The sequence below is a fragment of the Lissotriton helveticus genome, chromosome 6, assembly GCF_964261635.1.
Source record: "Lissotriton helveticus chromosome 6, aLisHel1.1, whole genome shotgun sequence".
NCBI classification, from domain to species: Eukaryota; Metazoa; Chordata; class Amphibia; order Caudata; family Salamandridae; genus Lissotriton; species Lissotriton helveticus.
Genome location: NC_136067.1, coordinates 635,345,065 through 635,417,153, shown reverse-complemented (window position 1 = coordinate 635,417,153; position 72,089 = coordinate 635,345,065).

Sequence of the window (72,089 nt, the reverse complement as noted above, 5' to 3'; positions counted from 1 at the left end):
TTCAAGATAGCCTGGCTGATGAGGATTATGAATCCGAAACCGGTCCCAGGATGCTTGTTTCCGGTCCAGGGAAGACATGGCTTGGCAGTTCGGGCTGGACTGCTCCCATAAGGCAAAGGGTCAGACTGATTTGCATATAGCCATGTCTGAACTGGGGTGGCTGAGTGAACTAAAGAATGGTGATGGATTAAACCCAGATCAGTTGACTGGGGGTGAGTGTTTGATTTGTTCAAGCGCTCCGTCCATCATCCCCTTTTGTATCGCTTTGTTCGCCCTAAGTGTGGCAGGGTATACTCAGACGTGAATCCCTTGTTCACTTGGCCACTGGATTCAAGATAGCCTGGCTGATGAGGATTATGAATCCGAAACCGGTCCCAGGATGCTTGTTTCCGGTCCAGGGAAGACATGGCTTGGCAGTTCGGGCTGGACTGTTCCCATAAGGCACAGGGTCAGACTGATTTGCATATAGCCATGTCTGAACTGGGGTGGCTGAGTGAACTAAAGAATGGTGATGGATTAAACCCAGATCAGTTGACTGGGGGTGAGTGTTTGATTTGTTCAAGCGCTCCGTCCATCATCCCCTTTTGTATCACTTTGTTCGCCCTAAGTGTGGCAGGGTATACTCAGACGTGAGTCCCTTGTTCACTTGGCCACTGGATTCAAGATAGCCTGGATGATGAGGATTATGAATCCGAAACCGGTCCCAGGATGCTTGTTTCCGGTCCAGGGAAGACATGGCTTGGCAGTTCGGGCTGGACTGTTCCCATAAGGCACAGGGTCAGACTGATTTGCATATAGCCATGTCTGAACTGGGGTGGCTGAGTAAACTAAAGAATGGTGATGGATTAAACCCAGATCAGTTGACTGGGGGTGAGTGTTTGATTTGTTCAAGCGCTCCGTCCATCATCTCCTTTTGTATCGCTTTGTTCGCCCTAAGTGTGGCAGGGTATACTCAGACGTGAGTCCCTTGTTCACTTGGCCACTGGATTCAAGATAGCCTGGCTGATGAGGATTATGAATCCGAAACCGGTCCCAGGATGCTTGTTTCCGGTCCAGGGAAGACATGGCTTGGCAGTTTGGGCTGGACTGTTCCCATAAGGCACAGGGTCAGACTGATTTGCATATAGCCATGTCTGAACTGGGGTGGCTGATTGAACTAAAGAATGGTGATGGATTAAACCCAGATCAGTTGACTGGGGGTGAGTGTTTGATTTGTTCAAGCGCTCCGTCCATCATCACCTTTTGTATCGCTTTGTTCGCCCTAAGTGTGGCAGGGTATACTCAGACGTGAGTCCCTTGTTCACTTGGCCACTGGGTTCAAGATAGCCTGGCTGATGAGGATTATGAATCCGAAACCGGTCCCAGGATGCTTGTTTCCGGTCCAGGGAAGACATGGCTTGGCAGTTCGGGCTGGACTGTTCCCATAAGGCACAGGGTCAGACTGATTTGCATATAGCCATGTCTGAACTGGGGTGGCTGAGTGAACTAAAGAATGGTGATGGATTAAACCCAGATCAGTTGACTGGGGGTGAGTGTTTGATTTGTTCAAGCGCTCCGTCCATCATCCCCTTTTGTATCGCTTGGTGCAACTTATGGCAGTGGAGTGTGGGGCCTTGCTGACCCCACATCTATCCAGGTGGTGGAAAACTCCTTCTTAAAGTTTATCCTTGCAGTTCCCAAGAGCACCCCGAATTATAGCTGCCATGCAGAATTTGGTCTTGCCTTTATATCTGATTTAATTAAGCTGGAGCCTGTGCTATTATGGCACAGACTATGGACAGAGGATGAAACCAAGCTTAATAGAGATATTTTGACAGATATTTCAAAATTAGAAGGAGCCATGAGGATACCATGGCTGAGCTATGTATGTAAATTTCTAACAGATATTGGAAAGTTAGATTACTTTCTAAATCCTCTTACTATCTCAGCCATTTCGCGCAAAGAACTAAAGAAGGAGGGTTTGACTTTTTTGGATTCTTTAAGAGTTTCATCTGAGGTTATAAAACCTACTGTCCTGCATCATCAAATGATTTTATTAACTTTTAATATTCAACCCTATTTGATCTATGTGCCTGATAATTATGATAGATTTCTACTGTCTCGTTTTAGATTTGTAAGTTTCCACAGACTTGTTAGTTTTCCAACAACAAACAATTGGATCCATGAATTACCTCCCTATCACTGTGATAATGTATCACCCCAGAGTACATTACATGTTGTTCTTTTTTTTTAATTTTATCGCATAATTAGACATAATGTTTTATTGCCTTTGCTTAGAGAGATGGACCATCACCTGTAACCAAGGTGAAAAACTTGGGCGTGCTTTTTGATAATAAGCTTACGTTTTTAAGCCATGCCAACGCGGTGGTGTCAGCCTCCTTCTTTACCCTGAGAATGGTGAAGAAACTGCTCCCTTTTCTTCTCCCAACCGCAGGTAAAACCTTAATGTCCTCCCTGGTGTTATCTAGGGTGGATTATTGCAAGGGTCTACTGCTTAACGCACAAGAGCAAGTTCTGAGCAAATTACAGCTTGTCCAGAACGCTGCTGCAAGAATTCTCACGGGTATACCTAAGCACGCTTCTATCTCTCCCACAATTCGTGATCTCCACTGGTTACCAATAAGAAGCCGGATAAAGTTTAAGGCCATGTGTATCATTCACAAGGCCTTAAACAATAATGGACCTGATTTCTTCAAAAAAGCATTCAAACTGTACAAACCCAGTCGAACACTACGCTCTTCTTCGGCCCAACAGCTCCAAATCCCATGCACAAAAAAAGTATCTTGGGGAGACAGACGTTTTGTAGTGGCAGCATCAAAACTATGGAATCAGATCCCCTCCTCTGTTAAAAATCAATCATCATTACTCTCATTTCGCAAACACCTCAAGACCTGGCTCTTTAACCAGTAAGACGTCAGTGGAACCCCTGCAATCTGCAAACTCCAGCGCCGAGACACCGAAAGGTATTTGCGCGCTTTAGAAATTTAAAAAATAAATAAATAAATAAATAAATAAATAAATTGGCAATCTCGTGTGGCGATGCTTAGCCTTCAATACTTAGACAACCATCTATGTGTTGCAACAATTACGTTGTATCTGAAAAATGTGATGCTTAGCAGAAATATTATGCCTACATGATGCACTTTAAGATATATGATATATTATGAATTATGAAGCACTTTATTGTTATTTTTTCTTGTTCCTGTACGCCATGAGATTGTAAAATGAATTAATGAATCTTTTAGGTTTAAAGCATTTTATTGCAAGTTTATAAACGAGAAAAACAATACATACAATGTATACTGTCGTCAGAAAGGTGCTCTTCAGAGTCTCTGTTCCATGAGCGCCATCAAAATGACAGACATTACAATGAGAACATGTTGTAGAGCCACATGCTAGGCGTAAGGGTGATGACGACTGATACCAAAAACCCAACAACCCCCCCCAACTACCCCCACTTTACCCTCCCCCCAAACCCCCAAACCCCCCACCCTCCTTTTCCCCCCCCTTTCCCCTCCCCCTTTGTGCTGAGCGAATGTCTCACACCTCCTACAACTCTGCGGCGGAACCACACCCCCCCTCACGCATATCCTTCAGGTTAACTAGGTCTGCGGGGTAGTCAGGGATGTCAGTCGCATGAGCCTGAGGTATCGGGGGCAAGTAATTTCCCTGAATTCCGACTGTAGTAAGGTGAGGAAAGGCTGCCACAATCCCTCAAACTTATCCACCTCACCCGCCACCGTAAGGGACAATTTCTCCATACCCAGAACGTGCCATAACCTGTGTAGCCAGCCTATAATGGTGGGAGCGGTGGTGGTGCGCCAATATATGAGTATGTTCTGTAACGCAGAGCCTAATGCAATCGCTATCTGTCTACCTCTCCTGGACCTTAGAGGATACATCAACCCGTTAGGTAACCCTAATAGGACATAGGCGGGGAAGCGAGGCAGTTCAATGTCAAAGCACTGGTCTATCTCATCCAAGACCTCCTTCCAGTAGGGACCTAGCAACGGACAGTCCCACAAGACGTGCGTAAGTGTACCAGTCTGTCCGCACTCGCGCCAGCAGGCGTCTGGGATGTTATGATTCATTTCATGCAGTCGTTGCGGAGTGTAGTACCAGTATGTGGTTATTTTAGTGAAAGTCTCGGTGAGCCCAGTGTGGTAAGCCGAGTGACGTGCGCGATAGGAGATGTCGTCCCAGTCTTTGTGGCTTAGGTCACTCCCCAGTTCCCGCTCCCAACGATCCCGGCCGGGGTTGTGGATGTGGAAGGTGGGGGGCTGTAAAAGTCGGTACAGGTCTGAGATGAGCTTGGCATCTGAAGAGCGTGTCGCCAGCCACATCTCGTAAGGTGTAAGTTTCCGGTCGGCTAGGTCCCTCACTTGCCGCTGCAGCGCCCAGTGGCGAACCTGTAAATACAGCATGCGTTCAGTCTCGGGCAGGTGGTAATCTCGTCTGAGGTCCTGGAATGACACTACTCCCTCCGCACCATACATGTGAAACAAAGCGCAGCACTTAGCAGCCCGCCAGAGTGCGAACGCGCCAGGTTCCATCCCAGGTTGAAAGTCAGGGTTCCCAATCAATGGCGTAAGTGGCGACGGGAAGGTGGTAAGTTCATGTGTAGCATTCACGGCATCCCATACTCTGAGCGGAACTTGCGTGACAAAGGACGCGTAAAGATTAGGGGGGCGATGAGCTCTGCGCATGAAGGGTATCTCCTGTAAGGTTCTGCCTGCCACCGCCTGGTCCTGAAACAGCCAGTGCCTGTCAGATTCCCATTGACTCCACTCCACGAAATACCGTAATTGCGCCGCTTGAAAGTACTTGTGGAGATCCGGTATGCCAAGGCCACCGGATTCAGGAGCTAGCGTGGACAGAGTTCTCTTAAGTCTGGGTTTGCGGCCCTGCCAGACAAAGCGGGCGATGTCAGCCTGAGCTTGTCGGATCCAACCCTTCGGTGGCTGAAGCGGTAGGGCCCGAAACAAATACAGGACCTGCGGCAAGAGAGTCATCTTCACCGCGGCGACCCGTCCTAGCAGCGACAATGTGCCCTTGTTCCAACGGGACAGTTCCTCCTTCATCTTTCTGCCTAAAGCCGTATAGTTCGCTGTCACCATAGCGGGCAAGGAGGGTGCCAACAGGACGCCCAAGTACGGGATCAGATCTTTAGATCACCTCATGGGGAAACATCTCTGTAACTCAGATCGCGTTGCGGTGGAGAGCGAGAGGTCCAGGGCCGCCGATTTCCCCATATTCATTTTGAAGCCCGCTGCCGTGGCAAAGGCGTCCATCTTGGCAATGCAGGCTGGGAGCGCATCCTTCGGGTCATCAAGCAGGAGGATCACGTCATCCGCGTACAGACTAATGGTGTGAACGTAGCCCCCCATCCGGACGCCAGTCACCTTTGGGTTCTGACGAATCCTCTGGGCAAACGGCTCCATGTAAAGGGCGAAGAGAAGCGGGGACAGCGGGCACCCTTGTCTGGTTCCTCTTTTTATCGCAAATTGGTCGGAGCTGCACCCGTTCACCCGTACCACCGCGGCCGGGTACTTATAACAGTTAAATGTGAGGGTTCGAAATTTCTCCCCTATACCCATTTTGCAGAGCACTCTCTCCAGGTAAGACCAGCACACGCGGTCGAACGCCTTCTCCGCGTCGACCGATAATAGCATGCATTCCCCGGGGACACAAGAGGCCTTCTCTAGGACGTGGACTACTCTCTTAGTGTTGTCCACCGTTTGCCTACCAGGGACAAACACAGCCTGATCCGAGTCCACAAGTCCCGGCAGATATTGCGCCAATCGGGTTGCCAATATCCCTGTATAGAGCTTGAGGTCCACGTTCAACAGTGAAATTGGCCGGTAGGAGACGCAGTCAGTCTTGTCTTTCCCTGGCTTGGGAATGACCGATACCGTCGCCCGGAGCAAATCCGGAGGGATAGCTCCCGGTTCCGCGAAAGAGTTATAGAGTTGCGTCAACAGTGGGACCAGTTCTTGACAGAACGTTTTGTAGAAAAGTGGGGTGTAACCATCGGGTCCCGGGGCCTTCCCATGCTTAAGCCGGGAGATAGCCGCAATCACCTCTTCAGGTCGAATGTCCCGCTCCAGGTGTTCCGCTTGTTCCGGGGCGAGAGCGGGGAGTTTGACCGAATCGAGGTAATCAGCCTCAGCCAATGCTGAGGGGGGGGTCGCCTGCGTATAAGTCGGCATAATAGCGACGGAATCCCTCTGCGATTTGGGGGTCTTCCGTAGCCGTCGCCCCGCCGGGAATCGACAGCTCCGCAACCCGCTGACGCTGATGTTTCATCCGGAGTTTGTTCGCGAGGAGGCGGCCGCACCTATCGCCGCCAGTGTAATACGCATGCTTCAGGCGCAGCGCCGCGTACTCCGCTCTGTCCATGTCCAGCGCGGAGAGAACTTTCCGGGCAGCCTTAAGCTGCCTCCAAATTCTGGGGGCCCCTGTTCTCTGATGCATCTGTTCCAGCTCCCGTACCTTGGTCGTAAGCTCATCCCTTTTTTGTTGTCGTTCTCTATTCTCCGCAGAGGAGATGGCGATGAATTCTCCACGGAGCACCGCCTTCAAGGCGGCCCACTGTGTCGCACGGGTGGTATCTCCATTATCGTTATGGGACCGGTATTCGGCAATCGCGTCGCGTATCTTCTGCACCACCGACTGCCTATGCAACAAGGTGTCTCTGAGGCGCCAGACCCCCCGTGAGGGAGACACCGGCGGCGGCTGAAAGGAACCCGACACCGGGGCATGATCCGACAACGTGAGAACCCCTATGTCGGAAGCCGTCGCCAGTGCGGCCATCGGTCCCGTAACCAGGAGATGATCTAATCTCGCGTATGTCTTGTGCGCATGGGAGTAGTAGGAGTAGGCCCGAGTGGTGGGGTGTAGGCGTCTCCATAAGTCATGCATATCGAGATCACCAAGGCGGGAGAGACTCAGTTGCGAGAACTCCCCGGTGTGCGGGTGTCTCTGCGTAGATCTGTCCATGAGTGAATCAAAGACCATATTCAGGTCCCCCCCAATGACTATGTGTCTGTCTGGTGTTGTCGCCACGTCTTCTAGGGCTGAGTGTAGGAACAGGTCTTGGCGGTCATTCGGGCTATAGATCGATCCCACAGTAAACAAGAAACCCCCAAGCTTGACCCTCTAAGCTAGGAGCCTCCCCTTCTGCTCCGCAACTTTGTGCAGGACCTCTCCTTTAAATTTCCTAGATATTAAGATTGCGACCCCTGCTGTCTTAGTAGGCCCTGAGGAAAAAAGCTGTACTGGGAATTTCGGTGATCTCATTCTAAGGCAATCTCGGGCCAGGAGGTGGGTTTCCTGTAAAAGACAGATGTCTGCCTGGGTGTTCTCCAGCAGGGACAATATCGCTCTACGCTTGACCGGGTTGTTCAGTCCCTTCACATTAAGGGTGACTACCCTAAGGGCCATGTATAGTCGTCCCCAGGAAAGCGTTCAATGAGTATGTGATGGCCGTGACTGCCGTGAGCGTCAGCGGCGCAAAGCCGAACATTTGTAAGAGCCCAGTAGCACAATACCCGCAACCCAGCGCTCGCGGCGTGAGGTCAAAGCAAAAACAGCAGTAAAACATGATAGCACAGCACAAATACCAGAGTCCCCCCAAAACGTTCCTCAACCAGCACAACTCCCGGCCACCCCCCCCCCCCCAACTTCGGGACGCACACTCCCCCAAAACCTGCCCCCCCCAGTTCCAACCACCCTCTTCCCACACTCCACCCGGTCCCCCAACTTCTCCCCCCCCTCAACTTCTCTTGAACGAGGATCATTGTCCCAGTCCAGTCCAGTTCGGACAAGTCTGTGGTGAGTTATTCGAGTGGACGTCCAGCCACCTCCTGCACCCCCCCGCCGCCCCCTCCCCCCCAGAACCCTCGCACCTGCTGTGAAGATGAAGCCATCAAGATCTCCCCCCGGAGTGTGCTCAGGCCGTCAAGGCCACCTCACCAGACGACGTGTCTCTGGATACCTCCCTTATCGCGCTGTCCATTCCTGCTCTGACCGTGGGCGAGTCAGGTCTCGAAGGCAGGTTAGCGGGCCGGCGCCGACGAATGTTCTGCCACCCATCTCCAGTGGCGCGTCGACGAGAAGGCGTGGGGGTGTCGTTATCCGTTGCCGTGATCCCCAGCACCTTGCAGGTATCCTGAAGGGATCGGAGCTGACGCAGAGTTCCGTTCCAGCGGAAGATGAGCCGGAAAGGGTGACCCCAGGAATATTGCGTGCCATGCTCTCTTAGGAAGTCCGTGGCGATTTTAAAGGATTTGCGCTTTTGAAGGGTAATCATAGATAAGTCCTGAAACAGCGCCACCGGATGATTCCGGAAAGTCAATGGCTGACGACGTCGTGCCTCGCGTAGGATTCGTTCCTTCAGGGGGAAGTCCGGCAGGAAGGCTAAGATGTCCGGGGCTGGCGCCGAAGCCCGTCGCTGCAGGCCCACTCTGTGTGCTCTGTCAATCCTCACTGGGAAGTCTCCAGGCTCTCCCAAGATGTCCCGAAACAGATCTCCCAGGTATGCGGCCACGTCCTCCCCTTCTTCTCCAGATGGGACGCCTCGGACTCTGATGTTGTTGCGCCTGGACCTGTTCTCGAGATCTTCTGCGTGGGCCTGGAGGTCAATTTGTTGGTCTCTGAGCCGCAGTACCTCCTGCTGCAGATGCTCCATCTCAGCATCACGGGTGTGGCCAGTTTCTTCCATAGCAGATACACGCTCACCAAGGGAATCGACCTCCCTTCTCACCTCGCGGACCTCCCCGGCCACCTCCTGCTTCAGTGCTTGGAAGTCCTCCCTGAGGGTGCTAAACAGCGACTCTAGAAACGATCGGGTCACCGGAGGTTCCCCTCCCTCTGCCCCTCGAGAGCCGGATGGGGGGCTTGGGGCAGTCTGGCTTCTTTCTTGTCTCGGGCAGTCCTGCTCAACATATCAGGTAAGGTGTGTTCGCCTTTCTTACCCCCTCGGTTGCTCGACATCGTAGTAGAAGGAGCGGTCCGCGGTGGAGAGGGCACTGATAAGGTCCTGAGCAGCGTGGGGTCGGGATGCACGTGCCAGCACTCCCCGGCACGCCACTCCGCAGCCTAGTCGTAGCTGTAGGGCCTCGCAGACTCCTGTATCTTCCCCACCAGGTTGGGTGTAATTATCCGCCACCGACAGCAGGGCACCCTCTCTGCCCCACCTCGCGGGGGAAAGCGTCCAGGGTCAATGGCAGTAGGGCCCCTCCGCCGTGCTCAAAGCGTTGTGTCGCCCGGTCGTCCGGGCCAGCCGCAGCAGTATAGTCCGTTCGGAGGGGTCTGGGTAGCCCCCCTCCGCGCCGTAGTAGGAATGGCGCAGGCTGACCCCTCTTGAGGCCGGCGCCCCTTCACTGCAGTCCTCGTGCCCCACAATGGACGGCCCATGCAAGTGTCCCGGCACCAGAAAGGCCTTCGCTGGGGGGCCCTCAGCGGCACGGTCAAGCTCCGGTGTCACGGGCGGTGAGGGGGAGCCCGAATGGAAGGGCCCTCGATCTAGGCGTTGCCGCCGCTCTGTAGGCCCACATAGGTCATGTCGGGGCTGGGGCTCCGCTTCTCGTCCGGGCTACGCAGGGCTCCCCGGAGCGCACTCCGCTCCCCGTAGTGATCCTCCAGAGTGCCTGGGGCGCCGTGGGAGGCTCCGGAAGCCGGCGCTCAGAGGTAGGCCTCTCGGCCCTCCGGATCCCCGGGATCGCGTAGGTGGGCCTCGCCGGGTCCGCCTCACAAGGTTTTGGGCGGAGTAAGTGCGGGTCACCGCAGGACGGTGCTCCGTCGCCTCGCCAGCGGCTCGTACTGGGGGCGCCTCACCTCCGACAGCCCCCGCTGGTAGGGATAGGGTTGTTTCTTATCATAAAAATTGATGTCTTTAGCAAGTTTATCCAATTTCTTCACTTGCGTGGTTACGTCAAATTCCTTAACGGTCTTCCCCAAACGCTCTAAAGTCTACTTTGCATTGGTTAAAGCGTTGTCATCTGAAATTTCCCATTTCAAATCAGCAATCTCTTTTATCAATTTTTCCACCTGTTCCAAAGCAGTTTCCACACCCTACACCATCCAGTGGCACTAGCACTTATTAGCCACAAATCTAAAGCTTTCTTCGAACTTGGGTAAATCAACAAATATTGCCGGCTCATTGTTAACTTGAAGATCAACAGGTATGATGTTTGCCTGTAGGTACTTAGTCAAAAGGTGTCCATGTAATCTGGTCCTAATTAATTTTTCTTTAACCTCTCAAGTTTATTGATATTTTCATTCAGAGGGTACAGGAAACTGAGGTGGCATGGAGTGCAAAAATAATGATGGACGGGGACGCTGCCTCGATAATTACCAGTGGCTGAGATTAATTAAAACATTCAATTCATCACTTTTTGGGTACTTCAGATTGATGCCCCAAGTGGGGCAGGAATGCCCCGACGTTTGTCTCATGGATATTGTGCCATTAGTAAGAGTGAAACGACTCTAACATTGCTTGAGTTCTGGTTCAGGGAGGGCCTTGCCTGGCATTCTGAGCTGAATTGTTCCTATTGGAGCAGGTTAAAGACTTATTCGCTCATGGCAGGGTCCTAATTGAGGTGGCACAGTGAGCAAAATAACAATGGACTGGGATGAGACCCAAGTAATTTCCAATAGCTGCATTTATTGCAAGCATTCCATCCATTGCATTTTTGTATATTTCAATACACTATACCTCCTTAGACAGAAACACGCCATATGGAAATCAGCCTTGGACCTGCCTTAGTAGGAACAGTCTAGCCTGGACTAAAAGTAAATGTCAGAGTACACATTTTTAACCATTTTATGAATGACTGAGGCTCAGTCTCTGGCAGCACACTCTGTATGCCAATTGACATAGATCATGGTCCACTGCCTCTGGCTTCATCCTTTGGCCCATGCCACTGTAAATGCTACCATTAATGATATTTTGACTCTCAGAGCCTATGGCCTGCCGTGGTGCACTGTCTGCGATACGTAATTTAGACCGATTCCACTGTGACTCATACCACTATGAATGAAAGACTGCATTGGGTTTTGCTCACACAGCTGGAATTATAGAGTGCACTGTCATCCTCCAGAGATCATGTGTGCTTTATCAAAGCCTTAGGGAACTTGGTTTGCAGTTTCTAGCTACAGCTTGTGATCCATGGCACTTTGAATGACAAAATGCAAAATCCATTCTGTAACAGACGTAGAGGCATATTCTCAAGGACTTATCGCTGAGTTAGTGGCACTTTATTGCAGCCAAAGTGGCAATAAATGTAGTGCCTTATTCACAAGCTGGTGCTAACAGTCGATATCACCAGTTTTCCTGCGATAGCAGCCGCAAGGGAAATCACCACAGATGACACCAGCAACTAACGCTGATGATATGCAGAGTGGGGGTTCTCGTGCAAAAAGCCGCAACAACACCACTTTGCAACATTCTCAACGACCAGCCAGATCAGGGATAAGATCCCAAAACAGGCAATAAGGCATAGTAGCAGCAAGTATTTAACACCTGCCATTACCTAGTGTAAAGTCAGACGACAACCTGCACCATAAAAGGGAGCCCAGTCCAGAGGCACACCCGAAGAACAACAGATGCCATGGAGCTACTGGTCATGCAGCTCAGAGCCACAAGAGGGCCACAACACCCACCGCCACCACCGCCAGACCCGTCACCCCTGTACCCCCAGTCCCCCCTCCGGACTACCACAGAGGCAGCAAAGACAAAAACAGCAGGTCTTCAGAAAATGCACCAGCCTCACAGACTTAAAACCCGAGGATGTTATTGCCCACTAGAGGCTCAAAAGAACAACCATCCTCCGTATCCTGACCATCATTGCCCACAGGCTGACAGTACCAACACAGCGGACAACCAACATCCCTCCTCTGACAAAGCTGCTGGCAGTATCAAAGTTCATCACCACCATCTTGGATGCCATCATCAGTTTGTTACCCCAGCACCTTCACTTCCCGACTCTGTGCAGGAACAGCTGGAGACCAAGCAAGGCTTCTACGCCATAGTTGGGTTCTCGCACGTGTTGGGGGCAATTGACTGCACACATGTCCTACTTGTGCCCCCTACCGACACTGCACACCATTACCGCAACAGCATGCCCACGCATTCCATCAATATGCAGGCAATAGTGGACCACCTGGGACTCTTCACCAATGTTGTTACCAACTACCCAGGCAGTGTGCATGATTCCTACATCTTCAAACAGTCCATCACCAACCAGTGCTTCCAGGATGGCACCTATGGAAATGCACTGCTCGTTGGTAAGTACCAAATGAACACACCACACACCTCAACTCCATAATCGTGCAACTCACAACTCTGGGAATGCACACATCACAAACTGCATGCAGACCACAGACATATCCTTGTCGACATGCACTGCAGGTGTTTGGAGTGTAGTGGACAGTGGACACAACCATGTTACCTCAGCCTGAGGAGAAGATCGTGAAAATGTAGCTTGTTACATCCCCCCTGTAAGCGTGAGCGGAGTGGGCTGGCCTGGCGTACACCAGGCAAGCGTAGGGGTGTGAATAAAAATCATGTAGCTCTGGGTGTAGTTCTCTTCCGGAATGGCCAACGTGTCTGCCAAGGCGGCGCCTCTCACCCGCCATGAGGCTGACACCATGAGCAGTGTTGCCTGCGATCCTGTGTGCCTGCTACACCCCAGGCCTCTTGTCCCCAGACCTGTCTTGCCCTCCCTGCACACCCAGGCCTCCTTGGTCACCTGTTGACAATGGCGAGTGTCAAAGAGGGCCCACCATGTGCCGGTGCAAGCTCCAAGCCCGAGACCCGAAACCTTGGCAGTCTCCTCAGACCATTACTGGCCTCCGCGACACAGGCCCCCAGCACTCCTTTCTCATTGACGTACCCCACCACTGCCTCCGGCCTACACTGTGGTCTAGTAGGTCACACATTTGGAACTGAGTCTTGATTTCTCAATGGCAGAGTTCATATCTTTGTACGCAAGAAGAGCAGTAGGAGGAAGACGCAGTTCAGTCCGAAGGATAAAAGGATCATTGTTACGGAGGTGATCGAACACTACCAACAACTGCTCTGGTGCCACTAACTCTGTGTATAGCTAACCAACGACACGTGGCTGTGGCCCCTGCTGACCGCTGCCTCCAGGCCTACACTGCAGTCAAGTAGGTCACACATTTGGAACTGAGTCTTGATTTATTTATGGCAACGTTTATATCCTTGTACAGGCCTCATTGCAGACTTCATCCTCTTTTGGCTCTGGTGCCACCAATTCTGTGCATAGCATTCCAAAGACACATGTCTGTGGTCCCTTGCTGACTACTGCCTTCGGCCTACACTGCGGTCAAGTATGTCCACATTTGGAACTGAGTCTTGATTTATTTATGGCAGAGTTGATATCATTGTACAGGCCTCATCACAGACTGCATCCACTTTCAGCTGTGCTGCCACTAACTCTGTGCCACAAAATTTATGGACACTCACTGGTTGAACTTTGGTGGCGTCTGAGTATATGGCCTGGGGGTTGTCTTCCTCATCACGTAGCTGATAGTACTGACTTGGTGTTAAGGATGAGTCTGTAGCATTCATCTCCTCCATATTGCCTGTTTCTGCTTGGTTCTGCCCTGTGCATCATGCCCTGGAAGAACACCTTCCACTGTCCCCTGAAACATTCTGTGACATTTACCTTGGACATCGACGAGGACCTGCTCAGCTCTCGTGACCCTACCTCGGTGCACCGCAAGTCACCATCCCGTGGCGGTGTGCCTGTGCCGGCCGCAGTGCATACGGGGCCACTAACTCTGTGCAGCTCAAGTCATGGCCCCTTGCTGTTTAAATTTTGAACTTCTGATTGTCTTATCACTGCCAATACCAACCACTCCCTGAGGGCTGGCTACACTCACCCCACACCCATCCAGCACAAGCGTCAATGGACATGTGACCCTGGCAATAAAAGGGGCCAGGCACACGTGCCAGTAGCTAGTTCCACACACTATCTAAGTGTGTTAGTGTGGTCATTATGTATGCATGAGGACCCAGGCCCTACCACTTAACATTGAGCTGTGTACAGCGGACACAACCATGTCACCTCAGGCAGTGGGGTAGACCTGGGACATGTAGCTGTGTTGTATCCCCTGTACGCATAAGTAGAGTGGATTGGTGTATGACAGTCCAGCGTAGGGGTGTGGTTCATCAACCCGGGGCTCTGGGCATGGTTAAGTTTTGGCCTTGCCAAGGAAGCAATGAATGCATGTGTCTCTGTTGTAGTGTCAGCGCCACCCGTCCCGCAATGGACAATGTTGCAATGTAGCATGACCCTGGAGTGCGGGCTCGGCTGAAGGGGTAAATGAGGGAGGGCAAGCCCACTCGGGGTCTGGGATCATACATGCCAACTGTTGTGTGTATCGCTATTACTGCAGCATAAGCCAAAGGTCTACTCTCAACCGCATCGCAAGTTCAGCCAGCCATGAACTCTACATCTGTGTCCACCCTATCCTTAGCATAGGCCTACCCACACATGGCCGCCCACCTTCAACGCACAACATCACAGTGTCGTTGTCAGGCTTGTGGGCATGACAATGGTGTGCCAAAGGAGTGCAAGTGATGCAACCGTGCTGCACACACTAGTAAATAGTCTCAGGGGAGGGAGGAACAGCAGTGAGGCAACGTAATACACATTGATGCTGCTCATTTGCTACAAGCAGTACATGTCAAACTGGAATCACTAAGTCACACATATCACACACCAATGAACTAGTGAGCCTGCCAACACATCATGCAGAACCAACTATTGACCCATGTCTCTCTGCACTTTCACAGGTGATCAAGGATATGCACTCTGCCCTTGGATGATGACACCCCTCCGAGCCCCGAACACAAAGGCCAAGAGGCAGTACAATGCGGCCCACAAACGCATCATGGAACACACATTTGGCGTGTTGAAGTCACTTTTCAGGTGCCTGGACATCACAGGTGGAAGGCTCCTGTACAGCCCAGACATCGTGTGCAAGATGATCGTTGCATGTTGTGTGTTGCACAACATATGTGTACGCACCAATGCGCCATGGATACAAGTGCCAGATGCACCGGACGATGATAAGGAAGATGAGGCAGGTGGACCACACCCCACTGCAGATGCAACAGGAATAGCCCGTAGGAACATCATCATTAACAATTTCTTCACATGAGCACGTCACACTGTCACAGTCCTTAGCAATCGGGGACAGTACAAAATGACCACAGGCACAGCATGTGAAAATAAATTAATTACAAAACACATCCCCTGAGTGAATGTCACTCCTCTGTACAAGCACATCACTCTGACAAGTGTAAGTGCAACATCTAGTGCTAACAATCTTATGATTTGAACATAGATGGTGGGTGTGTCACCTCTGTACAGAGAGGCTGTTTAGGGTGTCACGTATTTGAAATGCCATTTCTGTTTGTCAAAGATAGTATGGAATCCCAAGCATCAGCATTTCACACTTGTCCCAAATCATTACATACATGCTGTCATTTGTGACCTACAATAGACTGTTGGCCTTTTGTTGGGGTCACATATGTATCACCATGATGCAAGGATGCACCCTGAGACAAATGAGCAACATGGACGTAAGGGGGAATCACTGCCCCTGCATTTGTCCAGGCTTTCATACTTGATTAATCATAGGCATGACACGTCTGTGTGTATTGGTATGTATGATTCACGTTCAATGGAGTGTTGAAGCTGTCTTAGTACTGGTCCGTGCAGACAACACTTTACAATATTGCTCCGTGAAGGGACAGCCAGAGTCCTTAAGGGATTGACACGTTACCCGGAAGGGGAAGAGTCCAGTCCGCAGGCTGATTGCTGTGTCATTGTTTTGCAAACAATATATGGCAGTCCATATCAAGGTCCAAGGTTAGTGTCACAGAGTGTATAGGGGGACAGTGGAAGGTGTTATTCCAGGGCATGATGCAGAGGGCAGAACCAAGCAGAAAGAAGCCATGTGGCGGAGATGAATGCTACTGCTTCCTACTTACCAGTAAGGCAGATTCATCCTCGTCTTCGGCCTCTGACATTTCAGGTGCCTCACACGTGGGTGGTGGTGTTTGGTCTGCAGCATTGTGTGACACTGACACATCAGGGGCCGGAGATGTGGATGTAGAAGTAGCAGCAGCATTCATGCGCAGTGTCTTTGTGGCATCATTCCCATAATGAGGATCTACATGGCATGGAAGTTTTCTCGTGTGCAGCCAAGTTAGCCATTCTTTGCGCTGCATCCGCTCCATGTACTCCATGACCCTCCTCATGTTTCCCAAGTCACGGATGACAACGCTGTAGTCACTCTGACTAGACAGTTGTTGTTGTCTCCAAATCATGACTCCAGCAACGCCAGCCATGGATTGTTGGTGGGCATGGGGCAGACTGTGGGTGTCTGTTAGGGAGTGTAAGTGGTCCCTGATGGGAATTAGACACCCACGTATGGCATCTAGTTTGGCTGCCATGAGTTCAAACCCTACCCGCACTTGGTCAGCCAGCTCTTTCTGGCAGTCTACCACACAGAGTTGGAACGCCTTCGGTAAGGTGCTGGGAGCCAGAAGTGGTGGTGGGTGCTTCCTGCTGTGTGGTCTGTGCAAGGGCTGGGCTCACCTCAATGGTGCTGGGCTGACCTGCTACTGGAGGTGGGGTGTGAAAGTTGTCCATGAACCGTTGGAGTACATCTAGGTTGATTTCCTGGGGGTCGTCTCCATCATCACTAATGTGATGTAGGGTCTGCTCTGCAGTAGGTGTTGATTGTCCCTCTGCAATGTAAAGGGTAGATGCAGGTTCACAGTGTGTTCCATGTATGTTGACACATTGGTGAAGTTACATACAGACTGCATGACAATGTACATTGTGATTGATTGTGAGGAGATCCCTATTTGATGGGGACAGTGGACATTTGTTCTTCATTACGGATGTGAGGTTGTACTCATACATTGTCGTCTCACAGTTTTTTCTCTACTTTGATGGTGCATTTTCCCGCATGACACGTGGGTATTGCAGGCGCGTTGCTGGTTATCGCAGATTTTTGTATCGCGGTTTGGGACATCGCCTCTTAATGCGGTCATTTGATGCGTTATCGTGAGACTGTCGCATGGTAAGGCCATGTTGAGAATACAACTTTAACACAGTGTTATTTTCCCGCTAATTTTGCAATGATTATCACACGTTCTTGAGAATATCCCTCATAGTGCACAACCTTTGACCATATTGTGAAATCCAGATTACACGTTGTTATTCATAGTGACATAAAGCTTGGACTGTATCACTTACCTGTGGTCCATATCACGGTGCTTGATAGAATGCACAATCTCTGCCTTGAAATTCGTAGGACACCCCTAATTGTTGCCAAGCTGCGCGATGTATTCCATCTTTCTACTTGTAACAAAAAGTGCCCTGCATTGTCTTTGTTGCATCTAGAAGGCGATCAGAGTTTGCAAAACCATACAGAGAGCACCATCAAAATTTACAATTATAAGGCCTATCAAATTCCCTGAAAATACTCTATTAAGGAACATTATGATTTCATTACAAACTCACACACTCTCCTACTCGAATAAAAATAAACCTCGGTCGAAAGGGCAATGTGTTTACGATGTATAACACTATGGAGTCCATTAGGATGTAGGGTGGAACACCACTGCCCACATGGCAGTGGTGATCCGCCCTACATCCTTCCCCGCCTGCCACCCATTACCCATTTAAGACCGTCCGCCGCTTTTCCGCCCGGTCGACAAGCTGACCAGGCGTAAAAGGGTTTAATATGGTGGCAGTGTCTGCTAGACACCGCCATTCATATTAGAATGGGGGCGGAAACATGCCTTTCCATGGCGGCGTTGCTGCCACGGAAAGGCATGCAGATTTTGCTTTTGGTGCCTGTCACCTTGTGCATGACAGTGAGCACCGCCACCACAATGCTGGGAATGGAGGATGCCACCGTCACAGTGGCATCCTAATCTCTGGTGCGGGACCTCCGCACCACTGGAGGCTGGTCCCAGCACCACTAGGGTGGAGGGCGGACAGAAGTTGGCCAGCCATCCTAATGGACCCCCAAATGTCTAATATTCGCTAGGAATATCAGAATTGTTGAATGTGATAAACTTCTGATTGGTTTGGTTATGAAATACCATGGGCTTAATTGTACTTGATAAACAAAGAGAGGAGTACCATCATTGGAAAATCTGAGAAGATTCCTAATGTAATGGTAAATTCCAAGAGGAAAAAATTCATCCTTTTGTTAAAAACTCCTCACTCACCAGCCTAGTGGTGACATGCTTCATCATCGGGGTCCACCCTAGCGGCCTAGCGTCGCCAGGGTGTGCTACAACACCTGGATTACAGTGGAGCAGGGTGTGAGTGTAGGTGCGGAAATTTTATTTACAAGTAACTGGACAATATTAAAAAAGTGAGACGAGATACTGTGAGGGTGTATTAAGACCAAAAGTATCTCTTATATGTGTACTGGTCTACATGTTTCAACCAAAGATGGGATGTACCAAGTTTTCATCAGGACCGTTGTGACAGGGAGCTGGACGGTGTATGCCCCCTAAAAGGCACACCCTATCCTCGTTCCCTGTGACCAAAATTAGCGAAAATCGCTAAATGGTAAAAAGACTCACACATCGTTGGGTGAATCTAGGAAAAGTGAAAAAGACCTGTGGGAGGAAAGAGAAAAAACAGACATCAATCAGACGTGAACTATGTTACATGCCTGCTACATAGTGCGGTGTCGTGGTTTCTCTCAATGCCATTCTCATTAGGAAAATATTGTGGGTATCATGGTGAAAATTATCACGACGTGACAAAGCCATCTGTGGGCTTGTTGTTGTTCTGAGTCACGCATACTTATCAAAAGGTGCGTGTATCACGACAGCGTGCTTGCTGCCATTTTATATATTTATACAGACTCGCGTACATATCCTACCATTATGGTGAAGTGATATCGCAATCTCGCTCATCCATTATTGTGGTGGCGGTAGAAAAAGTTATTAGGGGTGCGTTGATTATCCGTATTCATACACAGGACTTACATGGACTAACAGACAAAAAACGTAAAGGACACACAAACATACATGGTTGTAGATTCATGGCTTACTGCTAATCGCATGTCTTTTATCCTCGGGGGGCTGGAGGAGTAGTCCCCACTAGTGAAACATATTCTGTGGAGACATGGGGTTAACTATTATCGGGAGGACAAACGTCCGAATAAGAACTATATTGCATGGGACGATGCTAAAAGAGTATGTAACAAACAACATGGCACCAAAGGGACTATTAGTCACCAATGCTCCACGCATTTTCCTAGATGATGCAGAGTTCAGAAAGGATTGGGCCCTCATCGCATGGCACTGCACATATGACTGGATTATGCTGATTCTTAAAACCGCATTACGCTTGTCTGAAAAAATCCAGATAGAGATACAGGTCACCGAATCACAAATCAAAGCCAGTATCACCGGATACAAAAAGAAACTGGACGATCTCAACAAGGAAATCAACGAATACAAAGATCATTTAACACAACAGAAAGTAACGAAATTCCAAAAAGATCTAAAGAGATTTTCCTTTGTAAAAGCATACCCTTACTCAGACCCAGACTACAAGGCATCCAAAACACCAGATCTAGATTCTGATGCCTCAAGCAATGCGTCTAACACCTCGAACAGCAGTGGGGGGTCTGGGAACGGGACCCCAAGACAAAGACAGAAAGGTGGTTACAGGGGACACTACCAATGGCCACAATATGGTCAGGCCCCCTTCCACAATCCTTTCCAGCCACCACAACAATTCCCAATATACGGATGGCAGCCACCATTCCAGCAATACCCTTTCCAGCAAAATCAATTCTGCCCCCCTTTTCAGAACAGAGGCAGGCGCGGCAGAGGACGCAACAAACAAGGGAACAACGTCCAATGGGAAGAGGAAGACCCTGTGGGCAGTTACACCAGGAGCAAAACAGGACAGAACAAAGCAGGACCGAGCCATGCGAAGACCTAGTAACCAATCTGTCATCAAGAGCCCTTACTGAGACGGAAACCAGGGTCCTGAACAAAGGACTCGGTTTCGTACCTACAGCAGCTTTGGATAAATTCAAACTACATTGTGAACTGGCGTCATTTTTTAGAAATCTCAAATTGAAGGCATTCTTTGAAAAACATGACACCAACACAAATGATGAAGTACCCAATGAAACCGGATTAAGAATAAAATCCACATTTGTGCCACCACCTCATACAACCCCAACAGAAATCATCACCTTCGAACATGCGGTGTTCAATGACATCTAATCGCTATCGGTCACCAAGCAATTCCAGAACAACAGCAGTGCAGAAAAAAAATGCTATTTCTAATCTCAAATCAGATAACACCATCATAATCAAACCTGCAGACAAATGTGGAGGCCTGGTTCTAATGGACAAAGCGTATTACAACACAGAATGCAGAAGACTCCTAGGAGATGTCAGGAACTACCAACCCCTTCAATCGGATCCCACTGAAGACTTGAGGATAGAAATCATACAACTTGTGGAGACAACAGAAGCATCTGGCAAGATTTCCAAACAAGAAGCTGATTACCTGTGCAAAACGGAAGGCAAAATTCCTTATTTCTATATAGTCCCTAAGATGCACAAAGGCAAAATTCCCCCACCAGGAAGACCAATAGTCTCAGGAATAGGTTCATTATTGGAACCACTATCCAGGTTTTGTGACTTCTTTCTAAAAACAATAGTGCAAGGCACTTCAACATACCTGAAAGACACAAAAAGCCTCCTTGTACTCCTGAACGAAATCAAAATGGAGACAGACACCACCCTTGTTAGTTTTGACATAGAGAGTCTCTATACAAGCATTCCACAAGACGCCACCATTACAGTACTCAAAAAAACTTTGGAGGAAGCTGCCTGGGAACACCAAACACCCAAGACGTTCATACTGGAATGTGCCACCCTTGCCCTCAAGAGAAACTACTTTGAATATGAAGGATCACTATTCTTACAAACTGGGGGCACCTCTATGGGCAGTGTTTTTGCCCCTAGTGTGGCAGGTCTATACGTATATGACTTTGAGCAGAAATACATCCTATCACCTGACAACCTGTACGCTATGCACATCAAATCCTGGCGCAGGTATATTGACGACATCCTGGCTATCTGGCAAGGCCCACCAGAAAAACTCAATGAGTTCATAACATGGTTAAACACACGTGACCCCCCACCTACGCTTCACCCATTGTCATGACAAGGACAAAATTATCTTTCTGGACATTGAGATCAACCGGGAAGAGGAACACCTGATCACTAAAACCCATTTCAAACCGACGGCCAAAAACAATCTCCTGAGGTATGAAAGTTTCCATCCTCGCCCACTTAGGGAAAACCTCCCCTACGGACAATACCTCCGACTCCGGAGGAACTGCAGCAAATTAGCAGATTACAAGAACCACGCGGAGGACCTCACCAAAAAACTTAAACAACGAGGATACCCCTCAAGAATTGTCAACACATGCCAGAAAAGGGCTAGGAACCAGCCCAGGGATGCCCTACTGGAGGACAAGACAAACGAACCAATGGAATCACCACTCACATGCGTTACCACCTATAACGCAATATCCAACAAGGTGAGCAAGACAGGCACTGGTCCATACTCAATACAGGAAACCTCAAATGGGACAAACCACTCTTTTCATACAGAAAAGGACGGAGCCTAAAAGACAGCCTCGTCAACACCAGGCCCAAGGTAACAACTTCCAACAAAAATCCTAGCCTTACACAAATATGGGGGCTCCCACCAGTGACAGGACACTCCAAGTGTAGTGACTGCAGCGTATGCCACCTCACAGAAAACACCAAAACCCTCAACTTGGAGGAAGGAAAAACCTGGGAACAGCGATCAAACACCAATTGTAATAGCACCAATGTTGTGTATATGATCAAATGTGTATGTGGAATACCCTACATAGGTATGACAACGCGCAAAGTAAAGCAACGTATAAGCGAACACCGGAGCACGATACGTTGCAAGAAGAACATCACCAAACTCACAGACCATTTTCTAACAGCGCACCACACACCAAACGACATGCAATGGACAGTCATAGAACAGGTACCACCAGGTCCGAATTCACAGAACCGCCTATTTGAAAAAGAACAGAGATGGATCTATAGGCTTTCGACACATAAGGTGGGCCTGAATGACAATGTCCCATGGGCTACTATTCTTAAATGAGTACCTACCAAAAATCACACCTGAAAGTTATGGCACTAACTCTCCATAACCTGTATCCTGTCGGTACAACCCACACCTGCACAGATCTCTACGCAACTGAGCCCAGATACAAGTGAACTCAACCCACTGTCAGACTCTATTTGCTGACCATAATAAGGACACGCCAACGGCAACCGTGTCAATGATAGCTACCTCTGGCCCTACTAACAACATAGGGTAGTCCACCTTCTACCACTTGCCCATTAAGACAATGTGGTTAATTCTAAGATATGCCCAAGCATTACATGTGATCTAGGGACACATTTAGTCTATGTTCTAGTTTGACTAAAGGCACCTATCTTACAATCCTCATAGGGTTCACGTTAAACACTTCCTAATAGATCAGCATTAAACTACCAACAATCTCTTGTGATATAAGATAACCAGGCATAACATATGGTCTTGCCCCTTGACATGACCACGCTGCTCCGAGTAGGACCGCAGCTAGCATCACATCTCTGCACAGTTGGTTTTCCAGCACATTTCTTTGAATTACCCGTGGTTTAAAGCAACACGGCATGACTTGCGATTATACACCCAATTTTGCCCCAAATAGAACTCGTTATTTGAAACGACCACGCTGCTCCCATATGGAACGCGGCTAGCGTCACATTTCAGCACAGCTGCCCTGACAACACGAGTTTGAATTACATCCATTTTGGCCAGACGTGGTACCTGTAACTAGTGGCATACACTCGTTTCCCTAGCAACTACCACGTGTCCACCACCAGTCCCCGCCCAACACGGAAGCCGGATCCGTACTTATAACCACACAAGATACGGCAGCTTTGTAGCAGGGCAGGGGAGGACAGACATAGGTAATCGGCCTTTCCACCACGAGATAACTGTAAGTAGATCAGTTTTCCTCACAGGACTTGAGACCACCACGAAGACAAACCTCTTTTTCTCCGCACAACGCGGCGGGCCCAAGCCATTTTCCTCCCGATAATAGTTAACCCCATGTCTCCACAGAAATGTTTCACTAGTGGGGACTACTCCTCCAGCCCTCCGAGGATAAAAGACATGCGATTAGCAATAAGCCATGAATCTACAACCATCTATGTTTGTGTGTCCTTTACGTTTTTTGTCTGTTAGTCCATGTAAGTCCTGTGTATGAATACGGATAATCAACGCACCCCTAATAACTTTTTCTACCGCCACCACAATAATGGATGAGCGAGATTGCGATATCACTTCACCATAATGGTAGGATATGTACGCGAGTCTGTATAAATATAGCGAATGGCAGCAAGCACGCTGCCGTGATACACGCACCTTTTGATAAGTATGCGTGACTCAGAACAACAACAAGCCCACAGATGGCCTTGTCACGTTGTGATAATTTTCACCATGATACCCACAATATTTTCCTAATGAGAATGGCATTGAGAGAAACCACGACACCGCACTACGTAGCAGGCATGTAACATAGTTCACGTCTGATTGATGTCTGTTTTTTCTCTTTCCTCCCACAGGTCTTTTTCACTTTTCCTAGACTCACCCAACGAGGTGTGAGTCTTTTTACCATTTAGCGATTTTTGCTAATTTTGGTCACAGGGAACGAGGATAGGGTGTGCCTTTTAGGGGGCATACACCGTCCAGCTCCCTGTCACAACGGTCCTGATGAAAACCTGGTACATCCCATCTTTGGTTGAAACATGTAGACCAGTACACATATAAGAGATACTTTTGGTCTTAATACACCCTCACAGTATCTCGTCTCACTTTTTTAATATTGTCCAGTTACTTGTAAATAAAATTTATCCTCCCCCAAGTTAAACCAGGACAATTTTTAAAACACTTTTTTTCCGCACCTACACTCACAACCTGCTCCACTGTAATCCAGGTGTTGTAGCACACCCTGGTGACGCTAGGCCGCTAGGGCGGACCCCGATGATGAAGCATGTCACCACTAGGCTGGTGAGTGAGGGGTTTTTAACAAAAGGATGAATTTTTTCCTCTTGGAATTTACCATTACATTAGGAATCTTCTCAGATTTTCCAATGATGGTACTCCTCTCTTTGTTTATCTAATCCTTCCACAGGGGAACAGGAGTACTGTCCGTTCACTTCTTGTGAACACTATCCCTTGCTCTCCCCTTTGTTAACATACTTAATTGTACTTGGCCATCATTTTCACATAGGGATCATTTGTCCTCCGGTTGCAAGCCATCCCGCTTTTCACTTATTTTTATACTGAACATAATTTTTTTCAGATACATGCTTGCTGTAAACGTCATTTCTGCTGCGGTGGCATATTTTGAAACAATGGATAACTTTAGGAGAACCCTTTCGGCTCTTTTTAGTTCAAGTTAAATTTTGTGTTGAATGTGTTTAAAAATACAGAACTATAACCCACGTTTTAATTCTATCCAAGGGAAATAAATCTTTAACTTCCCTCAGAAAGGATTCACTTGCTCAATGTGCTCCCAGGCTCACCCAGAAGTTGCTTGGATTGACATGATTGGAAGCAATAAACAATTGTCTCTCCTTAATAATTGGAAACACTCCAAGTTTCGATACTTTAAGTCGATCCTCTGAAAATAAAATAAACATGTTTTCAGTTGACAGCTGTTGAAGGATAAAATGAGCTGAATCAAAGTATTCATGTGCTGAAAATGACAGGTATATATCTGATCAATAGATGTGAAGAAAGCAGGAATGACTGATCAGGATATCCAGGCCTTCTTCATGGAGGCCCATAAAGGATTACACTATCCATTGCACGGTGGGTGAAATTCTGTTAAGAACTAGGTAACACACACTAAAAATTATAACATTCCAGTTCCCTACTAAATGATTTGTGCAATAATTTTGCATTTTCAGATGTATTGAAGCTCTCCACTTTTCAATGATAGGTTTCAGGAGTGTTACAACTGTCAGCTTTTCTGTGATCTTCCCCTAAACATTTTGCCTTCGTCCTTTTTTTTGTTGATCTTGTTTTCATAATAGCGTGAAAATCCAACACAAGAAAAATCCTGAACCAGTTTACAGAAATGGAGGACATTTTAATAAATAAAATGATATCAGAGTGACAAAAAAAACAATCATTAGAACCGGAGATATATACCTTCAAAGTGTTAGGCACCTAAAAGCATAAAATGACAGTTGCGGTCATCTGGTCATTGTAGACTGGGTGAAAGTCAGACGTTTAGGCCGACCGCGATGGAGCATGAGCAAGATGCAGTGACCAGGTTAGTCCTGCTGAAAAAAGTTGCCTTCTTAAAGTCTAGCGTGAAGAGTTCAGTTTGCAGTGGAGGGGGACACGACGAGAAAGGAGAGCGTTCCGAATGGTTGTCGCTGTAGCTCGAACACGAGGCTTGACGTTGGATACTGTCATCGCTGTAGCACAAAGATCCAGTCGGGCGTTTCAGACTGTCATTGCTGGAGCCTTGCGTTGCTGGTCACCGAGGGATGTCGTTGCAGCACGAAGTGCAGATTTCACTCTGCCAATCATCGCTGGTGGACGCTGAAACTCAAAAGTTTGGTACACCGGAGGTTTGTGTTGGCTGGCATCTTGTATGACAGAGGTTTGGCATTAAAAAGATTGTTCACGGTTGTGAGCAGCCCAAAAATGTGGGATTTCACCTCATTTTATAGGAGGAGCTCAACTGATAACTGATTTGAGGCACTACTTGGGGATCAGGAACTCACTCCAGGAGAAGCTAGCTGTGCTCAGGCAGGTGCAGTTTCAGGTCCAGGCAGGTCCAGTGCAGCAGGACTGCTGGGAAGTTGCAGACTGTAGCTCAGACAGGAGGTCCACCAACTAAACCTTGAAGTCACTTAAATAGCTTGGGCTGAAGGGAGCAGCCCCAATCTTCCTTTTTGGAAATCTGGACAGTCCTGAAGCAGCAGGTTAGCCCTCTGGTGATAAAGACAGTCCTCAAATAGTGGGACAGTCCTTTGGCAGCAGCAGGGCGTCATCTGGGGAGTGGGGAAGGCCTTAAGGAGCAGGGAAGTCTTTTGTGGAACACAGCAATCCTTCTGCTGTAATGTTAATGTGCCCAGGAGTGTACTAATGAGTGTCTCTGGAGGTCTAATATGTATACCTGGTGCCAGCCTTTAAACTAGGAGGATTCCACACACTAACCTGACATCTGGTTCCGGAAAGTTCTTCCAATTCCCTGTCTGTGCTTCAAGAAGTCTGGTGTGACAAAAGACTTTTGGCAGGTTCCTTTGTGTGTGTGTAAGAGGCAATGCTCTTTGAAATATAAGTGGGGCTGGGCACAGCTTCGCCTCAAGCATCCTGGCAGGATGACCTATCCTGGCCAGGCCTATTCTCCTGTTGTGTCACTGTATGGAAGGAATAAACAAACCCCAGCAGCAGAGCCATTTACAATCATGTGACCAAGAGTTCTGGCAGAAGGTACAACAATTTAGAACAAGAATGTGTCAGCTTTTGAGAAGTGATATTTAGGGAATTGTGTCTAAAAATCCAACTTTACCATTAGATAGTATTTTAAATTACAAATAATTTGAGTCTAAACAGTATATCTCTGTTGGCTTCCAATCCCAAGTAATACATGTAATATGGTAACCCACTGTTAGTCGATGGAAGAGATAGTTAAAAATGACATTAGGAGTTTGTCACTGCTAGGACATGTGAAAAGTAAACAGATGTTCTTTCTTTTAAATACAATGCACCCTGTTCTATGACCCTTTGGAGCCTACCTTAGGGGTGACTTACTTGCGATAAAAAGGAGGATTAGGTCTGACAAAAGTTTTTTTTGCATGTTTGAAATGGCAGTTTAAAACTGCACTACTGTCAGCAGCGGCAGGTCTCAAATGTCTTGAAAGGCTAGTTTAGTGGGTGACACAATGAGTATTGCAAACCAACTAGTAGCATTTATTGTACAGGCCCTGTGTATATGTAGTACCTTTTACTGAGAATGTATAAACAAATTAAATGTGCCAATGAGGTGTAACCCAATTTTACCGTGTTTGGAGGAACGAGTGCAAGTACTTTAGTACTGGTCAGCAGTGGTAAGGTGCGGAGAGTCCTAAAGCCACCAAATACAAATTCAGTAAAACAGGAGGAGTGAAAGCAAATAATGTGTTTCAACATCACACCAAACGAGTCAGATCTCACACCACCAATTGTGAAGGCGGGCCTTTTCAAATGTGACTGGAGAAAACACAGGAGGTCATTATGATGACGGAAGGAGCGCCACCGCCAGGCTGCACCTATCACCTGGCAGGCTGTTCAGGGCCCCTAAAATGGTGGCAGTGCCTAGCAGGCACCGTCCGCCATATCAGGACGTTGGTTTCAGAAAGGCCTTTCCATGGCGGCGATGCCTCCATGGAAAGGCTGGTGGGGATTGGGTTTGGGGGCCCGTTGTGAGCCCCCTTCTTTGGGGGGTGTTGCTGCACTGGGGGCTATCCATGGTACCCCTCTGCATTTCCTTGCACCAAGTGGCAGGCACAGCGTGGTGCCTGCCACGTGCTGCAGGGAAATGGAGTGCATGCTCCTTTAGAATTGCGTACTGTGCTGTTGGCTGCAGCACCGTCAGCAATTTTGAAAGCTCAGGATGCGCCTGCCAGTATGGCAGGCGCATCCTAATATGTGTTGTGGGACCACCGCACGTCTGGTGGGCGGACCCAGCACCGCAACAACGGCTGGTGGACTGATGTCCGCCCGCCATCGTAATGAGCCCTACAGATCATAGTTGAGCATAAGCACTCTTTTACATACTCTTACATTCCCCTTGTGAATCGGTCCTGAAACGATCAACTACCTTTTACTACAGCTGTAAAGAAGCTCCTTTTCTTTCTGTTCTTAACAACTTGCGTGCGGCGCCGATTTCCCCCCGGTGCTGGACATTCCATTCCTGGGTGTGGTCGTGACGGAACCATTCCGTCATCCGCACAGCTCAACCGTGAGGCATGACGGAATGGTTCCATCACAAGCATCGAAGGGGTTAACACTAAATGTTTACAAATAATCCTTGAATATTCCCATGTTGGAAACTTTGGGGCAAATGCACAGGCATGTAAGAATACATTCAACTGTTCTGCAGGAGTTGTACTTCTTTTTTATAAAAGTAATGTTTGACATTTATGTGCCTGTTCCTCACAAAATGAATGATGTGGAGATCCGTCAAAAACATATCAGGCAAGTAGTGCTGTTTGTGAGCACTGGCATATGTGACACTTCAGTATTGCCCATCTTTAGAATGCCTATATTATTCTTTGCAGACCAAACTGATGTCCTTAAAACCTCACAATGGATTTAAAAGCAACTTTCGGTTGAATTGCGTGCATCTAGTTCAAGATATTAAATTGCATGGTGCTTAAAATTTCATCTGACCTACAATAGAACAAGCTAATCATACAGGCCAAAAAAGGACCCACAACGAAATCGGGCCAGAAGCATACGGGAATACCTACTCTGTGCTAAAGCCAGGTGGGGTTGTAAGCCGATGCATGTGGACATCAAATGATATTCCATGACCGATTTCTTCTCTCTCTCGATGAGCCAGCGTTTACTATCTAGATGGTTCAGGCAATGAACCTTTAGAGCTTTACGTGATACCTTTTCCAGACTACTTGGGTTTTCAAAATATTCTGGGTGGCCTATGTCATGAGCCATACTTTTTATATAGCTAATCCATGGCATATTCGTCACCCTATCCCACTTAAGGCAATTCATGATTACATCTCTATTAAAGCCCGTCTCCTTGGATGCCCATACCTTATGCCGTAGAATAGTGGATTGATCTTTATTATGTCAGAGATGTATGAGAGACCAAGTTCCCTGTGGCAGCTAAACGTGGCTGTGGAGCTGGGAGCCGCCAATAGATAGCGGATAAAGATATTTTCGGAACATTGAATTTGGTCTATACATTCAATACCCCATATGCCGGCTCCATAGGTCCCTGTCGAAATGCATTTGGTCTTATAGATGGCCAGCAACTCTTGAACGGGTCTTCCACCTAATTTCTTTGAAAAGTCAATAACTGCTCCTATGGCTCTCGAGAGGGTCAACTTCCTAGTATTCATGGCCGCTTTCCAGTATCCCTTTCTATCAAAAGCTATTCCTAGATAAGACAATCTGTCTTTGCTTTCAACTTTATTGTTCTCAATGAAGATGTCACATGTCTTTCTCGTTCTAGTCCCGCAACTCATTGTGAAAGTTTTAGAAGTGTTTAATTTTAGGCACCTATCTGTCATGTAAGCAGCAAAGTTTGAGACAGACCTTTGCAACCCCAGCTGTGTCCGTGACATTATAATAGCATCATCCGCGTATAACAAAATAGTGACGAGGGTATCCCTAATAGTAGGATAATCATGTTGATGCTCGCTCAAGTGCTCACCTAAGCTATTTATATAGAGCGAGAAAAGCAGGGGGGCAAGGATGCACCCCTGCCTCACTCCTCTTTATGCAGGACATCTAACATGGGCTTCTATTGGAATTATATAACGTATATTACCAAGCCCATTATTGCCGTTTTAGCAGCAGTTTCCTGCTGCTAAAACTGTGATAATTTTAACGAGGTTCTTGCTATTATGCCCCATAGATCCCAAAATATGCTTAGAAGACAATAAATCAATGACACACTAATTTTTAAGAAGTCAGAACACTAATCCATGTTGCTTTCGTATCCTATTTTGAAAATATTTCCTTTATACTACTCACTAGAATGCTGTTTTTGCATTTTATTCCTGCCATTTATCACATTTGTTTTATTACATGTTATGGTTGTATGGTTGTTACCCAAAATAAAGTTATTTTGACTGAATAAAAAGAAAGTGAAACAAGGGTTGACAAAACCAATTCTCCAAATGTATCTCTATTTCTGTGCAGATTTGTTAATTTTTTTGCATTGGTAAGAGGACGAATGCAAGAAGGATTCAACGATTGACTGAGGGCCTTATCATAAATTTGGTCACACTGCCATAGAACTGCACCACTCCCCCGAGCAGCCCACGGCACTTGCAGTCCAAAGACCGCCCAATTACGAGTTGACCACGGGCCGGTGGTGTGGAGGCGAGGATCTTGCAGCTGTGGTGAGTACTTTTCACAAGCATATCAATGCCTGTCTGTGCATTTCAACTGCAGAAGTGTCAGATGCACACATATTCATGATATATGTGAAAAATACCATAATCCCATTGCCCGGGCTCAGCCCATCCTTGGGCAGTCCTGTCAATTGGTATATGGTTCGAAAAGGACTCCCCTTGTAGATCACCGTAAACAGGGCCATAATCCTCGGTTTGAAGATCCTGCTTTGAAGGGCAACGTGAAGAAAGGCATTCATGTCAGAATCTGCCTGGAAGGAAAAAGGGGTGAGCACACATCCCAAAATCTTTTTCACCCCCAACTTGAAGCAGGTGGTCAGACTGCCGCAGTCTGCTTGTGGAACAGGCAATACAGATGCGATGCAGCTTCCCTGTACAGCCCTATGGTGGTTGCCTTTCCCCAACCATGAACTCAGTGGTCGGCGGTCTGCCAGTGCTCTCGGCTGTCCAGCAGCAGTCTTTGCCAAGCTGATCCGCCCAACTTGTAATTGCTGGTTGGACCGCCAAGCTCACCATGCTAGGATGGCCACCAGCAATACAGCATTCTATTGAACCGCCAAACTGGTAATAAGGCCTTAAATGTTCCAATTTTCTGACTTATTAATAAGAGCAAACATTCAGCTAAGTACTTATTTAAAGAAGTTAAACACTTTTTCACTGCTCATAATTTCAGTTTATTCCATTTGTAACTAAAGGCTAACATTTAACAAAGTAAACAAATTAATTTAAAGATCCCTAAAAACCTACTTTATGAAGTGTAGTTCCTTTTGTTAATAAAGTGCCTTAACTTGGTTATCAAGACGTTTGTTACTTTCAGTTAATTCTATCAAATGCTTTATCAAAGTTAGAGTATCTCGTGATTGATATTTGTATTTCTTGATTTCCACATGAATTCAATTACCTTTCACATGTGGAAATAAAGTCTGTTAAATATTGTCTTTATGTATTTGTTTTGTAGTCTACATATTTTTAACATGAAAAAATTAAACGTGAAGATTTTCACTGTCATTAAGACCCTCATTACAAGTGTCCTATTCTCATTCCACGTATCTCCTTTTTTTCATATTTACCGTTATGAAAGGTCCTGGTAATTTCAGAGGTGGGTAAATAATGGGGCATATCTTTCTACTAATCACATGTAGAAAATGACATGTTCTCCACAGTCTTCCACCCAGAACTCCCGATTAAAGCAGGCAAAATCTCATATATTGTATTATTTTAATCTCATACAGTATACACTTAACACTGGTGTTCTCATTGGCCACGTAATTCTGTGTGGTCAAAAAGAATAAACCTTTTATTGTATTGTTTGTTGTTGTCCCATATTCATGTCAAATTATATATAGCCAAGTACATGGATTGGTAATGGCACTGCAGTCATTTTCCTCTGTGTACATAGATAATAAGATATCAAGATGGATATTAGCCACTCCTCCCCTTTAACACTTTCTTAGCTGGACCCATAACCAAACTGTGAACAGTGACATCAATTCACCAATAAACTATGGGTAGCAGAATTGACATTATGTATCCTTTGAAGCCACCCCACCCACCGCAGATACCAGAGGTTATAACTTGATACTTCCTTTGAACCGCCGTTCTCTAGAACCCTTTCCTCTGATGGCATCACATGCACAAACGTTGCCCTTGTATTGCTAAGCATTAGTACTGATTTGTTTCTGAGGAGTAATACAATATTTGGAAACAGATTACCAATTTGTATTTTTCAAACCAATGCACTTTTCAAAGTTAATATATGTGGATGCCTTTAGTTTTTCCTCTTTGTAGTTTTCCTCCTAATACTGTGGCTCTCTTCTTGTGCACCTAAATACATGCACTATAAAAAAAACACACACACAAAGGGTATTCAAAAGTTTCGTATTTGCTTTAGGTTGACAAAATATACATTTGTACTTATATAAATGAAATTGCTTGTTCAGTAGTCAAAAATTACTTCTAAGGACAACTAAATCGCAGAATGAACGGAGAATTGCATTTCGGAACAAATAATTTATTTTCCAAAAAAACGTTTAACGTCTCTGGCCTCATACCATACACAATAGGATATTTGTCCATGAAGATGCCAAACAGCCCTAGTTTAAGTCAACCATATTCAGAGAGTGAGAAGAAAATAACATTTAAAAAACAATATGCTATCTTTACTAAGCTGTTTCTAATTTTCTCTTTTAAAAGAATTTGGAAAATCAGAACCATTGCGATTCCTACTGCGCGTTTATATTGCAAGTAATCAGTTTCCCAAGAGGATTGAATGGAAAGCCATGGCAGGTGTCTTTGTAATTTCCCATTCCCCACTTCTTGGTGTACAGTAAGGTTGTTTGGTACTTCACTGCAAAAAATTAAGGACACACGCTGCCCATTCCTATAAAACTCAACTGTAGAATTTGTTTGCTAAAATTTGCATCGAAAGGGCCTTTCTAGTTTCATTGCAATTAATTTAAAAATACGCTTGTTACAGGCAGTGTCTTATTTTTTAGTTTACTTAACACTGCTTTAACAACCTGCTAAATGTTCTCAAGAGCTGAGGACAATATCGATAGATAATCAGGGGTCTCGAGAAGGAGACTAGGGGCCAGATGTAGGTAGGCTTTTACCGGGTGGTAACGGCCGAATTCGGCCGTTACCACCCGGTAAAAGCAATTTGACATGTAGGTCCCTGTAATTTACAGACTCGGTAAATTTACCGGTAGGTAAATTTACCGAGTATGTAAAATACCGAGTCGGTATCATTACTGATTCCGGACAATTGGTATGTAGGTGGGACTCTTCTGAGTCCCACAAGCAGTACAACATCGGTATTTTACCATCAAATACTACTTGATGGTAAAATACCGTTTCTGGTGTGCATGCACATGTGTGCATGCACACCTATGCCATATGACAGGCAGACCTGCCCTTAGGGCAGGTATGCCTGCCACATGGCACCCGAGCCTCTTTTGGGGGTGCCAGAGGGTGTCAAAGTGACACCCCCTGCACCCTTGTGACAGTCGGTATTTTCCGATGTGGTAAATACCGACCGGTATATGCCCAATCAATCCTATGGGCTTCAAAGCCCATAGGAATGCATGGGCATTGACTGGTCGGTATTTACCACATCGGAAATTACCGACTGTTTCCGATTCGGTAATTGCACATCTGCAATTACCTACATCTCGGTATTTTTATTTTCCGACCTCTTAAATACCGAGTCGGTATGACTCGGTATTTAAGAGGTCGGTAAATAAAAATTACCTACATCTGGCCTTAGGAGTTGCAAAGAGAAGCTCGGGGGTAACTAACAGCTGCTATTCCCTAGCAACCACTTATTAATGTCCATTTCTCTGCATTTGAAAATAACTCGAGTGGGCGCATGCACGTTATGCTCTCCTGCCTCAAATAAATGTTATGATTTGCACAATCTCGAGATCCACCTGATTGCCTCACCCAAACATATGAATTTATGTTTTCTGACCCCACTGACATCTGGTCTTCTCCAACACTTACTAACCTTTAGGCCTTCTCTGCCACTTTCACTATGAATTTGTAGCTAGGGTTCTCAATCAGAGCGTGGTGAGCAATGCCAAAGCATGCCCTGGTATTCCACCACTACCGTTCGGTTTTTGAAGAACTGCAGGAGGGTGAGACAACAGTTTAGCCATTTCACAGTTTTGGCATGTCACAGCAGTCAATACCTGAGATTGAATTTCATGGCAAGACAGGAGGCTAGTGTTATGCACAAAACTCTTACATATTTCTCCTTACCCAGCACTTCAAAGTAAGTATACTGCCAGTATTAAAAATCTAAAAATTGAACACAAGACATAGTTTATATACACTCCAACAGAGCAGCCTTCTTCCTCTTTTCTTTGATGCTTCTGATCAGTTAAGTACCTTTTTTCATGTAGTGTTGTTGACTGAGTTATTTGTTAGATATTAATTGTTGGATGGTTTCTAAGTTCTATGGTTAGTTTGTAATAATTATTTATCCTTAGCTAAAATCTTATTTTATTTCACATTTTTCAAAATATTTGATAGATCTCTGACTAGGTCTTTGATGTTTTTTCCTCTTTTTATTTGTTAACTGTGGCAGCATGTAATCTGTATGTTGTGTGCATGGGAAGGGAGAACAAATTCCAAATTGTTGTGTTGGAGAAATGAGGTTTGTTGCCATGAGCAGTCTCGCATAGCAGCAAGATCCATTTCCCACCGAAGAAAAGGATTACTGATGTGTTCTCTCATTGTTCAGAATGTGGCACAGCTCCTGAAGAGTATAACAAAGGAGAGAGATTTCTAGTCCATCATTATAATAACATCACACTCTTCAGAAAGGATAAGTGTTGGCCCTGAATATCGAGCAAGCCCGGGTGGAGCGACTTTATTTTTAGGTCGAACATTCGAGAACTCTTGTATATACTTTATTATATACTTATATGTGCATGTACTGTGTGGGCTGTGGAAATCAGTCCTAGGACCTGTCTGTTTCCGCTTAGGGACTTTTTTTTCTGTTCAACTGCCTCTATTTGACTCTCTTGATAGAAAACGACCAGCAGAGGTCAGTAAAGTACCAGAATTGCTTTCTGTTTCTTCAACTGCCTTTATTTAACTGTTTTGATAGAACACGACCAGTTGAGGTCAGTAAAATACCAGAATTGCTTTAGCATTCTCTAGATTCTAGTCCATAGAAATTGTCTTCCATGAGCAAACGTAAACAATAATATTTTTTTCAAATCTTGTATTTTCAGTGATAAGCCCACTGTAGGTCCTGATTTTATATTAAAAACAGAGCTTTGGACTATACCATTTCCAGCTGAAATGCAATATTTCTCTCCATGTGTTTCCATACCTGGCGTGTCACACAGTTTGATGCTTACTTTCCTTCCATGTTAAAGAACAGTGGATATTTCAGCACCCAGGGTAATGTGCTGCATAGCTAAAGGAAGGTCAAGACTAGTGCGACGAAGAGCTGCCTTCCTTGCGGAAGACGGCACCGATCCGACATCTTGGATCGGGAGTAGGACCTGGTAGGTGTTGAGGTTATGGGGCTTCGTGAGTAGCTAATTATTGTACTATTGTGTGTGCTGTTCTGTGTTATTGCAAATATAATTTTTTTCCCAAATAGCAAGAATGCTGCTGCCTACACGCAGGTAAGTTACGTTTAAAAATCTCATATCACGTATTTGTCATTCTTCTAGACACTAGTTAGGTGCTCAGCCCTACTAATCTTAATTGTTTGCAACTTTGCGCTCCCTTGGGCTGATTATGTAGGAGAGTTTAAAGAACTTAAGTTAGGTAATGCTAGAAAGACTCCTTTCCTTTGGCCTGTTACTGAGATACTGGTGGTAGGTAGGTAGTTTAGTTACTTAGTATTAGTGATTTTTTAGCGGTCCGTGGCGTGACGCATCCTAAATCATGTGCTGCTAAATCTAGTCCTTAGTAGAACCTTTAGTAGTTTGTTAGTGAGTGAATACTACTCATCAGCACATCAGCAACAACCAACCAACAATTTGGTGTATGTAATATGCATGCGTACATCTATGCATTTTTGAGGACTTAAATAAATGGAAATGCAGATTTAGTGATCAATTGGCCCGTCAAAGGGGGTTGATACATTGATGATTTTGAATGAGATTAAAACTTAGAAGAAGCAAATATATTTTTCGGCAATTCATTTCCAATTACCAAGAGACCAATCAGTTTTTGTCTCTTTATTATATCTTACATGATCAGTATCCAGGGCAAGAAGACGATGGGGTCATCTGAGGTGGGAACTGGAAATGCTTCCCAGGCCCAGGATTGCTCCTCTACTGAGGGCTATGATGCTGGCCCCAGTAAGTCCTCCTGTTGTTAATATTAATAATTATATTTCCCTAACTTTTACTGCACCTTACTTTTTCTGAACTATTATTTACGTTTCATAATTCCTTTTTTAACAAATTTTCTTTGATCTATCTGTTTCTAAATTCTTGTTATCCCTGCATTACCTACCTACTTAGTTATAATTTTTTTAGTGTCTGTTTTTTTTTACATCATCTAATTACCTCTGACTCTGTACTACTATTAGTCTGTCTGTAGCTTGCTAAGTTGGCCACTCAAAACTTAGATTCACCAATAGCTCTTTCCACTGTGTCCAGTGCTTTGGGTTGTCCGCTTCTTAATCTTGAGAAGCTTTTCGACATTTGCCACCAACAAAATGCCCAACCAGATACTTTACTAGTTTTAATAGGATAGAACATACTACTGTCTACTCTACTTTAGTACCCAAGTTGTATTAGTGATGTATGTATGTATTGTATTTTTTATCTTGCTAGCGAAAAAAATTAAATAGGGGGAGGCGTATATGTCATCTAGAAAATGTGTATTGTTTTTTCTAGGCATACCGACTACCAGTGCCAAGGCCAACGGCGGGGCAGGTAACGCCAGCCAGGATGGAGCAAATGCGGCAGCTGCTGCAGGGGTGGGTGAGCCAGCAGCACAGGTAGGCGGTAGTAAATTGTACTTATATTCCTTACTTATTGACAATAATTACACAGTCGCTGCAACGGTGTACACTGTACTTGTGAGAGTGACTAACTTGTGAACAACGGTTTCAAGAATACACCCTTTACTTAGCAGCAATGGCATTAGGGGTAAGAGTTGAGTATCTAATGGCCTCTTCTATCTGACATCAACTCAGCTGGGAAAGTTTTATGAAGAAGACAAAGAGTCAGACGACCTTGATGGATGGGTTGAACGAAAGGGGAAAGAAGGATGGAAGGAGGAAAGATGGGTGACATGTAATATGTGACTGGCAGAGAAGGATGTGTGGGATGTATAGGTGGCTGATAGGAATCGGATGCATGGATTGTTAAACGGATGGGTGCAAGGTGAAAGAAAGGATGCTTGCCTCGGTGGGTGAAACTGTATGGGTGATAGGAAAAATCCTCCTGGGGTTTCATGAGACACACTCAAAGGCAAGTAAGAAAGTACGCATGGGTGGTGGTTAAAAATTAATTATAAAATGTATGTTATTGATGAAAGGTTTGTTGCACGATTATTCAAGAAGAATGATAGCCATGTTTATTTTAAATGGATGGATGCCTGGATGGTACAATCATCATTGCATAGGTGGAGACTTTCACTGGATGAACACAAAGTGAAAGAAAAATAAACTGTGGCAGAGTAGCAAAGCCAAGGAGAATAGAATAAGAGATTCAAATGAAAAAATATAATGCTAGAAGAGCAATGCAATAATAAATGGAAAAATCGCTGGAAGCGAAACTAGGACTGTTTTTTCAAGGTTTTTGATTCAAGGTTGTATTCCAGAATACTCCCTTGACTCACAGTAGTTTGCAAGCACAGCATATATATTGTGTATCTATGTACCCATACCCACCCACCATTATAAAACGCCTCCCTCCAAATCCGAGGCCCACTCACTAGTCCCTACCTATATCCTTTTCGGCTGTGCCAGCCTGCCATGGGTGGCCTATACGCTGCCATCGTCCCATATATAATCAATGATCATTTGGATCAGATATCATCTGCCTTGTAGTAGTCAGGGTGAAAGTAAAATTGAGCAGTTGCCATTGATGTAACAGAGTATGGCCATAATAGGCAAATAAGATAATTATGTAGTTGTAGACTACAGCCTCCCCACTTGCAGACAGTAGTAAATAAAAATAACATGAGTCTGGGACACGAGTATGTCTGTCCAAGGCACACGCTGACTGAGCTGGCATGCATATAAGGTTAATTTAGATAAGCAAGAGAGAGAAAAGAGACTGCCTTGTCTACTCCATAGTACCTAGTAGTAGTAATGCCTGAAACTCCCACACATTTTAGATGCTGAGCAAGTAGGAGGATACCACAAATGTTACATACTGTGCTTGCTAGTGCTACTGTGCCACTATGTGTATAATTAATTGTATGTTTCTGTTTTACTAAGAGTGTTGGGTATCTTTCTTGATGTAGCTACTCCTTCCCAACCAAACAGGAAGGAGTAAGCAGCCATGGCCCGGCACTGGAATCTGGAGGCCATCTGCACAGAATATCGGTGGCCCGCAGCTAGAACTCCATCGCCTTGCCCCTTTCTTTTTTCTTTTGGGAGGGTGGGAATTGGGAGTTGGGGAAAATTTGGGGTTTATATTTATGGACAATGGACTTTTGGGGTGGACATTGGATTGGACTCTTATCTTTGGACATTGGTTGGGGTTAGGGGAGGGTGAGGCAGGTATTTTTCATTCGTTAGGGGAATACATTATTTATACTTCCTTTACATATGATGTAATTGTTTTTTGGGGTGTTACTTTTTTACTTCACACGGTTTCCTTTGCTGCTGCAGGGCCACAGCCAGTTTTTGATTGAAATATTAATCTGTTGATACTGTAACACACCAACAGATAGATACAGTACCCTCACTTATAACTTATCCTACTAGTACTGTCAGTCTCTGCTCCTAGTCTATGCAGTCTGCAACTGGACTCGGAAGGGTGTGAGTAGGTGAATTAATGAATTCATTTCCATATAATGAATTATGCCTCCCCAAACTTCTTCTCTTACCTGTGAATGATGTTTATTTATGCTTTGGCAAAGCAATGGCTGCATGGTGATGATGATTTCGTTTCCCAAGATGCCATGGTGATGGTGGTAGTAGTACACACTGACAGTAGCATTTGCAAAAAAAAGAAAATGAGACAGTCAGTCGCATGAGGGAGACTCGGGAACGAGTAGTAAAAGCACAGTACACAAGAAGACTGGCAAACAAGAAACCATGATGATAAGCAATGCTAAAGTAAAATAAAACATAATGGTGGCGGGGATTGTCTAGTACAAGTTCCAAACTGAAGTTGACTTGACCTATGAAGTGGACAGGTGTAACATTTAGTGCTGGAAGGATGATGAATCGAGGCCATCAATTAATTATGATGGATTTTTTACTTCTTGAAAAAATTACTTGTGAATACTGAGCATGGGTGGGCAAGCAGAAGAAGATCCTCGCCCTGCATTGAGTTAGTGTTGCTGTCACCACATCCACCCCAGCAAGTGTGTGATCAATTATTGGTTTAAGTTTAATTTAGTCATCGCTCAAATCAAACAGTCAGGGAGAAGAGGATTAGGGTTTGATGAATGGTTGGTAAGGGGGTTTCGAGGGAAAGGTTTGACAAAGGCAAACACTACATATGGACAACACATTCATCTTGGTAGATGACCATCATACATCTGTTAAGGGAGAAAAAGGAAATGCATGCATGATGATGAGTAGTACTAGACTAGTAATACTGGGCAGCAGTATATTATTAATTAGTATTATTCGGCAATAGCCTTGCCTGTCTGCCCCCAGAGAGAACCATGTTACATACATGTTATGTTCTGCTGCTGTAACAGGCTTCCTTTTAAAGCTAGCAAGGAAAATTAAAAACTATCCGTAGGAGTCAAATATAAACAAACATAATAAACAACAACAGACACAGTTGTAATGATTGAAGAGACAAAATGAATCAAATGAATTGGTGATACTATAACTATGTTATGGTTGAGTTGCATCTCAGCATTCGTTTTGGTCCTTCCTTCCATGGATGCTCTGTCCGTCAATCACGGGTGCCTGCCTGGAGGATGCCGATTGATAAGGTAAGTGTGAGTTGTTTTTCCCAGTATAGCACAGAGTAAAGGCTGGCTTGTAACTGTAGATGGAAAAACAAAAGGGATATTGAAAAATCAAGGAGAATTGTATAGTTAAACTGCATAAATTAAGGAGGCATGCAACAAGAAAACTTTCAGAGATGGAATAGCTAAATCACATCTACTCTGTTTCCAACATTAGCCTACAACAACACAATAGGAGCAGGCCAGCAGCGCTCACCCAACCTCCACTTAGCTTAGATTTTTTTGGAGCCAGACAGAACTTACCACATATACACAGCAACATAGCATATTCCAAATTAAGTAACTAAATCAATGCACCGCTGTCAGTCATACCACTACATTCGCCTCCACCACTATACAGACATGTAGGTCTGGTGTTGTTGCTTACCTTTTATGGTATGGACATCATGTTGTCCAACTCTGTAGTGTACCAAGAAGGAAAACATTGACTTGAGTCCCTTTTTTGTGAGTAGATTAAATACTAGTAGACATCATGCACAACAACAACACAAACACTAATCACTCAGAGTCAGCATCCAATGCATGCCATCATTTACCTGTTCTTACAGGGCAGTCCCTCTAGGCTCGGGAAGGAGGATAGCTTTAGTCAGGTTCTTTGGAGGTACTCAACTAGGCAGACACACACTTTACATTTCTGTACTATTCTCCATCCAATGTCTGGCTTCACAGAAATGGATTTAGGGTGAGTCAGGACTGGAGCAGGACTCAGAGGAGTGGACGTACTTCTTTAATGACTGCACACAGTTGCAACTCCAATCCACCAATAAAAGATTAAGATGGTGCTGATGGATTTGTTGTGATTTGAACCAGAAAGATAGCGACACACACAAATAGCAAAAGTAAATAATATTCCGTAGTCATCTGTCATCATCATCTTCCTGCTGTGCTACTTCAGATATGGTGTAAACTGGTGGTATAAAGTGCTGATTCATTTTGATCATGGTTTACCTCTCCACATTTTGGGGCGAGAGACTGGTCCTTCTCACTGTCAGAACAGCACCAGCAGCACTGAAAATACACTCAGAAGAGACACGTGTTACAGGGCAAGCCAGATAGTTTATCGCCAGCCTGCTGAGCACTGGCCATTGGCGCCTTTTCCCATACCAATACAGCAATAGGTTTTGATCAATGTAGACCTCTGTTGGGTCATCCAGATAGGCCTAGACCATCTGCTTAATGCTCAGGGGGGCTCCGCTTTGCTCGGCCTCTTTTGCCTTAGCCTCAGCACTAGACCTAACAAGCCCTTGCTATAGAAACCATTCCTGTGCCAATTGTGGTACAGCTAATGTACCTGTTTTTGTTGTTGTTGATGTTGTTCTTGGTGTTGTTGAGGGTTTCAGCTACTGTGAGCCAACAGCACTGCCCTCAGGCTCTGAATTTGAACTTGAGGCCGGCTGCCCTGCAGTACTTGTTGTGGCCTGGAGTAGCGGGCCTCTAATTCCTGGCCGTTCTTTTTCTAAGCTTCTGGCTTCCACAGCTATCTAAGTGTTATAGTTGGCAACATCCCCTTCTGAAAAAGGAATCAAAGCATTCAGTACGGCTTTGTACCATGGATCCAGAATTGTGGCACAAATGTAATGGCTGCACCCTTGTATTTTCAGGTAAGCAAAGGGTTAAGCTCCCCACCAACTCATATTCTTCTTTTTTTCCTCCACAACTGTGTACATTGCAGACACCCCTTCAGCTGTTCCTGTAGCATGTGAAACAATGGGATAGTTTGGCCCATGGTACAGTCCTCCTTGCTGACTTGACGTGTGAAAAGCTCAAAAGGAAGTAGCATCTCTGTCAGGCATTTAACAAGGCCCTGTTGGTCCATCTCAATGATCATGCCTTTCACAGTAGCATCCCCTCTTTGCATGACATATTCATTTATTGATACTGCTCAAACAGACATTCAAATATGTAATAAGTTGAGTTCCAACGTGTTGCACCTTCTGTATGAGTGTTTTAACAGGCATTCTATGCTCCAGTTGAATGATCCTCAGCTGCTTCCGGGCTTTAAAAGAATGGCTGAAATGTGTGCAGAATCTTCTGCAGGTGGTCAGTAAGTTGCTGACTCAGTCTTCTTTTTTCAAAAAGTCATGAACAATGATGTTTATGCAGTCCTCTTTTGTGTTGAACCATTAATTATCCAATGGAATGTGACTCTTTAATTTAAAAGCACAGCTGCAAAGTCATGACTTGTTAAATGGTAAGTATTGAGAAAGGCGAAAGCTGAAACATGTTTACTTGCATTAAATCTGAGAAATTGTTTCCCACAAGTGCTCTGTCCCTGTACCTTGTGACATTTTAAATGCAGATATCGTATATATTCACTGAAAATACCAAAAGTTAAAGGTCTGTTATGGTTAGGAAATAGGATTTAAAAAGCCTTAGATACTCACAAAAAAAGATGACTGGGACATTATAGTGAGGCTGCCATTTCACTTGTATAAAACCAGAGAAATTCAGCAGTCATAGTTAGCTGAGCTAACTATAACTCATACCCACCCAATGCACTGCTTATGACCTCACTTTTTACATCACTCATGACATGGTTAGTGACATCACTGATGACATCTCAAATGACATCACTGATGACCTCATTCAGTGACTATGTTTCTAAAATGTTTATGAGTGTTAAATAAATATACCAAGGTATATGATGAATCAGTGGGTGTATGCGTGCCTGTATGGATGATTCAGTAGGTGTGTGACTGGTTGTATAATTGAGAGACTAGGTATCTCATTGAATATATGGGTCACTGAACAATTTGGCAAAATGTCTGATTTTGGTCTGTCAGTTGGTGTGGAAGTGGCTGCATGGCTTGGTGAGTGTTTACATGTCTTGGTGTTTGGGTGATTGATTATTTGTCTGAGTACCTTTATGGGTACATGAGTTTCTGTGTGGGTAGGTGAGCGGGTGTGTAACTTCCTGCATGGATGAGTGACTGCATGGGTCAGTGGATTTATGGGTTAATGAGTGTAAGAGAAGGGTTGTAAAAGTGACTGAGTGTGTCTATAAAAGGGGGTGGTGATGGACGGAGCATCTGAACCAATCAAACACTCACACCCAGTCAACAGATCTGGGTTTAATCCATCACCGTTCTTCATCCCACTCTGCCACCCCAGTTCAGACATGGCCATATGCAAATCAGTCTGACCCTGTGCCTCATGGGAACAGTCCAGCCCCAACTGCCAAGCCATGCCTTTCCTGGACAGGAAAAAAGCTTCCTAGGACCGGTTTCTGGCATTACAGCTGTCTTCAGCCAGGCTTGCTTGAATCCAGTGGCAAAGTGAGCAAGGGAATCACGTCTGAGCATACCCTGCCAACTTATGGCGAACAAAGCGGTACAAAAGGGGGTGGTGATGGACGTCCATCACCACCCCTTTTTGTACCGCTTTGAGTGTGTCTATGGCTGTGTCGGTAAGTAAATGGGTGTGTCAGTTGTATATGGTTAAGTGAATATATGTAAGGCAATATAGGTAAGTGCTGGAGTATATCAGTGATTGTATGTGGGAGTGAGATATTGTGATAGTGGCTGTATGGGTTAGAGGGTGCATTTCTGAGGGTCTGTATGGGCTAGTAATTATATGTTAGAATCTGTATGAATAAGTAAGTGGGTGTGCGTGTATAACTTTATAGGTGGGCAAATGGCTGTCTGATTGACTCTATAGATGAGTGAGTAGGTGTGTGAGTAGCTCTATGAGTGACTGACAGTGTTTGACGGGCTGTATGAGTGGACATATCAGTGGCTGTACTAGTGAGTGAGTTGGTGTACGAGTGGCTGTATGGGTGACTTTCTGGACTTGTGTAGACCTATTAGTCAGTGAGTGGGTATGTAAGTACTGGTATGGGTTTGTCAATGATTTGGAGAATGGTAGTGTGGAAGTTGCAGTGGATGCATGAAAGGTTACATGGGGTGTGAGTGGGTACAACAGAGATTCAGTGGATGATGTCATCAGTGATGTCATTTGAAATGTCATCAATGATGTCAATGACCATGTCATGAGTGATGTGATATGTGAGGTCATAAGCAGTGCATTGTGAGGGAGTGAGTTCAGCTAACTATAACTGCTGAATTTCTCTGGTTTTGAATCAGACAAATGTCAGCCTACATATAACACCCCTGTAACCTTTGGTGTTTTCATTGAATATCCAAGGCTTTTAAAATAAATCCTAACTATAACAGCCCTGTAACCTTTGTTTATTTCAGTAAATTATTAAGGTTTTTTAAATGCTAATTTCTAATGATACCTTACCTGTAACTTTTGTTTTTTTCAGTGAATTTCCATGTTTATTTAAGTAGCAATGGTCTTTGCAGAATGGTGTGGAGAGAGGGCGGGACCTCTGACCAGCTCTGAGAAATCCCGCTGAGTAGGGCTTATAGAAAGTACAGGAGGGCTTCTTGGTCCTCAAGGTCTATTAGCATTCAAGACAACTTTATTCCCCAACTTGTTCTTGATGTAGTTATTTCTACAAATGAATGCAAAGGGGAAAGTTCCATTTGTATCTTACTAAATAACTTCACTACTTTGTCAAAAACACCCAGTATTCACAGTCTGTACTTTGCAATGGTACTCATAGAATCATACAGGCACTACCTGTGCAATCACCAAGGATGTCCTTTCTGCATTTCTCTGCAAACGTGCCTTCTGGCATAGTACTTGTTGGGGGATGAAGTGCGCTTTGCTATTGAGGGTTATGGGGGCCAAGTATCTCTCTTGCTACCTCCAGCAAGTTCCACACAGTCAGTTTGCTAATAAGTGTTCTGAGGCCACACACCCTTTCTGGACAACTCTCCAAACATGTGTCCTGGCACACTACTGGTTGGGGAATAAAGTTGTCTTGGATGCTAAAGGACATTGGGAACCAAGAAGCTCTTCTGGTATTTTCTATAAGTCCTACTTAGTGGGATTTCTGAGAGCTGGTCAGATGCCCTGCCAAAGGTTACAGGCTTGATATAGTTAGGAAATAGGATTAAAAAAGCCTTGGATATTCACTGAAAAAACCAAAGGTTACAGGGATGATATATTTAGGCTGATATTTCACTTGTACAAAACCAGAGAAATTCAGCAGTTATAGTTATCTGATCTAACTATAACTCGCACCCCAATAATGCACTGCTTTTAACCTCACATATTACATCACTCATGAGATTGTCAGTGACATCACTGATGACATCACTGATGACATCTCAAGTGAAGCCTGTCAGAAGCAACTTTTGCAACTTTTGCCTCTCATTTATAATTATCTGTAAATAAAGAGCGGAGTGCGGGTAAAAACCTGTGTTACTATTTGGGCACAAGGTTACTCCACAGTTTGATTTACTATGCATAGGTTTTTATACCCTCCTCCTTTGGGTTACAAGAGAGAGTATGCTTGCCCAAAAAATGGTAAAGAGACATGTAATGTGTTGGAGGTGCCATCAGCCTATCGACATGGTGCTTAGTGAAGTTTATTTCATTACCTCCTAGCCACGTCATACTAGACATTAGCTTCCAAATCATCTAATGCGCCACTCCTAATCAGGTTGAGTTGCATAAAGACAAAGGGATAAGCATGGGACGGATTTGGTAGAAATATCTGGCATCTGTTGTTAGTTTCATAAATCCTCCCCCTCCCTTGTTTTTCCTAGAGTGTGTCTCTTTGACCTGAGTTCAATTCAATTCAATTCAAAAGTCCTTTATTCTGTATTTTAAAAAAATACCATAAAAGTGCATGTTATACAATTGAAATACAATAAAATACAGTTCATAACAAAATTAATTGGAGACAGTTAACCGAGAATTCGTTCAACACAGCCCTCTTGAGTTCTTTAAGATTAAAGCAACCTTAATAAAATTCATAATACAAAACTGTGTGCGAGGATCGTTAGCCTTTTGCAAAAATAATAGAGTAACCTTGGTATGTCTGAACTTTGCCTGTTTTAAAATCCCTACTAAAAAACTACGCCTGAGTAAAGCATAGAATGGGCATAATATTACAAAATGAAGGGTATCCTGCGGAGACCTATTGTCGCAGCCGCAGGAACCCTTCTGCTCAACAGTTAAAGTAAAACTGGTGGATCAGCCAGTAAGTGATGTAAAAGGTTGAGCCTAAAACAGATAAATTCAAATCTGTCCTGTGCGTTATACATAAGAGCGAGAAAGGGTTCCATTCCTTCTCCTATCTTCACCATTCTGTGAGCGCGGACTTTGGATTTACTTTCTTCCGCAGCGGCTCTACGTGAGGCTACCATGTCCATTAAAATTCTTTTGACTCTCACTTTGTCTTGAGGGATAATTTCCGTTGGGTTGGTAAAAAGATCCTTACATCCAATACCCTCAAGTGTAGTCTTCACATATTTTAGCCAAGGGATACTCAATCCTTTGTCCCCATCTATGCAGTCTCTGATAATTTGTCTGCTCAGGTCTGCCTCAGTGTTAGCCCAAATCTTTAACCAGGCCATGAGGGGTCTAACCTTTATCAAATCTTCAATATAAACCCTTCCTAATTCAGGTGTACTTTGTGGGGTTTTGAGCACCTTTCTCAGGTATTTGTTCTCCTCTATCTATAACTGGTTGGTGATTACAAAACCCCAAACTTCAGACCCATATACCACTTTTGAGCAACAGATTGAGCTATGCAAGTTCATGACCTGTTCCGGGACCACTGTCCCAGCCTGCCTACGTAGTTCATTATGGCCCCAGTCGAGCCCACTAATTTGGAGCATCGCTCTTCGATTACAAGTTTAAAATTGAAAAACCCATCAAATAACAAGCCAAGGTAGGAGAAGGTCTGTACCTGCTCTATTTTATGTGTACCTATTTTATAGGAGAACTTCTTACAAGGTTTGGTTCCAGTCAACATGACTTAAGACTTGGTCAGGTTGGTCGATAAATCTAAGGTGTCCATAAAGCTGAGAAACCCGTCTATCAGACGCTGGAGTCCCCAAGGGGTACGAGCTAAAAAGACCGCATCATCTGCATACAGCAGCACTGGGACAGGGCGGGAACCTACTCGGGGGGAGTCTACTTTTAATTTACCTAGCGCCTGGTCTAAATTATTGATGTATAAGGAAAACAAAAACGGGGCCAGGATGCATCCCTGTCTAACCCCACTAGTGCAGGGGAAAGGTGCCATGGTGCCCCCTTCTACATTATAACGCACATTGGCCGAGGTATTCCAGTGCAGTGCTCTCAGGATGTTTACCAGACCCTGATCAACCCCTAATCTGGTCATCAGTACCCACAGCTTCTCTCTGTTAACATGATTAAAAGCTGCGGTAAGGTCCATGAACCCTAGATATACTGCCTCGTTACTGGCTAGAGTGTATTTGGCCACCAATAAATACAGGTTCAGGCACTGCTCCGTCATTGATCTCCCTGCCCTGAACCCATATTGGGTATCAATAATGATTTGATGTTCATCGGTCCAATCCATAAGGCGCGTTAGGACCACTCAGCCCAGAACCTTAGCCGTTACATCAATCAATGATATGGGACGATAGCACTGGGCGTTGTCCCTATTCCCTTTTTTAAAAATGGGGACTATTGTTGCCGATGACCATGAACGCGGGAGGCCGGTTGCGACTGCCACGTTTATCACCCTTGTGAGAATAGGGGCCCACAGCTCTACCTTACTTAAATAAAGGTCTGGTGGAATGCCATCCGGTCCTGGCGCTTTATTATGTGTTAGGCCCTGAATACCCACTGCAATTTCCTCCAGTGTAAATTCAATCGAGGCAACCCACCGGCAACCCTTCCCATTATCCTGATTGTTCTCAACCGTATGGTTATATAAACCTTTGAAATGGTTGTACCACTGTTCCGGTAGGATGGTTGTACCTATTTCTGGGGCGTTAGTGTCCTGGAAGCATGGGTTATTTATTATTTTCCAGAACGCAGTCGTATCCCTTCTGTCAGCAGCATCCCTTAGGTCGTCCCAAGCTTGTGATTTGAGGGAGAATTTCCTACACTTGATCGCCTTTTTATATGCGGTCCTACACTCTGCGATTCGTGACTTATCCGGTGCAACTGTTTTCAGGCTAGTTTTTAAGTCTCTCTGTGCCCGCAAGCAGTCTTTATCAAATCATCTGGGGGTGGCGTTTGCTTGCCCATTCGTGGCGGCCTTTAATAGCCCATCTATCAAGTGCGCCACTGCCTCAAATGCTTTAACCACAGCGGGTCCCTCCACAGAAAAGTCAAGGCATACCCCATCACTTCTTTGCCTTTCTCCATAAGGGGGTTGAAAGTACATCCCCATCCACTTTTGACCATCTGTCATCTCCCCAGATCCGTTACCCTCTTGATACTAACTGCCACTACACCTCTCCTTGCGCTTCTAGGGAACAGGTCTCTTATCTCCAAAACTAGAGGGTTGTGATCACTAAATATACTCCATTCGATCTCCGCCCCTCTTATCCAATCCTTAAATATACTGGAAACCACTACATAATCTATAAAGGACCGGCACCCTCTGCCCCTAAATGTTGGGTTAACCTCACCTCCACTTCCTGTAACCACAAGATCAATGGTAAGTTCTAGGGCGTGGTTTTTCAAAACCCTATCTAGTTCCCTCCCCTCACTGGAGTGCTCAAAATGCGGACCATCCTCCACCGTGCAGTGAGACCAATCTTGATTAACTGGTCTTGAGTTAGGGCACAGGTGGCAGTTAAAATAGCCCGCTAAAATAACAATCGAGGACATCGCTCCCTTCCTCGAGGCAATCTCTGCACTTAATCTATCGTCTAATTCACCTATTGTGGGTCTGTTCCCCTTGGCTGCTACTGCGGTGTATAGATTAATCAGGATCACATTTAGCCTATTTGTATGATATCCAAAGGCCTGCATATTATTTGTGGTCCAATTTAAGTTGTTCCACGCTCCTTCCAACTGCAGATCCATAAATGTAAATGGTCTTCCCATAGCTCTTCCTGATGCTGACTTCTGTGTGGGCACAGAGAAACACTTATACCCCGCGAAATGAAAGGGACTGCAATCTGCCACCCAGGTTTCCTGCAAACAGATTACCTGGAACCTGGTGATATACTGTCTTCATTCCTGGTTGTCGAATTTGGCTGACAAACCAGCTATGTTCCAAGACACCAGTTTGAGCCCCTCCTGTGTTTATCTCTCATTGAGATACAGTGTGGCTAGGTTGTTATCATTTATCCTTTCACCATTTAAATCCTCGTTGGACCGACCCCAATACATCCTCACTCCCTAATAACCCGACCAACCACCCAGAAGGATTTCCTAAAACAGGGAAAACTGCAGTGGGGTCAGCAAGGGTTCTGTCCGGTAACTCCATGACGTGACTGGTAGGCACATTCAAGTGCGGGTGGTAAGGTCTGGGGGATATTGAGGGAACAACCCTTTTCCTGATGACGGATCTTGGGAAGGGCTCTAACACATTTCAGTCAGTCCAACTCCTCTAAGGACATAAGGGGATCAAATGTATTCCTCAGGCTCAGTACTCCGTGGTTTCTACGGGAAACATGTGACATTAGATAGTAGGGACCCTTCCCGCCCGGGGGGCTATCGCTACTAGTTCAGTATACAGGGTCTTAACCAAAGCTCAATGTTCCCTTTGGATAAAAATAACCCAGAGGCAAAGGTCTGATATTGCTTGGTAGAGTGGCCGACCCCAACTTAGTATGTAATCGACTCACCCTTCGGACACACAGAATTTCCCCCTGTTCATTTTTATTCTTGAGCTCATCATAGACTTCTGTGCAGTCTGGCTTCAGCTCTGGCACCCCGTGAGTATAATTACGCATGGGGCCGCCTCTGGGGGTAGGTTTATACAGGGTAGTAGTTTGGTAGTCACCTTAGGGGGTGACTCTTTCGATTTACACAAGAGTGGTAAGGGTGGTAGTTCTGAGGAGGGATGCTTGTGGATTAGGGCTTGTGGAAAGCTTGTTGGTGGGGCAAGGATTATTTCACCTGTACTCGGGGTATATCCATTCAGGGCACTACTTGTGTGTGGCTGATGGGGGTTGGGGGCAGTGAAGGGCGCATGGTATTTGGAATTTGCCCAACTTTGGGTCTACTAGGTTGTACAACAGGTGGGTTCATGGTGGTAGTCTCAGGGAGATTATGGTTAACAAGTGGTGGTGGAGGCAAGGTGCTACCCACTCCCACCCCCTTTGTTTTTACCAGGGTTACCACTTTGTCTAACCTACTCATGATTAGTTTCATCCGAGTATTGAGAGTTGCTCAAAGTGGTTCTGCAGGTCACAGATTCTTTGGGAGACCCAGCTCGGGGGTACTTGCGGCTGCGCCGCGTGCCCCGTATTTTCCCCTGCAGCCACCTTGGTGAAGTCAGTCGGAACAGAGATAGTGTTGCCCCTCTTCTGCCTGGATTTCCTAGTGCTGGTCCCCTTTTTTTGCCATTTGTGCCTTTCCCCCCAATTTTAGCTATCTCTGGGTTGTCGTTATTTGCCAACTGGGCACAAGGGATGTCTGTGGCTGGAGACACTAATATGGTGTTTGAGGGGGTTACAGCCATGTCGATTTCATAATCTTGGGGCAAGGGGGTAAGGTCAATTTGTGGGGTTATTGATAGGTGCCTCCTGGTACGCTCGATTTCACTAGAAACCTCGCCGATGGCTTTTCTCAACATTCTATCTATTGCGGTGGACTGTGCAAATGTAGGGGGGAGGGTCCCATTTGGTTTGGTCGAAGAACAGGGATTAAGTGAAGTGATGGGACTCTGTTTTGATGACCTTGTTTGCACAGTGCTTGCCATTATGATCGAATACTGCAGATAAAATGACTGCCAGGCAAACACAACAGAGCTTCAACTTCAGGGCACTAAACCTACTATGGATTGGATCAGACCACCCCGGCTGACGAAAGGCCAACAGCCCGGAGTGGGTCTCTTTAACCTGAGTTGTTACCAGGTGAGGTGAGGTCCACTCCTCGTAAGAGACGGGTGAGCAAAAACATTTTACAACATATATATAGTTGACTGATGTTTGACATTGCTGCCTCACAGTAAATATCATTATCCTGTTATTTTGGAACTCAGTTGAGTTTTGTTTTATTGTGAGTAATATCATGTGTTTTTTCATAGGTGCCATCTGCATCCTGTTGATATGGAGGATTCGAATTTGGTTTGTAATGTTGTATTGATTCCAACCTATTTAGTGTTTTTTCACTGTTTTTTCACTAATAGTTTTTAACGCAGTAGTAACATCAACAACAGACAGGTCCTAAAGAAAGCCTAAGACTAACAGTCCACTAGGCTGAAACATGGCAACCTTATTTACAAGCAGTTATGTTTGAAAACTGCGTTTGCGCTATTTTTAATAAGGATTATAGGAGATATTCAAATAAAGGTTCTTCTCTCCTGTAATCCTTTCTTAATTTCACTTTCACACTAATGCACTGCTCCTATCATTCCCACATATTGTCGCTGATCACATTTATGTGAATTATAAATGGGTGTGCTGACAGGAATTATCGACCTCTGAGATGGCACACAATATGGTTCATCATTTGTTGAATAAGGTGCTTTCTCATTAGGAACTAGGTACCCCATGCCAGCTGTCTTCAGCCTCTGCCTCACGCATGCTCCCTAGCTTAAGCTCCACTCTGCTCCTTAAGGGTACCTGTTTTTAGCTGTAACTCTCTCTGCTGTATTTCTCTCTCTGCTTTCATACCCGTCTGCTACTCTTATTGCTTTCTTTGCCCTACCACTGTGGTAGCCTTAGTTTAACTTATTATTATGGCCGTTCTGCTGCTACTGTTGTAACATTATTTGTAAACTCCTGTTTTTAAATTGTTGTATTCTTTTTCAAATGCTATTGCCTTGTAAAGTATGTTGCTTTCATTGTATTGTATTTCTCTGCCCCAGCCACCGGCTCATCGTGTCTTGTCATTGCCGTTGTATATTTCCCACCCGCTTTCTGCCTCACTAAACCACACCCAGTGCCCCTTCTAGAACCTACTTAATGGTGGCCACAGCATGACCGCACCGGCATCGCACCAAAGACAATTCCAACTTTTCCCAAACCCAGCACAAGGAACCCACATATGCAATCGCCGCCACCATGCCAACAGTGAATGGACTACTCTACTGCCTTCTGCTCAACGCCCAATCTCTCTGAAAACATGCCACTGAGACCTGGAGAATCATCACCTTCCTTACCCCCGTTGTCTTCTTCACTGAGATCTGGCTCAATTCAGCAACCGCACACTACATCACCACGGCCACCCCATAGGCTGCAAATTATATTACTGGGACCACATCAACAAACATAGAGATGGGGTTGTCATCATCCAAAAAGAAACCAACTACTCCACCTCCTTGTGTAGTTCTTATCATACATGTGGTGGGTCTTTCTGGTTCTATTCAAAAATAAAGGTAAGATAGCCTGTGGATATATGTGTCCTATGTGTTTACCTTCATGTAGTATATGTATTTAGTGTTCTGTCCCCTATATGGCAGGTGGTGAAAACTTTCACAGGGTGAGACATACTTCATCCCTTCTTCATAATTGAACATTGCTAAGAGCACTGGAAGGCTAACTGTGAAGTAGTACAGGTGATCCAATGTTGGTGTCTCATGAGATATTTATTCTATATATTTAAGAAGTGAATATCAGCCTATGTCAGTCTGGTACTAGAATCTACTATGTCTAATGTTATTTGAAACCCTGAAGTGTGACATCCAATGGTCACATTCAAATATTGATTTGTTGGGATGGAAAAGTCCTCTGAATGGCAATGGGTGTTATTAGAAATAAGGTTCTCTGGTTGGCAGAGGTAGGTACCTTTGTCCAAGTAGGAACCCTTCTTCCTAGTCAGGGTAAGGGATTTACACTCCTAAAATAACCCCTGCTCACCCCGCTTGGTAGCTTGGCATGAGCAGTCAGGCTTATTTCAGAGGCAGTGTGTAAAGCATTTGCACATAACAAACAGTAATATAGTAAAACAATATGAAAGGACACCACCCCAGTTTAGAAAAATATCCAATACTTTATATTTTTTAAAACAAGACCAAGAATATATAAATCCAAAATACAGTTATTTAAAAATATGCACTTTGTAAGAATAATTTAGAAATATAGTTACTTGAAGTCGGTAGCTCCGTCCTGGGCTACCGCGGCACTGAAAACAACAGAATCCAACGGTTCTGATGTGAACAGTTCTTTTTGTGTTGTGGCCAACACAGCGGTGTGGGCTGGTTGTGGCAACCGCCGCGGTTGCAATGTGAAATGTATGGGTACGCCGTGAGGTGTCTTAAAGTTGTGGCGCAGGCAGCGGATCGGAGACGATCATCCAGTGGCGTCAGTGACATTAGGGCTAGTGTGCGGAAGGTGGTGCTTCATGCAGTGCTGACTGATCACGGTTCAGGCGACAGCTAGTTGGAGGAAGCTGGCATTGGTCTGTCTGGACTGCGATGTGGGACGGGGCAGTGCGTTGTGAGATTTACGAATGGTGCCCCTAAGCCACAATGAGGTCACGGAGGTTGCGGGCAGCATTCAGCAACGCGTTGGTGAGACTAGGGTGGTGAAGTGAGGCGCTGCGGAGTGTGGTGCCCATAGGTCACGGTGCAAGCAGTGGCTCAGTGCTGTCCGCATCGGTCGTCATCGGTGAGACCAGGGTTGCGGTGCGAGATGCTGACGGTGCCCTCTGCAGTAACTTCAGACAAGGAGCCAGTGACGGACTCAGTGACAGAGTCGGCTGCTTTCCTCCATTTGTCGCAATTGAAACAACAGTTCCAGAAGTGGTACCCAGAAGTCGGTGAAGTTTTTGCTGTTCCTGAGACTTAGTGAACAGGAGGCAAGCTCAATTCCAAGCCCTTGGAGATAGCACAAATGTAGAAAGTTCAGTCCAGTCCTTTTACTGCCCAATGCAGAAGCAGCAACTGCAGGCCAACCCAGAAAAGCAACAACATAGCAAAGGGGCAGTTTTCCTCCTGGCAGTGCTTCCATCTCTTCTTCCTGGCAGGTTCCTTGTTTCCAGCGAGTCCTCTGAAGTCTTTTCCCTCCCTGAGACTTCAACAGGAGGCAAGCTCTACTTCAAGCTCTTAGAGAAAACTCTAACAGCAGGTTTATGAAAGTACAATCCAGTTTTTTCTCTGCCCAAGACAGAGGCAGCAAGTAGCAGGCTAACACAGTAGAACATGCAGCAAAGAAGCCATTCCTTCTGACAGTTTTTCTAGCTCTTCGTCCTATCAGGTTCCTTAGTTTAGTAGTAATTTAATCTAGTAATCTGGGGTCGGGTCCCTACTTTTTGTAGCACAAATTCCTTTGTTCTATGGTGGCTGAGAAGCTCTGTGCCCAGCCAAAACCAGTTATGTCCTCTCTGGTGCAGCTCCATGGCAGGAGGTGGAGACAGCATTGTCCAAGGCAGATAGGGCCTATTTAAATTCAAGGGAAATCTTCCCCACCACTCTAAATGCAGACCAGGGCTATTCAGGCACTTGTGAAAACTCCTCCCACTACTCTGAATACAGCCCAGGTCTATTCAGACCAGCCTTGACTCATTCAGGAAAGGCAGGACACATATAATCCTCAGTGGCTGTCTAAGAGAATGCACATTCCCAGCCCCTGTCACTTCAAAGCCAGACAGTCAATAAACACACCAGGAAAGGCACACAGGATGGCTCAGCATGAAAATACCCACTTTCTAAAAGTGGTATTTTCAAACACACAATATAAAAATCATCTTTACTAAAAGATACATGTTTATATTCTGAGTTCATGCATACTAAACTCCATCATGCTATCTCTTCCCAAGGGGAAGTTATATTTATGTGATATTATAAATTAACTCCCATTCTATCCCATGGAACAGATAGCCTTTCAATAATAAAACATTAAATTGCCAGTATTTCACTATCAGGACATGGCATGCCACACACATCAGGGCATGTCCTACCACTCACATAAACTGCACCCTACCCACTGGGGAGCATTGGACCTACCTTAGGGGTGACTCAAATATAAGAAGATGGAAGGTTAGGGCCCGGCAAGTGGGTACACTTGCCAGGTCGACATGGCAGTTACAAACTGCGCACAGACAATGCAGTGGCAGGTCTGAGTCACATTTACAGGCCGCTCATGTGGATGGCACAATCAGAGCCTCAGGCCAACTAACAGCATTTGATTTACAGGCCCTGGCACAACCTGTACACTTTACTAGGGACTTACCAGTAAATAAAATATGCCAATCATGGAAATACCAATACATAACATAATTTACCTGGAGAGTATATGTACTTTAGCACTGAATAGCAGTGGTAAAGAGCCCAGATTCATAAAACCAACAAAATATTGTCAAAAACAGGAGGCCAAAAGGCAAAAAGTCTGGGGGGTGGAGGGCACATGTCGAAAAAGCCAAGAGTAACAGGTGTTTGTTGAAATTAGCTTTCTGGTTAGCAGAGGTATACACCCTGTCCAAGCAGGAGCTACAATCCCAACCAGGCTAAGTGAAATGCACACCATAACTTATCCTGTACTTATCCTCTGGTAGCTTAGCACAGAGCAGGCAGGCTTAACTTAAGAGGCATTGTGTAAAGTATTTGTGCAATACTTCAAATAGTAAAACAGTGAGGACATCACACAAAAAGATACCGGTTATGATAATAGAGCTTAATCTAATGTACAAAACAAGACCAAAACAACAAACATACGATAAGTACAACCAGACTTATGCATTTTTAAAGGATACATGAAAATATAGTGCTTAAAAGCTAGAAGCGCCAACCTGAGACATCTGGTCACACTTGACTGTGTTAAATCCATAAGTTCAGGCTGGCTGTGATAGAGTGCGGGTTGGATACAGGACCAGCCTTGTCCACTGAAAAGCACCTGGGTTGCATTGTCAAGGCATAGAGGCATCAAGCTGAGCAAATAGGAGATGTATCTTCATCAAGCGGCAGGATGTAGACGTTGACTTGGGAACTGAAGGTGATGTGCCATACCACGATATGCCATCCAATCGCTGATGAGGGTTCTGCAGTCCATACAGCAGCGGCAATTTGATGCACTCGAGACAGATGTGCCAGTTCTGATCAGCGCAATATCATTGATGGATGGATTTTCAACTGTTGCAGCACTTTATGCCCACTTTCAAGGGGTCAGGACTGACTTGGTAGCATTTGGCAGGGCAAGACTTAATGCAAGTAAAGTTCAGTTGCTGTTAAAATTGAATGATAAGTCTTTGATGTCCCAGAGACTTAGAACAGGGGGCAATCCAGCATTCTCTTTGTGTCACTCTGGGTTCAAGTGAGATTGGTCCAGCCCTTCCTCAGTTGGAAAGAGGGTAGTAGGCAGCACAGGAGAAAGTAGTTCTTCACAAGAAGCAGTCCACCAGAGTGGCAGTACTTGTAGCAGCACAGCAGTCCTTCCTCCTGGCAAAATTTTTTCACAGGTCCAGTAGTTTCTGATTTGGTGGGGTTAGAAACCCAGTGTCACGTGGTCCATAGGGACATTGTCGTTTTTTACTTACTTAGCATGAGCACGTTGCAGCGTTTCTGCTGCTTTGCACACATTACTAGAAGTCTTTATTTTTTGCAATACTTTCAAAGACTGCTTTCACATGAGAACGCATCACTGTGCTCATTCTCTGCATGTTCCTGGGATTTTGACTGAACATTATGTGCAAGGTCAAACAACAATGCCCCTTGTTTTTTTGTTCTGGCCAATCCTTAGCCCTTAGACAAAACAAACAGATGCAGCTGTTGTTTGGACAACATACTCTGGTTTTTAGTGGGGTGCAAGGATGGGTGACACACACTTGGAGAGGGACCTTCCCATGGAGAAGAGCACCTATGATGTAGATCTACAGTATATAGGCTACAGTATTGTGTCTGCTGACAACACCCAGAGATCTTCTATTATATAATAATACTGCTTCTTAGAAAGGGGAGGGAGGTTAGGCACAATAGTCTTTTCTCCAGTGTCTTTTTATGATGACATATCCCTTCATGATTTATGGACTAGCTGCTCTCCCTGCTATGCTGACTATATTCATACTAAGCATTTTCCTATTTGTTGTGGCACATATACTGCATGTTAGGGCAAGTTAGTTAAAATAAATATTTTAAACTATTCTGTGTCTCTGTCAGATCTTTTGGTGGACGAGTAAAAGAGGCACATATAAATACATGCTTAGAATAGTAAGTTCTACTTAACTTGGGGTTGGGTAAGTCCAGGGTCTAACACACCCTTTCCCCAACCTCAGAGAGTTTAGTTCCACTAGGTTAGTTAAGTGCAACACCACAACTCACTTAGTATGTCTACTAAAGGAGATGCCAGTGGCTCTATAACTAATAGATACAGTGAACTTTTGTTCTCAGAACTGAAAGCACTGTGTGCATCTAGAAAGCTGAAGACAGAGAGAAGTGCCAACACTGAAAGCCTGATACAGGTATTACTGTTGGATGACCTGAGTAAAGCCTCAGGGTCAGAGGAACAGGATAGAGTGGGTGGGCCAGGGAATGAAGATAGACCAGGAGGGGAACCCCTCTTTGACCTAGAATCAAACCCTGACCAGGAGGAACCTGATGGATCCCACCTGGACAATTTAGACCTCCCACAGGAGAACACAGAGGGACAAGAGGATGCCCACTTTGATCCTCCTGGGGAGGTGCAGCGTAGACCAAGGAGGTTTAGATCCTCATGTGCAGAGTCCAATACTTCTAGACAGTTAGTAGGGACCTCCATTACTAGTAAAGGAGGGAACTCTTTGGATAGGGAGTACCAAATGCTTGAACTTGAGAAAGCTAGGTTTAGGCTCAGGAAAGAGCAATTGGCTCTTGACAGAGAGTCCCTGGAAGTCCAGAAGGCAAGAAATAAATTGTGACTAAAGTCCCATGGTGGCAGCAACAGTGTCCCTAGAAGCAAGGAGCATTCATTTAACAATAGGAACCTGAGCAAGATTGTCCCTCCCTACCATGTAGGGGATGACATACACAAATGGATTACAGCTTTAGAGAGGGCCTGTAAAGTTCAGCGGGTCCCTCAAGAGCAGAGGGCAGCTATCTTGTAGTTCTCCTTTGCTGACAAAATATGGACTCTTCGATCCATCCACAATACGTAATTGGAAAGGTGACATGTCCAAATCCTTACATCTGTCTGGAAGACCTTCAAGCGTTTCTAGTCAATCACTCTCCTGATTTAATGGATACACACGACTCCCCAACCGGAAGTTATTCTATTAGTACAACCATTATGATTTATTACTGCTATGATAACTCGCAGGTATATTTATTGTTCAGCCAGTAATATTCATGTTATTATTATGATACTCCTTTTAGTACGGGTTAACTACCCACATTCTTTATCTATTCTTGGATGCATGTGTGTGCCTCTTCTCTGTATATGTATGTTCCTTCCTATTTTGTATATATATTTGTGTTTTTGTTTTTATGTCGTCCATGTCTATTGGCTACTCCTCTGGTTTCTTCTACTACTTATGTTGTATATGTAATCCCTCCACTTTTTCTCTATTTTCCTTCTTTTTCACCTCATAAACTAGGATCAGTTCTCCTAAAGTTAAAATTGTTTCACTCAATGTCAAAGGTTTGTGTCCTCTAGTTAAAAGACTATAGATTTCAGATTCTTCACAAAGGCAAAAAGCTGATATTTGTTTGCTACAAGAAACCCACATTGATGACACCATTTTAACACACATGCAAAGGAAATGGGTTGGCCAGATTATCTCCTCCCCTGCGCAAGGTAAAAAGAATGGCGTGACTATTCTGTTCTCAAAAACTCTTCAGCTACAAGTTCTCGACAAAAAATCAGATTCAGATGGTAGATTTCCTTTGTTCAAAGTTAAATTTGGAGATATGATTTTACACCTAATTAATATCTAAGGACCAGCAGCAGATGGCCTTAATTTTTGGTCTCATATTACTTCTGAAATTCTTCAACTTGGAAAAGTTTCCTTAATTTTGGGGGGCAATTTTAATTTGATTATTGACCCTCTTTTAGATAGACTATCCTCCACCAAATATGCTCCTCCTAAAGTGTTTCATTGTCTCAGTACCCTATTTAAAAACACTAAATTTGTTGACATCTGGAGATTACATTTCCCCACACAGAAAATATTCACATTTTTCTAAAATCCCCATAGCTCTCACTCACGCTTAGGTTATTTGTTGGTCTAGAGATTTAGTGAAAACTATAACCCGACTTGCTATTGGTACTATTGAAATCTCAGACCATGCAATAATTTCGCTTCACTTACAAACAGGTAATTTTTAAGTTTCTCATTCCCGTTGGAGCATGAATGTTGATGTTGTTTTTCATGATACTCATATAGATACCATTTTAAAAGCTATTCAAGAATATTTTTTACATAACGATGATGATGTTACTTCACCAGTTGTCAAATGGGATGCTTTTATAGCTTATTTAACAACTGTTTATCTCTTCACAGAAACTTGTTTTTAAAACCACAGTGGAAAACTTTAGATACGAGAATAATTTCATGTTGAGTAGAAGAGCTGGTATACAGATTGCAAACAAGAGAGTTACATTTGATTTTAATGCCAACAAGTCAGGAAAACTCTTAGTTAATGATCTCCGTATCAAGAAAGATAAAAATCAAATTCATGCTATCCGTTAGCACAATGGTACCCCAGACATTATAGAGACATTTCTTAAATTCTACTCTTCTTTGTATATTAACCAGAACCTTCTAGATTCTCAAATTATTGATAAATATTTAACCTCGACCAATTTACATCATCTTTCCCAGCTTGATAAAATCAAATTAGATAACCCTATCATAGCAGATTAACTTTTATTAGCTATCAAATCGCTTAAACCTCAAAAATCTTCTAGCCCTGATGGTATTCCTACAGAATTTTATAAAACCTTTGCAGACAATCTCATTTCTTACCTACTTCATCTATTCACTACATTTGCTCAATCCGGTTTGCTCAGTGTCTCTTTTACAGAGCCATTAATTATAGTCATACCTTAACCAGATAAAGACTATACCAAAGTTTCAAATTATTGTCCTATTTCTTTGATCGACCAGGATTGTAAAATGTATGCAAAAACCCTTGACACTAGATTAGCTAGAGTTTTGTCGTCCCTTATTCATATAGGTCAATATGGATTTATGTCAAAATGTTTCTCTGTCAATAACATAAGACTCCTTTTTCATGATAAGGCCTCTAATCTTACCTTTCCTGCTGGTTTACTAGCTTTAGATGAGGAGAAAGCATTTAATAAGGTCCACTGGCAATTTATTTTTCAAACGCTCTCTTCTTTCAATTTTGGTAATAGTTTTATAAAAATGATATCGACTTTATATGGCTCCCCTTCTGCCAGACTCTTTATTAATGGTTAATTTTCAAATCCCTTTTCTCTTTATAGTGGAGCCCGACAAGGCTGCCCAATGATCACCTCTTCGTTTTTTTATTGCCAATTGATCCTTTTCTCTTCCACATACAATATATGTTGATATTGAAGGAATTATGTTAGTTGATGTTAACCTTAAAATGTCTGCCTATGCAGATAATGACTTATTACATCTTAGCAATCCAACTACGTCTCTAATGGCGGTTTTAGATGTTATACATAAGTATTCCACTGTTTCTGGTTACGCTTTGAATACTCATAAACCCGAATTGTTTCCCCTGAACGTACATTGTACACCCTCAGTACTAGACAATACTGAAATTATTTGACAAAAAGAGAAAATTAAATATGTAGGTATACTTTTTTCACATCCATTAAAACACTCTGTTACTCTCAATTGTGAATCTTTATTTACCAAAATCACAGAAAAAAAATTGTCAATGGTCCACTCCACACTTATCATGGTCAGGGAAACTTGAAACAATTAAAATGGTATTAGCTCCTATTATTTTCCATACCTTGTCTATGATCCTAGGCAATTGCCCCTCTCAGTCTACAACAAATTTGAGCTTATTTTCAAATTTATATGGAATAGCAAGCCCCCTCCTATTGCTTACACTAAACTTAAACTATCTAAACTGAATGGAGGATCTGGTATGCCTGATTTTTTCCAGTACCGTAAAGCATTTACTTTAAAACAGGGCTCACCTTGTTTTCTCATGCTTGGACCCTAACTATTCCCCTAAATGGTAAACGATTGAGCGCAATGTAATATCACCATTTCCTCTTCCATCACTTCTGTCCATGTCTAATTCAAATAAACTTTTCAAATCCTCCCCTATCATTGCATCCACTAAGCTGATTAGTACTGATTTTGACCAGTCCTTTTTATCTCGTATTTCAGATTCTACGATAATCCTGCATCAAAATATAATCGCACAATTGCATTCTGGAGATCATGGATTTCAGTTGCTATTTTCTTTCTCCAATATATTTATGAAGATACTGCTTTATTATCTTTTTCTGAACCACGAGACAGATTCATGTTACCCAATACTGAAGCAACTAAATATGAACTTCTTTGTAACACACTGCTTAACAGCTTTCTAATTGTGCTACCCCAAATAAGACTCCAGATTAGGTAAGTTGTATTAAAGCTTTTTCTGCTTCCCAACATACTGTCTCCATATTTTATAAACAATTTCATTGTACAAATGCTACTAACCTTACCTTTTTATGCACTTTTTGGAATGCAGAACTTTCCTTCAATCTTTTGTTAAAAGAATGAAGACAAATTTGGTCCATGAATATTTCAGGATGGTTTCCTGTATCACTATCCCAACCAACGCCTTTATTTTGTTCAATGGTCTATGGACTGCCTATAAATTATTTTAGGCTAAACTTATTGAAGAAGCGTTTATACCCACTTACTGGGTCTTGGCGGCTGGGGAACCGCCCAAGTCTTCCATTCCCTCTTTATATAGAAAAAAGGAGACACAGGAGCCTTCGTCTGCACGAGGAACCAAGTTTTATTTGAATAGCCCAGGCTATGGAACAGAGTCCCAAGCTCGTCGGAGACAATACAGAGGAGGCTGCTGCTTCACTCCGCAGCTTACAGGCCTTAAATACACATTTCCCAGCAGATTACAAGAAAAGACGCCACGCGGTTGAGCCGGCTGGATCTACTATTTCAAATTCGTGTTATATTGGGCTATCTGACCTAAACTATCCTAACTTGATGATATTGAAGTATTTGCCGTTTACTACAGACAAGAATAAATTTTTTAACATTTGTCTCTGAACTGGATGGAAGAATATATCTTTCTCAGCATGAAGAGGAGTTCATTCTATTTGCCCTGAAGAAGTCCGTGGAGGACGAAACGCGTTGGCTACACGTGTGAAGAATCAAATAAAGATTGAACTCCCAAAAAAACTTCTCAAGACTCTGCTACTGAATTGATTTTCCAGTCTCTTTGATTTATGAACTAAGATTGTTATTATATAACTTATCATTATACTATTTTGTGTGCTGGGTCAGTTTTGAAAAAATTGTATGTTAGAACAAATTTTTTGTTCTGGGAGGTTTAGGGGAAAGAATTTCCGATCCGTGGCACCATAAAAAACGAGGCAATACATAGGATAGGTGCAATTGTGCTTAAAACCCCTTTTCCCATTGTTTTGTTCTCAAATTGACACATTTCCCACCAGTTCGGATAGGGGCCTGGCGCCCCCAAGTCAGAATGTAGTTACGCCATTCTTTGTTCAGGCAGGACGGTGCTGCAACAGATGGTACAAAAGATTACAGACAGGTCTTGCAAAACAGCATATTTACGTGAGAAAACAGACAGATCTTGAACAGCAGGATATGTGACAGAAACAAGTTCTGGGACGGTGGTGTGACCAAGTCTTGCAAAACAGTGTGGGTGTGTGCAGGAGTTCAGTCCGAGGGTGGTGAGGCCAATTCTTTGTTTCCTTTTTCAAAATTTGCTCAACCACAAGGAGCAGGAAGGGCAGGGTGGTTGTGACAGTTAGAGTTTTATCAGACATCAACAGAAACGACCAGGAGGGTCGTGCAGAGGTGTCTGACAGGAAATGGCAATGCAAAAATGATGGAGTCCTGACACAAAATAAATGCCGACAAGATGGACACTTTTCCTCAGACCCTACTTTTGCCATTGAGTGGAAAATACTCTAGGAAACGTCGATATTCAGGAGATCATCTGTTTCTTGTTGTAGCATCATCTTCATATTGGTGTCATGAATGTTAGAAGGTTGAGGCTTGAGAGCCTGAACACACATTGCACAGAGCATTGGCAGGCACTGAATGCACAAACAACGGGAGACTAGGACAGCTACTCCTAAGGCAAGGAATATGAGGACCCCCATCCCCATTGGGAAAGGAGGCTCCAGATCCAGCCTGTGAGGGACCAGTTGCCTTCAACCTGATGAATTTCAGAGGAAAGATGATCCAGATGTTGTATGGCATCATATACTGTGGGTGCGTGATCTGGAATATACACACAGCAACTGGAGCCAATCAATTTACACACACCACCATGATCAGCGAGGATGATGTCAAGGACCATACGATTTTGAAGTGTTACAAGGCGGTTTGCCTGTAGCTCAGCAGTGATATTGGAGAGGGCACCTGCTGTTTCTGTGATGGTTGCCTCAAGGACCCTGGTCAGTCCTCGTATAGCCCAACTGTTTTCCATGGGGCCCCAGAATGGAAGGAAACCCTTAAATAAGTCCCCGGCTTCCTGGCCTACTGTATCCTCAGCCGATATGACACCCCTAGGTGAGTGGCGCAAAGCACCCTTCATCAACAGGTGGTAATCTCCATGGGTAAAATACGTTGGAGGAAAGAGGAAAGAGGAAGGGCAGATAGCAGGTACCAGACCAGTTACAGGGGAGCCAAGTGTAGGCTGCTGTGTCACAGATAAAATAAGTGTTGAGGGACGCCACCAACTTTGGAGGAGACATAGAGTTTAAAGTTTTAATGATGTCACAGATACTAGTACCAACTTTCTTAGTTCCCAAGCCATGGATGCAGACACGGCCCGCACATTTATAACATTCAGAGTGTTTCGTACGTCAGGTAGTAGCCTTCTGGCAAGAAATTTGGTAAATGTTTGTCGAGAAGTTGAGTTAAATACCACCATCTCACCGAGTTCATCCATCGGTAATAGCAATGTTGATGAGCAGGTCGGGCAAAAAGGGGTATTGGTATTGCCAGACCTGTTTCGCCAGAAGTCATCTCGAAATGTTCCAAGGGCAGAATTGGCAGTACCATTGAAATATAGGCCTCCTGCATCAACATCCACCATGCAAGATAGGACCCAGAAATGGAAAAAGGATAAGGAAAGAATGGGACAGGTTGTGTCATAGCATGCAGCATCAGTCCACATACCCAACAGTTGGAAGTATTTATGATCAGCAGATGATGATGTAACATCTGGATAAATGTGTTATTGAAAAATTCTGCATGACGGGGTAATTTGTGGGCGGGTAAAGTGAAATACTGATGCTCTGCAGGCGTCGGGCTAGGAGTTGGTGGGGTAACAGGATAGTAGATCAGTAACATCCAACCGATGATAGAAAAGATGATTGAGACAAACAGCATCACCACGGGGTCCACGAAGCACTTGCTATGTAGGAGACTGACATATCATTTCTGGACTTGGGTGTATCGGACAGCTGCCATTATACTAAGCCAGGGACCACTAGCTGCTGTCTGTGATTGGTGGTTGCTTCACTGGATGCAGGTGTCAAGAGCCCTAGGGGCGTACATTAGTCTGACACACGAGCACCGGTCTTTGCCGGGAGATCACAGCTCTACAGCCTATAGGTACCTGAGCGAGGTCAAGGGCAAGCCTTCCTTCTGGAACGCGAACTATATTGTGTAGAAGTAGGAACAGTATGGTCAGGGAATAATTGTTCCTGATGCTGAGCAGAGTGAGTGTAGTGTTCCACCTTTCCCTTCAGTATACTGTCACTCTCTGCTTCCGTAGATGTGAAATGTAATCTTGTGTCGCTGAATGGAACAAACGTCGGGACTATTTCTGTCTCTGAGTCTCCTTGTCCTTCTCTCACCCACTGATCATAGGGGAGAGGCAGAGGCACTCGTCTACAGTGTGTTGCGTGGATCCAGTTCTTCCGACCTTCAACTTTCACGGCAGTGCGGGTGGCCAGTAACACCTGACAGGGCTGTGTCCAGCGGGGATCGAGGCTCTTAGTACGTTGAAAGTTGCGAATCAGAACCCAGTCACCAGGTTTGATAACGTGTCCCAGGCCCTCACTTTTATCAGGTATGGCCTCATGCACCTAGTGGTAAAGAGTACGAAGGGTGTTAGCCAAACTGTACAGATAATCAGTCAACACAGGGTATTCAACATCAGACAGTTTCTGGGGCAGTGGAACACCCCACACATTGGCAGGCCTCGCAAACACAATCTCATGGGGAGAATATCCTATCCTGGTATGGGCCGTTGTCCTGACAGACAGCAGAGCCAGGGGCAGAGCATCAACCCAAGTGACTCCTGTCTTGGCTACAATCTTGGCCATTTTAGTCTTTTGGATGCCATTGTACACCTCCACTAGATCTGCTGACTGACGCTGGTTAGCTGCATTAAATTTCTGTTTCATACCCAGTGCTGAACAGACATACTCCATTATTTGAGCCGTAAAGTGTGTCCCATTGTCACTCTAGACCAAACGGGGCAAACCAAATCGTGGGAAGTATTCTTTCAATAGTATTTTGGTGGTAGTGATAGCGGTGCAGTCTTTGACAAGGTAGGCCTCCACCCATCGGCTGAAGGTACAGAGCACCACCAGGACATATTTTAAATTGTTACATCTGTCCATCTGGATATAATCCATCTGGAGGGCTTTGAAAGGAAAGGTAGGGGAGAGAATCCTCCTCCAGGGGTTACTGTACCTTTTCCCGGGTTGTACATTAGGCAAATCATGCATGTTTTGACTATCCTCTCAGCATATGATGGTATCTTTGAGTTATACCAGGTGGGTTCCAGCAACTTACATATCCCTTTCGCATTAATGTGAGCAAGACCATGGGCCATCGTTACTACCGGTAGCACATGATTATCGGGCAACATCCATTGTCTCTCCATAGTGATACGGGCCCAACAACCATCTATTTCCCTTACCACCAAATGCTCCATCCACATCTTCAGCTCCTCAGGGGTAGCATGGGACTGAATATTGATCACACACTGTACGGTATCTTCAATCATGCCCCCCTCTGCAACCCACCTGGCGGGACCTCCCACATACATTCCTTCCTTTTTCTTAAGAGCTGCTCTCTGGTCAGCCAGGGCATTGCCTTTTCCAACATCATCCGTCACTTTCTTATGCGCTTTACATTTTATAATAGCTACCTTTCTGGGAAATGTCAGGGAGTCTAATAATCAGTGAATTAGGGGGCCATGTTGAATTTTCGCCCCATGTGAAGTAAGGAAATTGCTTTCTTTCTACAGTTTCCCAAAGTTGTGAGCCACCCGAAAGGCATACTGACTGTCAGTGTAGATATTAACTGTTATTCCTTTGCTTAGCTAACAGGCTCTATTGAGGGCCACTTATTCTGCAGCCTGAGCAGAGCACTGCAGAATATGAGCTTTTTCTACTACTTGCTCCAATGTCTTGAGGGCGTATGCGGCTGGTGTGTTACCATCTGGCCCTCTGAGACATGATCCGTCCACATACAGTGTACCTTCTGGGTATGCTATCCGGGTATCCTGTAAGTCCCTTCGTCTCCTCCTCTATCCTCAATATACAGTCATGTGGATCTAAACAGGCATCCTGAGTATCCAGTGGGAGTAAGGTGGCGGGATTCAGAACAGTGCATCTCTTGATGTTAATGTGGCTGGAAAAGAGTGTCAATTCATATCCTGTGAGTAGTGCGCTAGTGAGGTACTGTGTCTTGGTGTTATTAAGGAGGGCATCCACAGAATAGGGAACCATCAGAGTCAAGGGGGAGTTCATGACGATCCCCGCACTCTGACGGACCATGTCGCCCGTAGGCATCCTGGGAGAGTCCTTGCAACAGGATCTAAGGTAGCTGAAAATAGGCACATGGCAATGGTGACCTCCGAATATCTGGGTCAAGACAGTGCATGCACAGCCGTCTGTCTCATGTACAAAAAGAAAAATGTATTTGTTATAATCAGGAGTACCGAGGACTGGAGCAGTACACAGAGCTCTTTTTAAAATCCTGGAAGGCCAGCGTATGCTCTCTAGTCCGTGGAAAGGAACTGTCTGATATGTCTTTAGTGGTGAGGGCAAGAAGAGGTTTGACCAATGCCAAAAAATTGGAAATTCACTGTCTGCAGTATGAGGTTAGACCTATGAAGGCTCGCACCTGCTTTTGTGTCCGTGGGGCCGCCATAGCATTGATAACGGATACACGATCAGCGTTGAGCTGCCTTCCCTCCTTCGAGAGGAGATTACCTAAATAGGTTACCTTCTCTTGACAAAACTGAAGCTTTTTTAAAGAGACCTTGTGGTAATGGAGGGCAGGGTGGCGTAACAAACAGAGAGTAGCCTCTTTACATGTCTGGGCAGAATTTGCAGTAATGAGGAGATCATCAACGTACTGCTGCACTGTGGAATTATCAGGGAGTTCCAAGGAATCTAGTTGACTTTTGAGAGCTTGACTATAGATACTGGGGCTCTCGGTGAAGCCTTGAGGGGCGCGGCAAAATCTAAAGCTCTGCCCACCAAGGGAGAAACCAAAAAAAAGTCTGCTGTCAGGATGTATAGGAATACTGAAAAAGGCATTCTTCCGGTCTATGACAGAAAAGTGTGTGGCGTCAGAAGAGACCATCATCAAGAGGGCTGTAATATCGGGGACAACAGGGTATTGGGAGATCCTTATTTTGTTAAGGGCTCTCAAGTCAATCACGAATCTGTATATTTTAGGGGAGAGAGCATCTCCATTGTTTTTTTTAAGAACTATAATAACCCCTTCGACGCTCATGACGAGCCCAGCTCTTCATGGAGTTTCCATTGACTTCAATGGAAATTACATTCAAAGCCATAAAACACCTTAGCATCCAAGTGGTTAATGGGACGGTTACAGATATTACCGCGTGTCTCCTCCACTACACGCTTGTCCATCAATTCAGATATTATTATTAAAAGGGCCGCTTCTCCTTCCACGGGCAGTCGATACTGTCGAAGGCGGGGAAGGATGACACAGGGCTAAATACGTACCACATGTGGGGGTATATTGAGACAGCCAACATCAGTGTCTGATGATGCCCTGAGGGAGGAAGGTAAAGACTGCAACTCTGGTGGGAGGGGACCGGACAGATACATAAAGGAGGCTGTGGTCGGGGAAATTGTTAGGGATACACCTTGGGGACTACATGATATGGTCGCATACAGAGCTTTCAGTAAATCCAGGCCTAATAAGTTTTCACTGCAACCTGTGGTGAGGACCAAGGGAGCGTCAATATGTGCAGGGCCAATATCGAGAGGGAGGGGTTCAGAGACAGGGCTGGTCACGGGTGTTCCTGCAAAACTCACAGAGACATTCATGTTCCCAGAAAGGGGTACCTCCGGGACTGACAGACGTGCAATAGAAGACCTGGTGGCCCCAGTATCCAGGAGAAAATTCTGGTCGTTCCCCACAACTGACATTTGAACATACGGGCCCCTTTGATCCAATGGAATTTGCACTCTAGTAATACCCCTTTCCTGGCTGTCCTATGCTTGATAGAACCCTGTCTCATCAACTTCGTCATAATCATCATTGTAATAAGTGCGTGTTGCTTTGTATCCATCAAACCTATTGGCCGGACGTTGTCCCTGGACCTACGCTCTTTGTCCTGCGGAAAGGGTGGGTCATGGTCCCTAGTCAGCCTCCCCTCCCTAGAAGCATGAGGCCGAGTCTTCCCTGTTCGGATGTTTTCAGCTAATACGGGACACTCATCTATCCAATGGCCGTACCCTATACAATAAGCACACTGATCAGTTTGTATGGCTCCCATGCATTGAGGGCCTGAGGGGGTAGACTGGCGAGCCCTCGGAGGGGGTTGGGGCTGTGGTCTGAAATTCCCGCGGCCATCGAGACCTCGGGGAGGGTAAGCCTGCTGTAGAAGTACCTTAGTCTTAAGATCCCTAGCCTTCTTACTTTCCTTCTCTCTATCTTCATTCTCCCTATTCTCGTGATACTGTGCCATTGCCAAGATACCAGTCATAGTCTGGGCAGACCATGTGCTCTCAACTTTCTTGAGCCTGGCGGAAATCTCAGGAAGCAAGTTGTTGACAAACTTATCAACAAATACTGAGCTAGAGCCCGCTATTTATCCAACATTCACACTGTTACTTTTGCAGGTCATCTTGTCAAAGGGACGAAAAGCTGACTGTAGAGTGCAAGGAAGCCAGCCGGGGGGAATTTAATCATCTATATAAATCCTGCTTAACCGTAGACCACGGGGAAGAAGGGTAGGGGAGGGCATGGGTAAAGCTGCAGGGATTAGGCGGATGGGGACTCGTTGTCATTCTCCTGGTGAGGACAGGGGTAGTGTGCGCAGTTGGTGTCATAGGCATCAAAATAGGGGGGTCAGAGTGATGGGGGAACAGTAGGAGGGGCAGTGGGGGCAGGAGAATGCTGCACGGCTGGTGCAGCTGCATGCGGGGCAGGTGGTGTCAGCGCAGGGTACATGGGGGTATAAGCAGGAGGACTTTCCAACATGGTATCGAGCAGGGAATCGCCCTCTTCTCCCCCTTCCGTAAAGCCTTTTCCTTTCTCTTCACGGGCCAGGTAGCACTTCTGCACCCACGCCCTATGCAGGGTGGTCGTGACAGTTAGAGTTTCATCAGACATCAGCAGAAACGACCAGGAGGGTCGTGCAGAGGTGTTTGACACAAAATGGCAATGATAAAATATTGGAGTCCTGACACAAAATAAATGCCGACAAGAAGGACTTGAAAAGACTCCCCACTTTGTTGGAACTACAAATGTTATGATGATACCTTGAAACATATGTTTTTCAAATGTAATATAATAGCTCAATTCTGGAAAAATATTTGGGATATCATTGTTAAAATACTTCCTATTTCTGAGACTTTAAATTACAGCACACTTGTTTGTAAATCTTATGTTCTATCATCCACCTTATTGGAACCTAAACATTTTAATCTCCGTATCTCTATTACTAATAAATGTATTACTTTCAATTGGAAATCATCAGAAACAATATCAATCCATGCATGGTGGTCATATATTAATTTTTATTAGCTCAGGTGCTCAATTATCTTACAAGGGCTCAATAAAAATAGTTCGTCTTTTCAACAATTATGGAAACCAATTGAGGATTATGTTAGAATGTATTTATTGAATATTTAATAACACTACTTGCTTTGATTAACAGTTATGTATAACTACTGCTTTGAGTAGTAGCCTAATTTATTCCCCTTTTTTTAATTATTATAATTTGACTGCTTTTATGACAATGGTAAAAATTTTTGGTATATGGATAGTGTTAAGATTATATTTTATTGTTAGTACTTTTTTATTACATATACCAACATTGTATCTTTTTTTTTTGTTATGTCTACAAATCCTAATAAATTATTTTGAACACAAGAATTTCATTGCCCTGACACCCCTACCCCAAATTTAAATGAAGAAGTAATTAAAAAAATAATACAACACAAAATGGGCATTTGTATGTGCGAGACTTTACATCAAGTGCTATCCAATAAAAGATCCTTAAATGATGATGATGAGGATAGCGATTTACATTCCACATCAGGGGAGAACCCTATTGTGGTAAGGATAGGGGAAAATTACCAATAATACTGAGGGGCAGCTTCCATGAGCATCCTGGGGTGTCCAAGAACCTCAACTCAGAATGGAGGTCTAAGCATCTTAATGAATAATAGAGGTTTAAGCACCTCAAATATATCAATCGGTCAAAGTACCTAAAAATAGTTGGGTGTCCTATGCAGCACAACTCATTAGAATATCAAAAGTGACATACATAATGCCCAGAGAGGGCTACGAGCCTCTCCTATGAAAGATCAGGGCCATCAGACTGCTGACTTAATCAATGAATACATCCCTGACTTAGATCAGGATAACATGGATATAGAAGGCCTCTTTAGCAAAGAAGAGGGTCCATCATCTTCTCAGGGATAAGATTTGACTCCCTAGGTCAGGAGTTGTTCTCCCCTCATAACATTAGTGTTTGAAATGGGGGTCTCCAGTTGGCAATTGTTTGCACCATTGTCCGAATAGCAACCTTTCCTTCTAGTCAGAATAAGTGAGATACACTACTGAAAAAACCCCTGCTCAACCCCTCGGTAGGTTGGCATGAGCAGTCAGGATTATCTCAGAGGCAGTGTCGAAGCATTTGCACATAACCAAAGGTAATACAGTAAAAACACAACAGGAGGACACCACACCAGTTTTAGAAAAGTAACCAATATTTATTTGTGCAAACAAGACCGAAACAATAAAAGACCAACATACAGTAATCAAAAATATGCACTAAAGAATAACTTTAAATTCCAGTTCTCTGAAGCCGGTAGCTCCTTCCAGGGCTGCCATGGTGCTTAAATCAACAGAATCCAACAGTTCCGGGCAGCCCCATCGGTGCAGACCGGCGTTTGTGTCTGCAGACTCGTTCACAGTACCCTTGGTTCTGGCTGATTGAGTCAGTGAGGGACATTCGTGGCAACTGTCGCTGTTGCATTTTGAAACGTAGCAGTGTGGTGTGTGGTGCCCTCAAGTTGCGTTACAGGCACCCGCTCAGTGACAGTCGTCCATCAGTGTCAGTGAGAGCATGGCTGCATTGCAGAGCGGGCGGTGCTCATTGCAGTGCTGACAGGTCACAGTGCAAGCATCAGTGCCATTTGATGGAAGCTGGCATCAGTTGGTCCAGGCTGCGGTGTGGGATCGGGCAATGCATTGTGTGACTTACAGCCAGTGCCCCCAAACCATGATACAGTCCTGGGTGTCATGGTCAGCATGCAGTGACATCGTAGGTGAGACCAGGGCAGCAGAGTGAAGCGAGGCAGTGTGGAGTGCGGTGCCCACAGGTCACGGTGCAAGCAGCGGTTTGGTGGCAGCGGCAGTCATCAACGTCGGTGAGACCAGGGTTGCAGTGTGAAGTGCCGCGGTGCCTTCTGCAGTGCATTAAGGACACAGCGCCAGCAGCTGTGTTGATGATGGTGTCGGCTGCATTCCTCCTCTGTGGCAACTTAAACCCATGGTTCCAGAGGTGGTACTCAGAGGTACTGAAGTCTTTGCTGTCCCTTAGACTTCATGAACAGGTGGCAAGCTCTATTTCAAGCCCTTGGAGATACTCAGT